The sequence below is a fragment of the Panicum hallii genome, chromosome 8, assembly GCF_002211085.1.
Source record: "Panicum hallii strain FIL2 chromosome 8, PHallii_v3.1, whole genome shotgun sequence".
Taxonomy (NCBI): Eukaryota; Viridiplantae; Streptophyta; class Magnoliopsida; order Poales; family Poaceae; genus Panicum; species Panicum hallii.
The window spans coordinates 5772141-5832202 of NC_038049.1; the positions used below are offsets into that span (position 1 = coordinate 5772141).

Consider the following 60062-nt stretch of genomic DNA (forward strand, 5'->3'; position numbering starts at 1 on the left):
TATTTTGAATAGCTTTTACAAATATTTGTTAGGTTAGTTCTATTATAAATAGTTATAGTATTTTCAATTGTTCGTAGGAATGTGTCTTACGGTACTTATATTTTTCATGCAGATATGGCGCAGACACCAGAGCTCCTTGACGCGCACATCGATGAACGGCACAGGTCGTACCTGGCTGCGGTGGAGGGGCAGGAGCTTCACGAGTTGCGCCCTCGTGTAGCAAAGGAGTTGTTGCACCTGGACGACCGCTGGCTTGACAGGTGATACTTTATATTTTTTTTACGAAACTAATGTATAGCGTGTAAGATAATTGTAACCATAATGCAAAATATACAGGTTACGTGAGGCTGGTTTGCTGCCACTCGCACGTATGCTTCAGGCCGGCGACGGTCAAGACGGTGGCGCGAAGAAGCGGATGCAGCTGGACCGCTCTCTACTTGCAGCGTTGGCGGACAGGTGGCGTCCGGAGACGCACACGTTCCACTTGCCGTGCGGGGAGATGGCCCCCACGTTGCAGGACGTGTCGTACCTGCTCGGGCTTCCCATTGCGGGTGAAGCTGTTGGCCCGGTTGCCGTGCCACCTTTCTGGAGGGTGGAGCTGCAGGAGCGGTTTGGTCCCGCGAACCCGCCACTTGTTGTGAACGTACCTGATTTGCCCGGCCCCGCCAAGAGTTGGGTAATACAATTTAGGGTACGTCCAGTTATTTTTTATTTAATTTAATTGAATCATATGTGAGTACCTCTAAGTTTTGAACAAATATATTACAGGCTCAGGATCTGCACCCTCTGGCTGGGCAGTACGAGGTGTCACGATACCTGGAGGCGTATCTGTTATGGTTGTTCGGCTGGACTCTTTTCTGCAACTCTACCGGCAATTACGTGGACAAGGTGCTCATGCAATACGCGCGCGCGATTGCGGATGCGGAGCCGGGCCAGGTACCTGGGTGGAGCTGGGGATCGGCAGTGCTTGCTGCGACGTACCGAGGTCTTTGCCAGGCCTGTTTGAAGACGGAGAGGACTGCCGTCATCACAGGCTGCCCACTTCTGCTGCAGCTATGGTCGTACGAGCGATTCGCCATAGCGCGTCCCCTAATCAGCGAAGAGCCTTATCCACCCGAGATGTACGGGATGTGGGACGAGGATAGCCCCACGATGGGTTCGCTTTGGACCGATCGACGGGTAAGTTCTTTTAAGCTCTTTAATTTACTGTTATACGTTTCTGTATACGAGGAGTACCGATGCAGTTGTGTAATTTTTTCAGATGAGCTGGGCACATCGGCAAGTCCGAAAAGCATACCCTCAGTTCGTGTCCGAATTTGATCGGATGCGGCCACAGGATGTCATCTGGACACCGTACACCGCTGCGGCTATCCAGACACGTGCGCCGCATGGGTTGTCTTCCCTCTGCACGCGTGACGAGGAGTACTGGCTGACAAAGGCGAACCTAGTGTTCGATATTCTCGTCGAGCCGTACTGCGTCGAGCGTGTGATGAGACAGTTCGGGCGACGACAGCAGTTTCCTCTCGTACCTCGAGCGTTCCAGGCCGTGCCGCGCAACGTACACGAGTAAGTTTGTGATAACACGTTTTGTATGACTTATATATTCATTATCGTAAAGCAATATTGAATTTCAAATGTTCGCAACAGATATTCGCGCAGGGGATATCATGCCAACGAGGTGAACTGGGTCGTCAAGATGCAGGAGTACGTGCAAGGGTGGCTAGACGCACCTGACGATGTGTGGGACGAGCCGCAGCCACACACAGAGGCGTCTTACAGCGCATACCTCCGCTGGTACCTCCTTCGTACGCGTCCGTACGTCACTCATTCACATATTCATGACGCGGAGGATCAGCACCAGCCGACCATTTCTGACACGTATCCCTCGTACCGTGATCAGGACCAGCGTGGCGCGGTACGTGTTTCGCAACTTGAATTATTAAATATTTTTTCTAAAATATCGATACCAATAGTAATCTGCATCCCATTACGTATGCAGATCGATCTGATCAACTTCGCGGAGGTCGAAGCTACATCTCAGATCACGTTGATTGAACGTGGAGTGCGTATACCGGAGGCACAGTACAAGGACAGCTTCCGTAAGATTCAAGACAGCTTGACACGAGCGTTACGTGCACTGACGTGTCGCGGCAGAGACGACGTGGGGACCTCCAGTTCATCTCATGCGTCCGCCCACGTGTACACAGCTGGCCCGTCGACCTCTACAGCACCGCACGCAGCGTCCAGCGGTACTGCCGCTAGTTCAAGCTGTAAGTTCTTCATAATTGCCATTTCAATCACCTATGATTTACACGACTAATTTCATTTCTTTTTGTAGTCATGCACTCGACGGCAATGGGACCTCCTCCTGCAAGAATGGAGCCTCAGACGTTTGGCGCCTATGCTCCAGGACCGTCTCTCCCGTCAGGCTCGAGGCCAGCTGCACCGTACTCTTATGGCTATGCTCAGCATGCATGGTCGACGGGAGCTCCTGCATACGGCGGTCCATTCGGTGTGCCGGACTGGGACGCCTGGGAGGGCGGCTCCGCCACTTGGTCAGAGCTGGTGGGCGGCGGCGCCGAGCCTGACATCATTGGCCCATCCCAGACATATGACGCTCCAGGTGCACAGTCCCAGGATGACCCCTTCACACCTGCACCTCCTCCGCCTCGTCCTCACCGTGCTCCAGATGCGTTTACGTACTCGGAGGACCACATACGCCGACGGCCTAGGACTAGGGGCGGGAGGCCCAAGAGAGCGCGAGGTCCGGGACATGCGGAGTAGATACTCTTGATTTGGTGAACTTTTTATATTTAAACTGTTTTTGTATGATACTATTTTCTTTTTAATCGGTTGATCTATCGTACTGTCGTAATATTCGGATTCTACGTTGCAAAACGTTATCGTTTAACCATCTTCATACGAATTTTAGATAGAGCAATCTTCTTCGTAAAATTGAATTAAAATTTTATATGTACACAAAAGAATATGGCGAATCAATATTGCATTTGAAAACAGTCTCAATTTCAAATAGATCGTAAATCATAAATTCCAAAGGAAAATAAAAAAAAAAGGAAAATAAAAAAAAAATGGCTCTAAACATCCCGCCCACTGGCCGGGCGGGATGCCTCCCGCCCTCTGGCCGGGCGGGATGCCTCCCGCCCTCTGGCCGGGCGGGATGCTCCCTCAGGGACCCGTTCGCGAATAAGAAAAGTTTCTTATTCGCGAAGGGGCCCTCGGGGGGGCCTGGAAAAATTTTTTTGAGGGTCCCGCCCACTGGTTGGGCGGGATGTCCCCGGCCCCACACCTCCCGCCCGATGATCGGGCGGGAGGCACCCATTTTTCAAATTTTTCTCAACCGGCACCCCTTTTTGGAATTTTAATTTTTTTTAAACCCTTTTTTAAAAAAAACTCGAAGAATGGCCAGGCCAAGTGCAGGCCAAGATGTCAATGGGCCAGAAAACCAGGCCCATGGACCGTCATTTCACAATCAAACAATGGTCTAAGAAATGGATTCTCCCTCATCTGCTATTTTATTTATTTTCGAAACACTGGAAACACCCATGCCTCCCCAAACGCATGCACATACATTCCAGTGATTTTAGTATTAGCATGTGCATCCTCCGTTCTTAATAAGTATATAATATTTATATTAGGATAAACAAATTTGTTCATTAACTGACTCACTTATCCTAAATGTTACATATCTAAGGATAGAGGTAGTATCATGCTATGAAGGCCCCGTGGGGCTTATAAATCTATTTGAAGATATAAATGTTAAAAATCTTTTGTATAGATTTGATCAAACCTAAAATTGTTTGACTCCTCGGAAAGTGAGAGTTGCATTCTTTTTGGGACGGAGGGAGTAATATTGATCTTGCCCTTGTTACTATTGATATATTTTTGTTGTTAGATTTTAGTAAATCATTACTCCATCAATATCTAGTATATGCCAACCCAACAAAATATTTCAATTCAGACATAGCATTTTTCTTATTTTGGTACGGAAGGAAAACACCCGCAAAAGCTAAAACATTTAAGTGCTACACAAATAATTTCTAAAAATTATTTATGTTAAAACTTTTAGGTGATGACTGACTTTCCTTTGGCTTGTTTCCTTTCAATTAACAACTTCAATAGCACATATACACTTAAGGGCAAAATTGTGAACCGATTCCATGCTTGTAGGAATTCATAGACAGAGATGGCAGCAAGTATCAACTATGGCTACTTGTCAGCACACAACTCCTAATTCAACGCCAATAAGTATATTATGTAGTTGCTGATAAGGGAAGCCTGAAGTTGTGGATGGATGTCCAACCCTAACGAGTCTCTCCATCGAAAAACTTCGAGGCTTACTCATGTATATTAAGGAGAAAAAAAAACTAGTCTGGCAAACCTTGTTCTGCGTGGGCTAGTAATTTTAACGGACTCAATTTTTGGAAATTCATATATAAATGTGAGGGTTTTCCTAGCCAAAATTTCTTATTTATGCCATTTGATCTTATTTTGATGCAACACTCATTTTATCTTAACCAATTACTATATATGCTTTTTCGTAGTTTTTTTTCTTTTCTTTTGCACCGCGCATCCATACATATGGGTACTATTTCACACCTTTTGGTCCAAAGGTGCTTTTCAGGTCTATTGTTCGGTGGGAAACCACACAAGCAAAGCATCTACGTGAATTCCATTTACTGGTATATATCTCTCAGACCAACGGAACAATAATCCTTTCAGAGCACCAATGCAACTCATCGACAGAAGATATTTTCTTTTCCTAAAAATTATGCGACTACCACAAAAGAGAATCCTGTTGTGATAGAAAGAGCTAGATGATTGGAGCACAGCTCTTCATTGTTGGGTGTGGAACATGAGAGAAATAATGCAGCTTGTTTCAACTTTCAACACAAGTCGATCGCCTTCTGATCCCACTACCTCTGCAATCTTCTCGCTTTATTCTCAGTTTGATCGAAGGGTGTCGCTTTGAAGGGTCGGCTCGGGCGCGCGAGGAAAGTGAAGTGGGTGGCCTATTAGATGCTCCGGCAGCATCTCATATGAAGAATTGGAGGCTATTGGACACTGTTGCGAATGCCTAGGTAGATCTGAGAAGTGTTATTCCATTTTCTTCTTCTGTTTCTTTTAGATTTTGGAAAGCCTGACAACATATTTGTCTTTTCATGAATGCAGTCATGTCATGGGCCTGAATTGCAACGCGGATCATACCTGAGCGAGGCCGGTGCTCGCGTAAAGAATCTCCCCCGGCCAGCACAGCACCTCTCTTTATTTAAAAGGATACCCGTCGTCGACGTTGCATGAAGCAGGCAGCAGAGCACCCAATCTTTTTTTAGATTTGAATGTTTGCAAGTCATGAGAACTGAATCAGTATGTCTTCCCTTTGAAAGGTTGGGTTCATAGATAGCAAAGCACCCAGTGCCGAGGCCACTCCTGCCATGTTCAAAGCTGCTGCAGAGAAGGCTTGCCGATTGAGCGTCAAGGAAGCAAGAGTTGCATACCCAAATGTTTCTGATAACGATTTGCCATACACATGCATGGATCTAACGTACCAGTATACTTTGCTCGTTGACGGATTCGGTAATTACTCTCCATTATTGAGAAGTCCTACTGCTGTTAAAGAATACCTACTATATATGTTCCTGGTTGATATGGTCTGTGTACACTACTAAACCATTTTGCCAAAGTTTCGGCAATTATGATGGCTACATAATTCGTGGTCTTGACAATATTTTGGAAAGGAAATTGGGGGCACAAATATAAAAAACCCTGTGTTATTGTCATGAACACAAATTTCCATATGGTTGATCGAGGCTAAACCACATGCATGGCCAAGAAACACGAGGTGGAAGGGAGGGGAATGCGCAAGGTCACAAAGCCGGTCATTTAGTGAAATTATTGTTGATAAACTGACAGGCAGAGGCAGGGTGACATGTCCGTGACATTTAGTGTAGTCGCCTACTGCAAATAAAACCCTAGTACGAGACCCCATTCAGGATGTATTACACAAAAGGAAATGACTCAGCCGCCCCCAATATAGGAAGCATCGCATTACTGAACAAAGAGTCAGGGCCGTGTTAATGTGTTACAGTGGCCATTGTTTACATCAACAAGTTTGGGCTGTGTTGGTGAGTTGGAGAGGGAGAGGTCATACCATTGATCACGTTATTCAACAAGTATAGTATTGTCTTTTTTAGTGAAGGGGCGACGGAGTAGAAAAAATGAACAACCCATGGAAAAAGAAGGCACACCCAACAGGTAAAAGAAAAGCCAGCCGGTGCCTAGGCAACACCTCCCAGGCATGTGTCACGTACTCACGTCCCCCGCCTGCACCTACACTGCTGCACCTGCTAAACATGTCTTCTACGCAGGATTATTAGTGAATTTTTGGATGGAGTCGTCGCATCCGCCACAACATCCCCTTTCTGCTTTGCCGGACATAAATTAAGATGCCTTCTGATCATTGCTTTGTCCATTGATCTTGCTTTGTTCCTTAAGCCAAAATCAGATCATTCTAGAGAATGAGGAAAGCGAAAGAGCACTATGCCTAGAACAAATCACGCGAATGGGTTCCTTCGATGTGATAGAGAATGGGATGCAAAAGGACCAAATCGAGATTGTGTAAACTGTACGTGGAATATATTTGCGAAATAGTCTGTTGTTGTGGTACTCCATTTTGTTCTTTTGATCAATTTCTTCTGAAGTTCAGAAAACCATGTTGGTTACTTTGGCATATGCTGCTGGGTCTGGCTTTAATTTTGTATCGTCTGTCGATGAAGACCCTCCTTTCTTTATTCGCTTCCTTTCAGTAGCCCTCGAATTAATGGAGGGTTTATTGGTTTTAACATAGAGCCCAGGTGCGGAGTTTCCTGATCTCCTGTTTTCAGAAATGAAATATATCCAATGAAAACAATATCTGCCACTCTTTCCAATTATCCACTAAAATAAAATATATGTTATTACCACCTTATCTCTCTTCTAAATTTTTTGCTGTATATCTGACTATTATAAGAAAAGTTTGCTTAATTCATTAGGAAAGTTGGGTATTATCTTGCAAAGCTTATCCCCCATCTCATATACACCTGATCCAAAATATACGGTTAACACTGGCATATACTTTTCGGTATGGTCCTTTGAATAGCTATATATGTAACAATATAATATTTATGAAGGAAGACATATACATATTCTAAAACTATTTTCATGTTGTATCTAAAAGTACCAATTTTACATATATTACACTACCGGAGACTGCATCTTTGCCGAGTGCCACAAGTTTTGCCGAGTGCATTTCGTCGGGCACTCGGCGAATAGGATATTTGCCGAGTGCCGCACTCGGTAAAGGGAAACACTCGGCGAAGAGCCTCTTTGCCGAGTGCACGACACTCGGCAAAAAGTGACACTCGGCAAAGATATGTTTTGCCGAGTGTCGGGCACTCGGCAAAAAGAGACACTCGGCAAAGCTCCGTCAGCTTTGAACGGCAGCAAACGGCCGTTAGCTTTGCCGAGTGGCACTCGGCAAAGAGGTCTTTGCCGAGTGTCTGGCTTGGGGCACTCGGCAAACCGTATTTGATTTTTTTTTCTTTTTGAACCCAAACTTTTTGTGTTGTGATCCTACGTTACCTTGAAGTACATATCAATTTTTTTGCCAATTACTCGAAGTGTTTATTATATTCAGTCAATTTATTTCATTTGATTGCATTTCTTGGAATAATTCAAATTTGAACTGCAAGTCATTCGAAGAGTGGACAAAAATGAATCGAAAAATGATATTCATATTATTGAGCCTACTTCGACACCTTATCCATGAGGGGACAAAAATTTCAACCATCTCATGTTCACGAGGCATGACCACAAACTTGTGGTCCAGTTGTTTTTAAATTTTATAAAAAGCGAATGTGGTTCGAAAATTATGAAACTTGTCGAGATGTCATGATATCATATGCGGAGGCTGTGATAAAAATTTGGCTAGGTTTCGTGAAAGTTTGCCAGCTATGATGTTTAACGTGTCATCGGCCTTCACATAAAATCATAAATCTTATTTGTACAGGATTCTATTTGTAAGCATCGTATATTAATACTTTCACAAAACCTAGCCAAATTTTTATCACATCCTCCGCATATGATATCATGACATCTCGACAAGTTTCATAATTTTCGAACCACATTCGCTTTTTATAAAATTTAAAAACAACTGGACCACAAGTTTGTGGTCATGCCTCGTGAACATGAGATGGTTGAAATTTTTGTCCCCTCATGGATAAGGTGTCGAAGTAGGCTCAATAATATGAATATCATTTTTCGATTCATTTTTGTCCACTCTTCGAATGACTTGCAGTTCAAATTTGAATTATTCCAAGAAATGCAATCAAATGAAATAAATTGACTGAATATAATAAACACTTCGAGTAATTGGCAAAAAAATTGATATGTACTTCAAGGTAACGTAGGATCACAACACAAAAAGTTTGGGTTCAAAAAGAAAAAAAATCAAATACGGTTTGCCGAGTGCCCACAAAAGCACTCGGCAAAGAGGTCTTTGCCGAGTGTCTGATTTGTGGCACTCGGCAAAGAGTTCTTTGCCGAGTGTCCTCGATCTGACACTCGGCAAAGACCTCTTTGCCGAGTGCCGTGATCTAACACTCGGCAAAGTGGCGTTTATTCAAGGAAACACTTGTGCATTTCGTTCGTCCGTTCAATTCTTTCCTCACGCACCTCCTCGCTCCCCCGGCTCCCGCCGCCTCCTGCGCCCGCCGCCGCCGGCTCCTGCCGCCCCGGGCCCCGCCGCCGCTTCGCCCCCTGCCCCGCCGCGCGCCCCCTGCCGCCTTCGGCGCCCACCGCCCCGGCCTCCGCCGCCCCAGCCCACGCCGCCCACCGGCCCAGCGCCGCCCCGGCCCCGCCGCGCGCCTCGCCCCCTGCCCCGCCGCGCGCCCCCTGCCCCGCCGCGGCCCACGCCGCCCACCGGCCCAGCGCGGCCCCGGCCCACGCCGCGCGCCCCCTGCCCCGCCCCGGCCCACGCCGCCCACCGGCCCAGCGCCGCCCCGGCCCCGCCGCGCGCCTCGCCCCCTGCCCCGCCGCGCGCCCCCTGCCCCGCCGCGCCCCCTGCCCCTCCGCCGCCCCGGGCCCCGCCGCCGCCTCGCCCCCTGCCCCGCCGCGCGCCCCTTGCCCCGCCGCGCCCCCTGCCCCGGCCGCCGCCCCGCCGGCTAGGTAAGTTTTGAAAGCTTTCTTTCTCTCTTTACCAGAAGTAAAGTTACTTGATGTATTACATTAGGGGGTGCTTGCAACTAGTATTTTATATGCTTTAGCATTTTGCAATCTTGGACTTGATCATGACTGCTACTTTGTTTATCATTAATCGATTATAGCTATGTTCAAATGTAACTTCCCAAGAGTACATGCGTACTTTATGCCACCAAGAATAAGAGTTATAGAGTTACAGAGAAGGAAGTCAAACCAAGTTAACATTGTGCTATAGTGTCTTCTTTCTATATTGTTTTCCCTTTCTGAACTTGGTGTCATGAGTGATGTTGACTTCATCACTTTTGATTAGTTGATTTGCTATCATATATAATTGCAGTCAGAGGTTTGAGTAATATGTCAATGATTTAGTTTTTCTTGGCTGTTGTGTGGCCTCCTGTAAAATCTTTTCTTTACCATATATCTATATGCACAGGATATGTGCAATTACAAAGTATAATCCTCAAGGATTGAAAAGTTTGGTATTCTGTTTGACCCTTTGACATTACATTGTGTCTGATATTAGTAATATGTTTCTACAAATAAAAATAGTAGTAATATATTTCTACAAATCAGTTGTTTGGTTCAGATAAGATATATACCATTTCTTAAAAAGATAAGATATATAGCATCTGTCGGTAACATGGGAATTGTGGTGTCCTACTCTAGTAGCTAAGAAGTTGCCCTTTAGTTTTGGGCACCGACATACGTATTGCTGTGGTGTCCTACTCTAGTAGCCCTGGGTTGCGGTAGTTAGTTTCGTCACTTTAGTTAGGTTTTGTTGTCCGATGAAAATATTTAATTGATATTACCCTCTGCTTTACATGTTAGAGGATGGAAGACCGTGAGTGGATGTACACTGGCCGCTTAAGTCGGCGTCAGGTCACCGATGAGTGGATCAACAAGACCGATGCTTTCTTGGAGAAGGCGTTTGGCGAAGCTGCTAAAGGAGCGAGTAGAATGTTCTGTCCATGCAACAAATGTGCAAACAGGAAAAGACAGACGAAGAAGGTCATGGGGGAACATCTTTGTTTGAATGGATTTACGGCAGGATATACCCAGTGGGTCTTCCACGGTGAAGCCGATCGTATGAGAGAGGAGGTGGTGAGGCAACGTGTGCAGCATTATGAAGCCAATGCCGGGGTAGCGGAAATGTTAAATGACTATCATGAGGCACAGTTTGTTGAAGGACATACGGAGGAGGAGCCAGAGGCAACTGCAAAGGCGTTCTATGACATGTTTGCCGCGGCACAGAAACCCCTTCACGGACACACAAAGGTTTCTCAATTGGATGCCATTGGTCGCATAATGGCGTTAAAGTCGCAGTACAGCCTGAGCCGAGACGCCTTCGATGGTATGTTGACAGTTATTGGCAGCCTACTTCCAGAGGGTCACATTCTGCCAAAGAGCATGTACGAGGCCCGAAAACTTCTTCGTGCACTCAAGATGCCGTATGACCAGATCCATGCTTGTCCGAAGGGGTGTGTCCTATTTAGGAAAGAATACGCAGAATCAAAGTACTGTCCAAAGTGTAAATCCTCTAGGTTCATGGAGGTTGACTCTGGTGATAGGCACAAGAGGCAGCTTGACATTCCCGTGACAATCCTACGTCACCTTCCGTTCATACCGAGGATCCAGCGGCTATACATGATGGAGGAATACGCAAAACAGATGACATGGCACAAAAATGGAAAACGATACAATCCTGATAAGATGGTACATGCGTCCGATGGTGAAGCATGGATCCACTTTGATAGCATTCATCATGAGAAAGCTAGAGATGCTCGTAATGTACGTGTTGCGCTGGCAACAGATGGGTTCAATCCTTATGGAATGATGGCTGCAACATACACATGTTGGCCCGTATTCATTATCCCCCTCAATCTCCCCCCAGGCGTATGCTTTCAACGACAGAACATATTGTTGTCATTGATTATTCCTGGACACCCGGGGAATAATATGGGTGTGTTCATGGAGCCTCTAATTGATGAATTGGTCCGTGCTTGGGAGGAAGGAGTGTGGACATACGACCGGGCTACAAAGACAAACTTCAAAATGCATGTCTGGTACTAATACTCCCTTCACGATCTGTTGGCATATGGGATATTCAGTGCCTGGTGTGTTCACGGGAAGTACCCATGCCCAGTATGCAAGGAAGGTCTTAGGTTCATTTGGTTGCAGAAGGGTGGCAAGTATTCGGCGTTCGATAAACATCGGCAATTCCTCCCTCTTGACCACGCATTCAGACGAGACATCAAAAATTTTACAAAAGGTGTCGTAGTGACAGACCTTGCACCTTCGATGAAGAGTAGTGCCGCAGTTCGTCAGCAGATAGATGGCCTCATGGTGAATCCAGAAGGTGGCTTTGTGGGATATAGCCAGCAACATATGTGGACTCATATGTCAGGTTTGACTCAGCTCCCCTATTATGATGATCTTCTCCTTCCACACAATATTGATGTGATGCACACTGAAAAGAACGTCGCTGAGGCACTTTGGGCAACAATCATGGATATTCCCGGTAAGACAAAGGACAACGTTAAGGCTAGAGTGGATCTAGCAACGTTATGCGATAGACCAAATCTAGAGATGAAGCCTCCTGGTCGCGGAAAGACATGGAGAAAGCCTAAGGCCGATTTCGTATTGAGCAAGCCCCAAAGGAGGGAAGTACTAGAATGGATCAAGAAGTTGATGTTCCCTGATGGGTATGCAGCTAATCTGAGTAGGGGGGTCAACTTATCTACTATGCGAGTATTAGGGATGAAGAGTCATGACTACCACATATGGATTGAGCGGCTTCTTCCGGCGATGGTTCGAGGCTATGTCCCTGAGCATGTCTGGCTAGTGCTTGCAGAGTTGAGCTATTTCTTCCGCCAGCTTTGTGCCAAGGAGTTATCTCGGACCGTGGTTGCAGACTTGGAGAAAATTGCACCGGTGTTGCTCTGTAAGTTGGAGAAGATCTTTCCACCCGGCTTCTTCAATCCGATGGAGCATATGATATTGCACCTTCCGTATGAGGCACGAATGGGGGGGCCCGTTCAGGGTCGTTGGTGCTATCCAATCGAGAGGTCTCTAAAGGTTCTTCGGAAGAAATGTGGAAATAAATGCAAAATCGAGGCTTCCATTGCAGAGGCATACATTCTGGAGGAGGTTTCGAACTTTACAACAACATACTATGGTGACAATCTCCCTAGTGTGCACAATCCACCCCCTCGTTACAATGCTAGTGAAAATGAATCGAACCTCAGCCTTTTTCTAGGGCAACTCGGAAGTGCAAGTGGTTCGACCACCAAGACATTGACACATCATGAGTGGCGCCAAATAATGCTATATGTGTTGACCAACCTTGTCGAGGTGGTGCCGTATATGAAGCAATTTGTTCATGAATTCTGGCGTCAATCAAGGGAACCTACCCAACAGGAATGTGATACCCTTCTTAGCAAGGGTGCTGGAAATGGATTGCCCGATTTCATTTCTTGGTTCAAACAGCAGGTAACCGTCCAATTTAGCTTGTACTTAGTTTGTCATTCGAAGTTGGTCCCATATGCGAATAATAAAATGATCTATCGTGCTTGAACTTGCAGGGCCATACGATGAATGCTGAGTTGAGACAGGTTGCCGATGGCTTTGCCCTTAGGGTCAGGTCATATTCTGTTTATGACGTGAATGGATATCGTTTTTGTACAGCAAGCTACGAGGCAAGTCGACCCAATCGAAAGACCACAAATACTGGAGTTTTTACTCCTGGCCTTGATGGGATCGAGTATTATGGAAGAATTGAAGAAATATACGAACTCAGCTTTTATGGTTGCAAACCTCTTAATCCTGTCATATTCAAATGTCATTGGTTTGATCCTGAAGTAACGAGACGGACATATTCTAATCTTGGGCTAGTGGAAATTCGACAGGATTCCGTCTTACCAGTAGACGATGTCTATATTGTGGCCCAACAGGCCATACAAGTTTACTATCTCCCATATGCGTGCCAAACCAAAGAGCATCTTAAGGGTTGGTATGTTGTACATAAGGTATCACCGCACGGTAAAGTACCTGTCCCAAACGATGAAGATTACAACTTTGACCCAAACACATATGACGGAGAGTTCTTTCAAGAAGACGGGCTAGAAGGGCGATTTGAGATAGACTTAACCGAAGCGGACGGAATGGATGTTGAAACGGTTGTTGATGAGGAGGAGGAGGATGAGGTCCAAAATGTGAAAGACTTACAAATGCTAGAACAATTACATTTAGTCGATGCCAATGACGACGTTGATCCTTCGGATACTGTTGAATATGATTTGATTGATAGTGATGATGAGACTTATGATCCAGCTAATCCTGAATATGAAGATTATTTTTAATCAATATAATACTATATTATTATGTAATTATGTTTTATTTATTTTCCATATCTTGTTAGTTACGTCTTGTTTATCTATACTTATTACTTTACTCTTCTTAATTGCAGGTGATTGAACAAAGATGGTAGGCGGTGGGTTGAGGAGCGTTAGGTCGCTTTACCAGAGGGCTAGGTCAGATACAGCTGGGTCGTCTGAGAGGTGCAGGGGGAGGAGGAGGAGGGGGACGACACAGGTGCCCCCGCAGGAGGTGGAGGAGGAGGAGGCGCAGGTGGGGCAGCAAGATGATACGGAGGAGGAGGTGCCTGTGGCGCAGGAGGAGGAGGAGGAGGCGCAGGAGGACGAGGAGGCGCAGCAGACCGCCTCTGGTTCCGGTGCCTCTGCTTCGTCGAGCGTCTACTTGCGAGGTAATAACCGTTATATATTTTCATTGCTTTTTTATGTTACATGTTCAAATGCTGAGTTGAAACTAATAATTTTTCTTAATCACATGTACAGGTCCCGCCAGTCTCCCCAGGCGACCGATACCTCGTGAGAGACGCCCTTTGATTCGACCCGAAGGGGAAAAGTAAGAAACTTTTTATATTTTTATTTCTTCATATTATATGTTCAAATTCAAAGTTGAAACTATTAAGAGGTCCTAATCATTTGTGCAGGTCCTGGACGATTGTGCAGAGTGCAGGTGCCGCTCACAAACGCTCCGTCAATGGCATCCTTGGTCTTCTGTGCAGGCAACACTTTCCTGGCCTTGTTGAGCACGCTGGAGTGACGGAACCGGCCTATACATTCGACCACTACGCCGCCGCCCCCGATGCTGAAGATCGGGATGGCAGGGTATTCAACAACAAGGCGGAGCGGGTGAAACAGGAGTTGTGGGTAAGTGATACATACATTGCATTCATTTCACATTCTTAAAAAAATGAATGGTATACATCGTGTTTGCATGCAGGATTTTTTCAGATGTGAGGATGGATTTGAGGAGAAAGCTGATGCGGTGGCTACCAGAGTCTGTAAGAAACGAGTCGTGGACATGCACTATGAGGCGCGTATCCAGGCCATTATTAGTTTTCACGCCAACGTCCTTGGGCAGAAGGTCTCCAAAACGGAAGCAAGAACCATGTCTTTGACTGAGGAGCAGTACTTGCAGGTAAATAAAGAAAATTAATATGCATTCCTTTTTACATTAAGCAGGCTTAATTTCATCTTCTAATATGTCAAATACTTGATGCCCTGTAGATGACTCCTTATTGGTGCCTCGGGCATCAAGAGTGCTGGCGACAGATGGTGCACAAGTGGTGCTCGGACGAGTGGGAGGAGTCGCACCACGCTTGTCGGGAGCGGCGTTTGATGATGCCAGGTGCACCACACCATCAAGGCAGTCGCAGCCTCAGCGGATACGCCGAAGCATGGGTACGCGAATGTATTTATTTAATGTAATACTCAATTATGCATGATTTCTAATAGTCTTGCTTGTTTTCTTCCAGTCGTCGTCACATGGTGGCCAGCCTTGCTCCCTCTTTCAGGCATATGCTGTGTCCCACAAGGGCAAGGCGACGTCTGACGTCAAATACAACCCGGAGGACGGGCCCGAGGCATACAGCAACCCAATGGCCCACGCCCGCCTTAGTGCGTACTCAGCGATGGCAAGGGATGTGCATGGTCCAGAGTTTGATCCGGCCACCGAGGACCTTGATGGAGAAGTTGTTATGAGGGTTGGAGGAGGTAAGCATCATGGGCGGTATTGGCTTGCCGACGGCGCAATTGACTCGTCCTCTACTCCTAGTCTATCTCAGATTAGAGCAAGAAGCACGAGTGCGAGCCCAGTCATACGACCTCGGCAGGACACTTCACAGTACCGCATACAGGCACTTCAGGTCATTCCTTCTTTATCCGTCGTTTATTGATTATTGTATACCATTTCTTTGTATTATCATAACATTGGAGTGAAAAATTTCCAGGCCCAATTAGAAGAAGAGAGGAGGCTACGTGTGGAGAACGAGCAGAGGATGAGGGACATGTTTGCCTACATGCAGACTCTTGGCGCCGCAGCGGGTGTATCTCCACCACCTTCGTTGTTCGCTTCACCTCTGCGGCCTCCTGCTGAGTTTTCTACTCCTGTGAGTATAGATAAGTTTTAGCCATGTCTAATCTTCATTTATCTTGTCTCACACATGCGATCGCTTCTCCTCCTTGCAGAATCAATCGACGGCCTCAAACTCCCCTTATGTTTCTCCAAGTCAGCCGGGTTGGCGTCCTTCGTGATGATTTTTATCACTTATCTTATTTCTGTGGACATCTTATGTTTTTGTGACATCTCAACATTATGTAGACTATATTGTGAGACATGTATTTGTGAGATCTTTATGGTGTGTAATGATATTTGTGAACTGATTTGGGATTTGTGTGATATAGATGTGATGTTGGTGGTCTTTGTGCCTATATATGTTTTTTTGATATATATGTGTGCATTAAATAGAGAAAATAGATTAAAATGGGTAGTTTTGGTCACTTTACCTAGTGTTTGCACTCGGCGAAACCTGACCTGAAGAATCTTTGCCGAGTGTCGGATACAAGGCACTCGGCAAACGAAGAATCTTTGCCGAGTGCCGGGATTCTGGCACTCGGCAAAGAAGGCATATTTGCCGAGTGCCAGAATCCCGGCACTCGGCAAAGATTCTTCCTTTGCCGAGTATCGCAGTCCCGACACTCGGCAAAGAGCTTGTTCTTTGCCGAGTGCCGTGGATTAGGCACTCGGCAAACTGTCCGTTACCGTTTCTGCCCCGTCACGGCGCTGCAATTTTGCCGAGTGCAGTGCTGGGCACTCGGCAAAGTCTTTGCCGAGTGCCCGACAAAATGCACTCGGCAAAGTACCCTTTGCCGTATTTTTTTTCACCGTGTACCCTTTGCCGAGTGCAACACTCGGCAAAGACTTTGCCGAGTGTATTTTAGGTTTTGCCGAGTGTTTGGGACACTCGGCAAAGTAGTCATTTCCTGTAGTGTTAGCAACCTATATGATATTTTAGATCTAGTTGATTAAAGTTAAAAAAGGGTTTGATGATTAACAACAACCATATTAAATGGATTTTATGTTGAGATAGGAGGTAATAATGTTTTAAACCCTAAGAAATAAAGGTGCACGGACAAGAGGGCTGATAGCGACTGGATGGTCAGATGGGAAGGTGGAAAACTGACACTACAGAGCAACCCCAGAACAGTGATGGACGATCAGTCGGTATAAGCGGCTTTAGCGATATAGAGTAAGTCGGTATAAAGTTATACCGATGGTTATATGAAGTCAGTGGAAGTTCCGTCGGTAAAAAGTTTTACCGACTGACTTTCTTTTGCTGGGCTAGCTAGGAGATATGCTAACTAGGCCTGATATCTGAGTTTATTTTAGGCCTCAAGGTTTATATGGGCTAGCTAATCAGGAACAGGGATGGGAATGCGGAATCATCCTACGCCTCGTCAGACCCGGCGTAAAAGTATGCCCATTCCCATTCCCTAACTCCCTAAAGGTTCATTTGGCAGCCATGGAGGAGAAACCGAAGGAGTGCTAAGCCGCCGAGTGGAATGGGTGATCCCCTCCCCTCCACCCAATCCCCACCCACCCAGGTGTTGTTAATTAATCACTAGAACTATTGTTCTGAGTAATTGGCAATGATGGAGTTTTGGAACCAAGGAGCATGTTTTTAATTAATCGCTGGTGCAGAACATCAGACAGAAGCCCAATCATTTTGAATATATCTGCGCTCTTCAGAACTTCAGAACTTAGATCATAGTGCATATAACTCAGATCAGATCACAGACCTGCACATGCTACCTACAAGAGCAAAGAAAGTCTCCAAAGCACATGAATATAAAAAACCAAGTTCTACAAAGCACATGATGTTCATAGAAATATAAATAGAAAAAACTAAGTTCTCCAAAGCACATGAATACAGAAAACCAAGTTCTCCATAGCACATGATGTGCATAGAAATATGAATAAAAAAGTTCTCCAAAATCTTTATTTTCCAAGCAATACTATGATAAATACTGCCAAATTTATGACATCTCCGGCCAAGATAACACCATCCCCATGAGCAACAGACAGGTATGAAGGAACAAGTGTCAAACAACTTGACTGCTCCTCCTCTTCAAAGTCCAAAATCACAAGAAATTAAAAGAAATATGTTAGAGTTTTAATTATTATCTGATTCCCATCATAAATGAAAACTAGACTACCAAGCAAAACTAAATAATTTGCATATGGGTATGGCATAACTGTACGTTGGAAACCAAGATAGTAAGAACTAAATCATGCTATAGTTCCAGGATCATCGAAATTCAAGTAATGCTAGTTCTAATTCTATAGCAGGCTTCACAATTTGAGAGCTGGGATTATATTGAAAACTGCCTTAACATACTGGTGGATGGTCTCCCCACTGTGCTTAAATTCATATTGCAGATCCTCATAGCTAGCATTACGAGATAGCGAGGAATCATAATCTCTCCTCTACTCTCACACCTCTTGTGTCACGTAATAGATTCTCTCTTCTAAGAAAACCCGTGATATCTCTAAATACAATTGGCTCCATGCGAAATGCAACACAATCGTCCTTAGGACGCCCCTCCAGGATTTCTTTGAGTCGCTCTTTGCCGGAAAACCTAGATGTTACGTTTGCCTAGGTCTCTTTTCCCTCGCTCCATTGCCACTTGAAAGATACATGGTAGGTAAGATGAAAAGCATCCATCTCATAATCATCTTCAACCCTTATCCAAATTAGATCATCCACCCCAGAATCCATTTTTCTACAAACAGTAGTATTCAGTTTGATACTAGCTCAGTAAATAAACTTAGCCACAAGTATGAATGTCACTGTCCTAGACCTTTCAACAAGTAGACAACTATGCATCACATTAACAGCTGAATTCTGCTGTCCAATTAATGGCAAGAATATGCAACTGATAAAATAAAGGTTAGGATTCCAGATACTAGTAACCATGGAAAGAATTATTACTTCTGTGCCAATACCAAATTTGAGTGATCGCATGGACATAAAAAAATCAGGGAAGAGCACATGTTACCAAACTAACCTTAAAATTAGTTAAATAATCAGTAAAACCATGACTTAATGAAACTTAGAGAAGCAAAGATTTTGAGATCAATAAAAAGAAAACAAACCTGAGTTAAAGAATATGTAACCAGAAATACCGAAAAGCTCTGGTATCTTTAAAGCCTTTATAGTTATATATGTCAAATGGTTGACAAGTTCATTATTGACAAAATAAACCATATGACATTGCAAATTTGCAGCATAGATACCTCTGAATAAATCACTGCACATGCTCTGTGTCATCAGCATCAAAAGGTTTTCCAGGATCAACCTACAAAAGAAAATTTAACTGTTAGTATTGTTGGGTTGTGGTGGTGGGAGGGAGGTTGTGTTCTGAAACAGAAATCATGTGATATGTGTTTTCAACTACTCAAGGTAGAAGAGCCCTATTGTGCATGAGCCATCTGCTCTAGATAAGGAACCAAGATACTGATCATTAAGCAATGCGTCTTTCATTCAAACAGTTAACATCAGGCTGCAATGTGATACTGATAGTACCAGCTAGGCAAGCTAACATCTGACAGAAATTGGTCATTGTAAGCTCACATGCCGTACATGCACCCATGTAAAGTTTTAAAGAATGATAAAAATCCAAGCTAGCAAAAGTAAAGAAGCACATGATCGATCGAGAGAATGATAAAATCCAAGCTAGCCTACCGGTATCACATGCATGCTGCAAAATTAAGTATCTACCAATTTCTTAATAAGAAGCTAATGAGCTTGCCTAGCTGGTCCTATCAGTATCACAAGCATGCTGCAAGTTTTAATATCTACCAATTTCTTAAGACTGCTAGAGTGTGAAATCGAGCTGCAGGTTAATGCTGCTACTTTATTGAAAGGGATTGTATAAAATCTGACAATTAAGCAATCAGACTGCAATGGAGAAGCTAAATCTTTAACCTATTGTTTAAATATGCAGCAGCAGTAGGCATCAGACAGTTATCATCTGAACCAACAACAGCAGTATGGGGAACCTAATTGTAAGGAAGATGGTCCCATCAGGCTGTCCCATTAGGCCATTGCGATTTTGGTGATTGAGTGACAACTTAGACATTGAAACTAACTCGTGTATTAAATATGAATATTTATAGGGTTTCATATGTTCCAAAGATGCAACACAAAGAAAGCCACCGAAGCCAGGATAAAGAGAGAAATGAATTGGACTTGTCTCATGAATATTTATAATTTGGTTGATCAAATATGTTATATTTATGGATATTCTTTTAGATCATTTCAAAAGCTTTCCATAGAGTCCAAAATCATCAAAATTAGAGTTCCTGGTCAAAAGTTATGATCAAAATACGAAGTGGAGAAAAGGGGTGACCGGATGATCTGACGGTAGCGTCGGAGAAAAGGGATGAATTTTTGGAGAATATTGTATAGCATATCACAAGCTTTTCATAGATACTAGATCATCAAAATCGGAGTGCGGAGTAGAGAGTTATGCCCAAAAGAGTTAGAAGCTGATCATCACTAGGAGTGACCGGATGATTCGGTGCTAGTAGGGGATGACCTAGTGCTTGTAGGCACACTAAAATGCATTCAAACTTTTATCCTGTGAGCATAAAAATACATCAAAAAAATGTTCAGAGAGCATGTTTGCGTGAAGAAATCGAACCAAGGGGTACAAATGATTCGATACTAGTATAGGATGATTTGGTACTAGAAGTCTAGAACAGATGATGGTTTGGAGGAACTTTTGACATGGGATCCAATAGCTATATGGTTCCAAAGGGGTACTGGATGATCCGACACCTATCCTACCAGTGTATCATATCATCCGGTACTATTGCACTTTTACTAACTATTGGAGCAACGGTTCTGTTGAGTTGTTGGGTTATTTATACCCTCTCTACTCGTCCATTTGGAGTTACTGGAGTCTAGAGGAAGCACACACATTGAGAAGACATCCAAGACAACAAATAGCTCAAGTTGATCATCCAAGGCAACAAGCACATGCTTGGAGAGAGTGATTTGTGCTAGATTAGACCTAGAGTGAGAGAGATCAAGGTGTTGCTGCCTTGTGCTTGGTTCATGAAGTGAACCAAACTTGTAAGCTTGGTGCGCCAGCCATTGGAGTCTTAGTGGCTTGCTGGCAAGTCATCGACCCTCCGGCTTGGTGTGGAGCTGCAACGATGACTGTGTACGACGGACAAAAGGACTCATTCCATGGTGAAGAAGCTCGGCAGTGAAGCGACGTCAAGGTGACCAGACGAGAGTTAGTGGTGAGTCTTGCGCCTTAGTGGTGAGCTACTCTAGATAGAGAAGAAGTGCAATACAAAGCCTAAAAGGATGAGGGGATGCGCGCGCGAGAGAGAGAGGCTCAATGGAAACCGTGGATTCAATGAGAGGCTATTGGAGTTGGACGGCTACCGGAGCTGAGACATGGATTCAAGGAGGGAGACGCCAAGGGTCAATCAGAAGAAGGGCTGCCGGAGTTGGAAGGTGCCGAGGAGGCAGCTCATGAGGGGTAGGTCAGCGATGAGGTGGTGGTGTCACATGCGAAGGGCAAGGAAACAACACTTGGGCACACGAGGAAGGACTGGGCGGGTGGTAGGATTTCCACGGGTTGGGTAGGGAATTTTTTCGCCCTATGGATTGATGGGTATTGGACTGCAATCCACGCCGACCTGAGCCTTCCCAAATGCATTTTTTGGCCGAGCGGGGGAGCTTACCCAGCGTGGGCTGCATTCTATGGGTGGCAGGGTTTTGGGCTCAATCCACCCTGATCCCCATTTCCAAACGAGGCTGGATAGTGGAATTCCCCACGGGGGATCGGGAATGGTCCCGTTACCATCCTTGTCCACTCAAATTTTTTATCCTTAACAAGCTTGGAGCTGGATAGATATCATGGCCACATTACTACCAGCATTGCAAGGAGCCAAGGATATTGTTTCTGCCTGTCACAATAAGGGAGATGCCGTGTGAATGCCTCTCTTCTTCCAGCCACCCTAGACCTTTTCGTTCAGAGCTCCAATAATCTCAGTGAAGTATCATCTAGTTTGGGAGTCCGCAGACAATGACCTGATCGATGTGAATTTTATTAGGAGTGAAGAACAACTTGGTGACATTCTGACAAAGCCTCTTGGCAGAGTCAAAGTTCATGAGCTTCATACCAAGATTGGCCTAATCACTACTACAGAACAGGGCTTTCCAAATGCCCTATCACCGCCGGTTGAAAATGAACCGGCGATGATGCCTCATCACCGCCAGTTCCAAAGTTAGTAGCTATAGCGGCTGTTGGAACCGGTGGTGTCACTGGCAGTTCCAGCCACGAACCGGCGGTGATGAGGTGTTATCACCATTGGATCCTATTATAACCCGGCGGTGATATGTACGCCACTGTAGATATTTAATTTTCCCCTCCCCCTCTATTTGTACTCTCTCTCTCTCCTGTTCCTTATCACCTCCACCGACGCCTCCTTCTCCCCTAGGACTCTCCTCCTCGATCTCCCCTGCCACATGCCTCCCTCCCTCGATCTCCCCTGCCGACGCCTCCCTCCCTCTCCCCAGCCGCCGCGCCTCCCTTCCCGCCGCCCCTGCCTCCCTCTATGTAAGCTAGCCTTATAGGAGACGCGGGTTAACTCACATAGGAGACATGTTTTTTCACGTCTCTAAATTTACTCTGATGTGAAGTCATAGGAGACGCGATTTTTTTCGTGTCTCCTATGAGAGGGGTCATTGGAGACGTGTTTTTACAAACCCTCATCTCCAATGACCCTCACATAGGAGATGCAGGTTGTTAACCCTCGTCTCCTATGACTCCACATAGGAGATGCGGGTTGTTAACCCGCATCTGTTATGATGAATTAAGAAAAAAGAAAAAGGAGGACAAAATATACCCTTGTATACATCACATATACTCATATTTTATCCATTCTTTACATAATAAATTCACATGCTTTATCCACTATATACATTGCAAATGCAGTCTTAATCTATTGAACTCATACAAATTCACTATTATCCTGTGCAGAAACGAAAATAAGATAACATATCACTCGATGCCCATTTCAGCTGAAAGCCAAGTCCAAGAAATCTTATTCCCATTTCCTTTCCAACTGCTTTGACTTGTAAGAACATGCAAACTCTAAAGTGCTATCATAATCCTATTCCCATTCCCTCCGAGCAAACAGCAATTGGATGGGCATTCTGCACGGTACTCAGCCTGTGGGCAATCACCAGGGAAGTCCTTCCCTTCATCAAGTGATTGAGAGCTTCCTGCTGTCCTGCACGAGCCGTTCACGTACTTGTCGTGTCCAGTGCACTAGGAGCCTGCAAATAGAACGAGTCTCCAAAGTCCAAAGTAAGCCCGATTTTGTGACCAGTGAACAAAGAAATTGAGCCTTATAATTTGTAACCGCATGAAACTAAGAACATGCACTTTAAGTAAATATATGAAATATCATAACAGCAATGAGAATAGATACCAGTTGACATGCAGCCATTTTTTGTGTCACCAAGTGGATATTTCTGATCATATTTTCTACACAAAGATGCACGGCAAAGTAAGCATGAAGGTGCTAAATTTCTAGTAACCCAGTACACAAGTGCACTTATTGTCGCTCATGCACTCAGAACCAAACAAACTCGATGGAACTGGGCGCCGGCCATGTTGCCAAATTGCTATAATACTAGAAGTAGGCCACCCGCTACAAAAATCAACAAGCAAAGCAAATTCAGCCGCGCACAGAGTCTCCACTAAAACGAATTCCATGGTAAGGTTCTACATCGCTGCTTCCGGAGCACAGACGCACACTAAAAATCATAATCCGGCATGGCACCAACACAGCAAACAAGGAAATTCATCGCGATAAGGCATGAAAGCGCGCGCGAAACAGAGAGAATCGGACTCACTATAGGGTGTCAGGCGGGCCAATGATGGTAGCCTGCCACTTGAAAACATTGCTGCCGTCGACCAGCCCAGCGGCGAACCGATCCACCGGGTGCTTGGAGAGATTTGCGCCAAACACATACCACAAAAAAAACCACAAATCGATCAACCAATCAATCCGCAGAGGAAGCAAAAAAATGAGCGGAAACGGATGCAGGGGTACTCAAGCGGGCCGCACCTCTAAGCTGCTTCTGGAGGAGGAGGCTCGCCTGGCTGGTGGTGGCCGCCTTGAGAGGAGATCGGTGGCTAGGCTAGGGTTTTGCGGCGTGCGGAATGATTCGCGCTCTCGGGACACAGTGACATGAGGTGAGAAGCTCGGAGAAGATGGGAATTGGGAAGGGTGCGAGTGGTGTGGGCCGCATGCCGCCTCATCCTCGCCGCGCCGCCCCGTCCCTCCGCATCCCCGCGCGCCGCCGAGGAGGGATGTGGGGGGGGGGGAGGGGAGGATGCAGTGACGGGCGAGGAGTGTAGGAGGAGGAGGCGGCGGCGGCGGGGCGGGGAGAGGAGGGGAGGCTGTGGCGGCGGGGGAGGTGGAGAGGAGGAGAGGGGGAGAGGGAGATGGGAGACTCGGAGAGATGAGATGGAGAGAGGGGGGAGGGGGCGGACGCGAGAGGGTTCAACCAGAGTGCATTAAAAGTTCAGGCCCGTGCTCCATAAAGGAGACGTGAGCTGAGTACCCGCGTCTCCTATGACCGACGAACTTATTGGAGACACGGGTTTACAAACACGCGTCTCCTATATAGGTATATACTATATAGGTACATAGGAGACGCGGGTTATTTATGGGAGTTTTCAGTAGACTCATAGGAGATGTGGATTGTTAACATGCGTCTCCAATGAGTCATAGGAGACGCGTCTCCTATGATAGTGTCTTCTTTGACAACTTATTACATGGTGTCCCTCTCCCCTGCTGCCGTCGTGCTTCCCTTCCCGCCACCCCTCCCTCCCCCTCCCCTACCACCGCCGCGCCTCCCTTCCCGCCGCCCTCCCTTCCCCTCCTACCCTCGACGCCTCCCCTCCCTTCCCATCGCCCCTCCACCCCTCTCCTCTCTTGACAGAGCAGCAGCGCGGGCCATACGCGGCCGCGGCACGGAGCAGCGGCGGGGGACCGTGTGCAGCGGCGGCAGCGGCTGAGAGCCACGCGCGGAGGCGGCGCTGGGCCACGGCGCCGACCCTCCCCCTCTCCCCTCTCGCGATAGAGTAGCAGTGCAGCGCTAGGCCACGGCGCGCGGCGGCGACAGTTTCGAGCTGCGACGCGGAGGAGCTCGCGGGCGGCGCGTGTGGGGCCGCCATGGTGTGGAGAAGCGGCAGCAGCACGGGGCGCCGTGAGCAGCGGCATGCAGCTCTTTTTTTTTACAGGCATCACCGCCGGTTCTAGAGCCGGCGGTGATGGCATTTTACAACCAGCGGTGATGAGGTATGTTGTGGTAGTGGATCAATGTAAATAGCAAGCACAACAAGGCTTAGGAGGTGATTGTTGAGAATAATCCTTGTGTGCTAGATTAGTTTTTGCTATAGATGGTTAGTGGCTATTTTAGGCACATGATTATTGTGTGATGGTGCATGTGTCAGCTTGTTTGGAAGGCCATGTTTTTCTTTCCTTGTAATTGTTTATTTAAGCAAATCCATAGAGTCTGAAAACGTTGCCAAGTTAGGCAGCACCAAAATGAGGTCGTGTTCTCCGTGTTCACGTGAGTTTGTGTGTTGGCCAAGGGGGAGCTTGCCGGCGACGTGGTCATCATCGTTCCTCAGGTGAGTTCCCAACAATGCCAATCCATTACCTTGCACACGAATCAACATTTGTACCAGCAGGCAAGGCAGGGGGCTTGCCACTATCTGTACCAGCAGATCTGAGAGACAGAGAGGCAGGCTGGTACTACCTGGATATGGTGACGAACAGGTCTTGTGGCATGGATGGATGGGTCCGGCGGCTGCCTGGAGAAGGGGCATTGTTGCGCTGGGGGACGAGGTGATGCCGGCGATGCTGCTCCAGCTCCAAGTCCGTCTTGCGGAGGGGCGAGCTCGATGACAGGCCTGCGGATGAGCGCTGACGGAGCGGGAGCGGTGCGGTTGGGCAGCGCAAGGCCGGTGGCGAAGGCGGCTGCGCCGCCACCGCGAGCCAGGAGGTGGGGGATGAGATATCGTCTACTGCGATTCGGGTTACCTGAGTGAACCAAACGGCCGGCTTGGCACTAATTGACGCCAAATATTTTTGGACGGGCGCAATAGGTATTTACACTAAATTTTTTATTTTGGATACTGGTCACTGGGTCAGCCCCGGAAAATCAGCATCCTGACCTGGAGCGTTTAAACTAGAGCTGTCTAGTGGGCACTGGCGTCGTTATCTGCTTTGGCCCCTATTTTTTTTTATTCGATACTTCGCAACCACTTCATCCTTTGCTTCGCAGTGGGGGTTTTTAATTTTTTTTCGTGTTTTTGTCACCTTGCACTTATTCTTGCTTTATTCACTCGTTTGTTAAAAAAATGCATCTTGATTTGTTTGGCTTGTCAGAATACATGTGAAGACAGCTAACTGACTTTGAAGCCTTTATACACTTAGGTGCTTAAACTCTTCACTTACTTTTACGGCGCACAATACTACCACTTGGTACTATATAGCATAGAAAAGATCCAACCGTCCATCAGAAAGGGTAAGATTGTCATTAATAACCTAATATAAATTAAGGATAATTTTTATAATTTTTTGAATTTTTCCTATTGCAACTATTTTTGGCATATTGCAACACTTTTAGGCTATTGCATTGTCATGAAATGATTTTTTCTATATTACCCTTATACTATCTAGATATACTACCTCATACTACTGATCAATACTTTAGTGGTATAAAAAATCTCAACCGTTCGATATTTATATACAAATCCTTTTCAGACGTCCTGTGCACCGTAAAATTACACCAACCTCCAGGCAGCTCTTTAAAAACATCCCCTTGCATGTGGAATAGAGCATAGCGAGTGACTCCGGGTCCGATCCAGTGCTGGCCGGTGAGCAGTGGAGCGAGCACCAACTGGCGCGAGCTATAGCTGCATCAGGCAGCAGTAGGGCTAGCTAGCTAGCCATGGCTCGCGTCGTCGCCATGGCAGTGCTGGTTCTCCTGCAGCTGGCCTCCTCGTACCCCACCGTGGTCCGCGCCGATTCCACCGGCGTGCTTGGTCGGAAGGTCGGGGTCGCCGAGGGGCCAGCGGCCGGGAAGAACGCGCCGGCTGGGCCCGGGAGGTACGCCGTCATCTTCGACGCCGGCAGCACGGGGAGCCGGTTGCACGTCTTCAGGTTCGACAGGCAAATGGACCTCGCCCCTATCGGCGACGACATCGAGTTCTTCGCCAAGGTAAGACGATTCTATACACCATGGCTACTAGATCATACGAAAATAGGATCGTCTTGAATCTGAATGCGGCAGTTTTAAAACTTATAGGCAGTAGTTAACAATTGCAAAAGTGTTCCTCGCAAACAAAAAGAAAAGAAAACGAACAAACGTATGGTCGTCGTCTATTGATCCACGGCGACCAAATGCTCCGGCGTGGAAAGTATCGAAATGACCTCATCCAGCTTTCGGTTGTTATAGCTTTTTAACGACAGGCTTTTCTGTTATACGATGTTGATTTGTAGAACAATGTGATTGCCCATGATCAATGGTTGCTGATGCAGGTGAAGCCCGGGCTGAGCTCGTATGCTGGACAACCCCAAGAGGCTGCAAACTCCATACTACCTCTTCTTGACAAGGCCAAGAGCGTTGTCCCTTCACGGCTTACGAAAACAACACCTCTTAAGCTAGGAGTATGTGAGCAAATCTGCTACTATGCAAGAACTTGGATTCCAGATAAATCCCGACTAATCTGACTTCTTATTACAAATCAAACTTTCAGGCGACTGCAGGATTGCGCCTTATCGGAAATCAGAAGGCAGAGCAAATTCTTGATGCGGTACAACCATCTTACTCTTCAGTCTTGTCCTGGCACACATAGTAGTGTGCATAATCCATGATATCAATTGGACAGGAAGAACATTTCCTGATTAGAACTTTTGATCGTTAATACAGGTCAGAGATCTCGTCCACAAGAAGAGCAAATTCCAGTACAAGCCCAACTGGATCAATGTTCTTGAGGGATCTCAAGAAGGATCCTACCTGTGGGTATGAGCTAGCAGTGACACACGACAACATTATAAAATTCATCTATACTCAGTATCCATTGACCTTATTAATGTGCAAATATTCCATGAGATGCAGGTTGCATTGAATTATTTGTTGGATAAATTGGGAGGGGACTACTCCAAGACGGTAGGCGTGATCGACATGGGTGGTGGATCTGTGCAAATGGCGTATGCTATCTCTGCAAGTGCTGCTGCTAGAGCCCCTGCGGTGGCCAATGGAGAGGATCCCTATATTACAAAAGAGTATCTCAAAGGAAAGGACTACAATGTCTATGTTCACAGGTTTGAATCTATCCTAGTAATAAACGAGGGAAAAAAACATGTAGCACATTATTACCCTTTATTTCTAATTAGTAAGAGAGTGACCTTACTTGTCCATGCAGTTACTTGCACTATGGTGCTTTCGCAGCACGAGCAGAGCTTTTGAAGTCAAAGAAGAATGGGCCATTCAGCTTCTGCATGCTGCGTGGATTTACTGGTACGCATGCTGACGACAATACCCAAGTCACATACTTTTTTGTTTTTTTGAAAGCATAACGTTATCAGGCATTTTAAGATCCTTAAAATATTTTGTGAAGGTAAATACACCTATAATGGGCACCAGTATGATGCTACTGCTAGACCAGAAGGAGCAGTTTACGAGAAGTGCAGGGAAGAGATAACCAACGCTCTGAAGTTGAATGCACCATGCCACACGAAGAACTGCACATTTGACGGCGTGTGGAACGGGGGAGGCGGCGCTGGCCAAAGCAACATCTATGCCACATCAAGCTTCTACTACCTTGCTTCACATGTAGTCACTACAACTGATGATGCCTCAACCTTTTTTTTTTCCTTTTCCTAAAGAACTGATGCCTCAATTCATAATTTGGAGGTCTGCAAGTTGCAAGAACTGAATTTCTTCTCTTTAATTGAAAGGTTGGGTTCATAGACAGCAAAGCTCCCAGCGCGAAGGCTGCTCCGGCCGCGTTCATGGCGGCTGCAAAGAAGGCTTGCCAATTGGACGTCAAGAAAGCAAAAGTTACCTATCCAGACATTGGTGACACGGATCTGCCGTACTTGTGCATGGATCTTACTTACAAATACACATTGCTCGTTGACGGATTCGGTAAGTTGCATCGATTTTTAACATTTTGTCGCGGTGGCAAGAAAGTTTTCAGATGTTTTCTTACTAGTGTTCCGAGCAACCTGAACTTCAGACATCGCTCGTTTCATATGCCTGGTGCACCACTGCAGGTCTGCAGCCAACGAAGAAGATCACATTTGTAGACAAAGTGAAGCATGGAGAATACTACATTGAAGCCGCGTGGCCTCTGGGTACTGCTATTGAGGCCGTCGCACCCGCGAAGATGCCCGGAAACTAATGATTTAATTTCTGGGTCAGTAAGGGTATTTAGCACTTCGTACTGTTCAATAGCCCATCTGATATTCTGGTTCAGTTGTACTTAATATAGTATTTGTAACAAGCTTGCATCGGCTTGGCGTTTTGTCCTCAATTTCAAAAAGCAATAAAGTAAATTTTGCTGGTATCTAGAAAACCGATAGCTGCTTTGCTGGTAAAATTGATCAGATTACTAAACTGAGAGTTGGACTACTTTTTCTTGATAAGGGAGAGTTGGACTACTAAATCGCTTTCAGTAAAATACTTTGGTAAGAAAAAAAATGGGCACTTCAGTAAGTACTTACAAAGTGTTAGAAGGATATGATTGGCCGGCCGGGCCCTTTGGGCCTTCTGGCCGTTGCAGCCGCACAGGCCTATTGGCCTTGTGCTCTCCCTAGGGTTTTGTAGATGATTTGGTTAGGCAATGATCTCCCTGATTTGGTGCTTTCTACAAACCAATGCTAGGACCTCCCTGTCTTTGTATGTATACGTGCTTTGCACCTATAATCTCTATCACTAAAAAAGCCTATAAGGGCACATGCGGGCCGGCTTTACCTCTACCACTAAAAAGCCCATAAGGACTGGCGAGCGTTTTTCTTGAGTTTGGTAGTCCATCGCTCCATCATCAATACATTGAAGCATTGTGACTGTTTTTGCCCTTGTCAGTAATCACTGCATTTGGAAATTAAAACTTCTTCTAAAGATAAAAGCGTTCATGCATGTGGTACTTACCTACTCCATCCGTCCTGAAATATAAGGTATTGAAGGGTTCAAAATTTGTACCTAAATATAAAGCATCATAGGGTGTTTTGGACATTAATTATTCCCAGCCAGCCATGAAATCAGAACAATGACACCCAAACAAGGCATTAAATAGAGTACATGCGTTATTTTCTTATCTCCTTAATCTGTTATGAAAATAGTAGAATGTGATGGAGGGATTAATGGAGTAGTCCTTACCAAAGACAACTTAGCTAAGAGACTGTGGAAATGTAATCTAAAGTGTAAAGTGCTTGCTTCTGTGATTCAAATGAGTCAATACAACACCTTTTCTTTTATTGTCATTTCGCTAATTCTATCTGGAGATAGGTACAAGTTGCTTTTGATATTAGTCCACCTATTTCAATTTCTCATATGTTTGGGAATTGGCTGAATGGGATCAAAACAAAAAAGAAGTACCAGATTTTAGTTGGGACTAGTGCATTAGGTTGGGTCATACGGCTAGGTTGCAATGAAGTGGTTTTGACAAAGCTCCAGTTAATTCTCCTCCGCGGATTACTTTCAGAGGTACCTATTGGACTTGGTTTTGGTCCCTGATGCAAAACGAAGAGGAGCAACACCAAATAAAACATTTGTACCAAAGTTTAGATGCTACAGTGATGCACATCTTTGCCAGCCATGGGTGGAGGTTTAGTAACCAGTTGTGTTTTTGAAATTTTTTCCCATGGGTCGGATTCTAGATGTTGAGAATTTAAATAATGTGTTTCCCACTTTGGGTCTAGTTGTAATAATGTACGGCTATTTATATCCCTTGGTTAATGCAGTGGCTGGGGTAATTTTATTCCTTTATCTGAAAAATGAGATGTCCTCCCAAGTGAAATGTGTGCCAATTGTATGCTTGTCCACGTGTTAAATGCATGGCGTTTCTTTTTTTTTGAAATTTGTGGCAATCTCTGCGTTTAGACAGATCTGTTGACCTGTGGATGTGCATAGCAAGAATCAGGCAAAGCGTAATAAGTATTGAACAATATTTCACAGCGATCAAGTATTACTAATGGAGACTCACTGAAAGTACCAAATTAGCAAGCATCAGTTAAGCACGTGAAACAGGTTATTCAGATTAAGTTGCACCTTGTTTGATTCACCCGTCATCAGTTTCTATTCCAAACAACAATAACCAAGATTTTCTCAAATCAACAGACCTATGTGCTACAAATGGAGCAGAAATGTAGGGATCTAGCAGAGGTAAACTGTTGTATACTTCAATCAGGTTTAGCAATTGATTTTAACTTCTCAAATGTCACGCTATGCTAGCTGGGTAAAGAAAGCCAACTGCTCTCTGTATATCTGCATCCAAAATTTGCTGACTCGGATTAGCTTGAAATTTGTGTAACCGGTGCTTAAAGCTCAATCTTTTTGGGTGTTTTCGGTTGAAATGGATTGCCCATGATCTAATCAGGCCGTAATTCTGAATGATAGTGTCATCACCGCAGCATCAAGATTAACGATATATACATATCCTAAACAAAGATTTTTTTTCTTCTCGATGGTATTTTCATATAGAGCATGAATAAATGTTCTGAACTATGATTGCATCCTATATTGCGTGGGACGATAAGTGTTTGCCTCAAACTGAAGTGTCAAAATAATGTGGACCTATGTGATGGATATTTGGACCTTTTAATTTTATTATCAAATTTCATCCTTCATTATGTTAATATTTCATCCTTCGTCGGTACAACCAAATCCCCCAGCTCGAAGAACAACCCAAACAATCAATACCTCCAGTAAAGTGCTTTCAAAAGAGGATGAAGCTACGGCCGAGTTTGTGGTGGAAACGAATCTCACAAAAGGTCAACTCCGAGGGGAGGATCAAATCCCAATTCACCCAGGGGCAGGAAGAAAACCATTTGTATTGGGTGAACCTCTTATGTGGCCAGAGTTGATGCAGATGGTTCCAACGAGTTGCATAAATGGTATTTGAAGGCCGCTGCAGATGGAGACGTAATGTTTGTAGCTCGGGTTAAACATACCGATTCATATTGTGGGCTCGCTGACGTATGGATCGAGTTTATGAGTATTTGCTACATCATCAAGACGCTTTAGACAAATCCCTTATCAGTGCATTTGTTATGTAACTATTTCCTCTTATTTTTATATTCTAGCTCTACTACTTCTGTGCTTTCTCATCCCCTCTTTTATTTTATATCATATATAGGATGAAGGTGTAAGAATATCGAAGAAGGGGTACTATAACATTAGCTTCATGGACCCAGATATCATAAATGAGAATAGTGTACTCAAATGGCCAAATCGGACCGAGAACAATATATTCATGGCTTTGGATGGGCAGAATACGTGTACATTCATTCTTTTGCTGTACAACTTCAAGTAAGTTCTCCGACTCTTTTTTTCATACCTTTAATTTGATAATAAGTATATTAAATGTTTCATCTGTATATGTGTATCAACAGCTTTCACTAGATCTTGCTCTCTATCGAGATTGATGGATCCCGAGTTGTGGTGTTCGACCCTAAGAAAAAACTGATAGAAGAATATCAAAACCTCATAGACATCCTCAAAAAAGCATGGGCTTGCTTCCTAAAAAGCGCATAGGAGTTACAGAGGACCTGGGTGCGCTTTATATCAAAACTGACTTTCCGGTATGAATACAATTCGCACATCTAGTTCCATTTCTTTAAACACCATTGATATTTCATAACTTATGTATGTATATATATATATTGTTTGAGATAGGCAGAAGGAAAGAACTTATGCGGGTACTACGTATGTAAGTTCATCCACACGTTTTGCGGTCCAAAAAGAAAATGACGCAAAAAGAATTCGATGTACGTAAAAATTAAGAACAATTTCTTTCATTTAATTCTATACATGTATTGATTTAAAAATGATGGTTGCATGTGATAGATCTTGCGAATGAAAGACAACCTTATCGAACCAGAAAAAACAGGGCAATTTAAGAATCACTCCGTGGATTCCTACTTGATGAGGTCATAAATTCCAAGGGAGAATTTTATGCAGATCATAGGATAAGCGTGTGTCAACTGGATCCAAACAAGGCCGACGACGACGATGAAGACTGGTAATATTTGAAGTACTTGTAAGGAAATAACTTGTGTCACTACTTGTAATATTAAAATATATATAAATTGTATATATATAATATATATGTAGTCGTTTTTGCTATACTTAGATACGAATACAGATTAAATATGAGTACGAACGCTAGCTATACACAAATAGATACGAATTCAAATTAAAACTAAAAAGGAAAAGAAAAGAAACGAAACAAAAATAAACATATAAAAAAAAGCATTTAGTACCGGCCGGTGCCGAGCAGTTTAATACCTGCTGTTGTTTCCAGCTGGTACTAAATACGCTATTTAGTACTGGGCATTACGTCCGGTACTAAATTCATACCAGGTTAGTACCGCCCGGACTGTACTGCGAACCTGTATTGATCGGGAGTTCCCGTCTGGCACGTACGCTAAGGACTCTAGCAGCTAAGGACTCTAGCAGTGTAGTTACTTTCTGAAAAAAAAATGTGAAGGTATATACACCTACAATGGGCAGCAATATGATGCAACTGCTTCCCCAAACGGAGCAGATTATGACAACTGCAGGAAAGAGATAACCAAGGCACTGAACCTAAACGCACCATGCAAGACAAAGAACTGCACCGTCGATGGTGTGTGGAACGGAGGCGGCGGAGCTGGCCAAAATAACCTCTACGCTACTTCGAGCTTCTACTATCTCGCCTCGCGTGTAGGATCGGAACGACGAATGTCTTGAGCTAAACATTTACAGCCACGCGTGTTGTGAGAACTGAATTTCTTCTCTCTTGAAGGTTGGATTCATAGACAGCAATGCTCCCAGCGCAAAGGCAGCTCCTGCCGCGTTCGGAGCTGCTGCAAGGAAGGCTTGCCGACTGGGCGTTGAGAAAGTAAACGTTGTGTTCCCGAAGATTACAGACGCAAATGTGCCATACTTGTGCCTGGATCTTACTTACCAGTACACACTGCTCGTTGATGGCTTCGGTGAGTAGCATCATCAATAATGCACATGAAAAGAAATTCCCCTGCTGTTTAAACGTTACTAGTGTTCTTAACAATCTGAAGTTTGAGATGATATGGTTCTATGCTCTGCTGCAGGCCTGCACCCAGCAAAGAAGATTACAATTGCATTCAAGGTGAAGTACGGCGAGTACTACGTTGAAGCAGCATGGCCTCTGGGAACAGCTATGGAAGCCCTGCCACCCAAAAAGCAGATTGGAAATAAGTAAATGATAGAGTTTCTGGTCCGTAATAAGGGGTATATCAGTACATGGCACTTAAATATGGTTTGTGATCATTGATATGTATCACGCTATGGGGTTAACATTCACGTCGTCCAATAACTATTTATTCTCAAATAATTTATGTACAACGCCTTGGCTATAATTTTTCAACGAACTTTGTTTAAATTTGGAATATTTTGATTTAATTGTCATTTTACTTTTGGTGTATAAACAATTTCAGTATCAAGCTAACAAGCCCGAGCCTTATCGTGTCAAACAGCTGTTGACAATTATTCCAAATTATATTGACAAAACTTTATTTTGGAACAGAAACAAACTGAACCAGAGCAATCTTACTACAACGAGACCATTAGTCTAGAACCTGCTTCACAAACGGGCCCCCTATAATTAAGTGGGCTTGGGATGCTCACATTGTTGGTAAATCTCAACATTCGGTTCAATAGTGGAGAATAGCATTTGTAACTTAAAATGAAAGTTTCTCAAGAGTAAAATATTACAAGGAATGCATTGCAGATAATTTGTGGATTTTGCAGGAATTTTGATTCGATAGGGTCACAAAAGTTTATCATGGAAAATGTAATAAACACCAATATACAATTACAAATTATCTATTTCTTTACTATTAATGTAGAAAATACTAACTTAAAGTGGACATACATAATGTGTGTCATTATGCGGACCATGTTGATAACATGTATGCAATAAGCAGTGAGGATACTGATTTCTATGTTAAACACATAGCTCAAATTAAGGGTTCAATTAAGCACATATCAAACACATATGGAGGTATGATGCAAATTAAAACTAACTACGAATCTGTTGAAAAAGTGTATAACTAATTACTAATTAAAATATATCACAACCGGATAAAGTTAAGTACATATCTATGAGTATTGTATTACAATCTACAAATGAGAGAGAAAGATAGCAAATTAAGCAAATTCTTGAGTCTCTAATACTGCGACCCTCAAAATTACTAGCCATGCGAGAGCAGGGGTTGATGGACTAGTGTTTTAAATTTAAATATTCTAAAATGTATTGCTAGTCAAAATTTTGAAAAATGTAACCGGATTTGAATTTATTCAAACTGTCAAGAATTTATAAGTAGACTATTTTTTTTTACCTTACCGTAGTTTCATGTTACCATCCATCGCTAATGTAAAAAATTATACTACCTGATAGGTGTTATTACTACAAGAAGCAGCGATTTTCAAAATACTAAATTGAATCGCAGACCTCGATGAATTTCAAGATCAGGCATCATCAAGTTGTATCCTAGATAGAACCAAGTCTGTAACGTCCTATCACAAAGGGCTATTCTTAGCCTCTAGCCCCGAATAATCACAGACCTAATTAAAAAGGAAAACAGATAACATTTGAAAAAGATCTTAACAACACGCGCGCATGAAACATCTGCACCAAAAAAAATACAACACGAGCATGTAAAGGCAGGAAAAGGTCAAATTAACAAAACTAAAGTTGAGCAAGAAAATAAATAGTTAATCTCATTAAACAAAAGAAAGGCCCATAACAGAGTCCCCGACTACGGATCTGCAGCTGCAGCTGTTCGGAACGTTTTGTTCCAATCACTATGCTACTGGTACTACTACGAGCTAGCTATACACCTGTACACTGTGTAGCTTTCCGACTGTCGGCGTGACCTTTGCCGATCAAGCTGAAAAAACTACAGATCGTGCATCGTGTGCATATCCGGATCCTCCGGATTAATTGGATGGTGAAAGATAGGAAAGGCTCTGAAAATTGATAAACTTTTTAAACCTTTAGTTTCCATTCGTCGTGTCATCCACCATACCGTACCTTCCCTTCCTACTTTCATGGATGATAATGTTTAACTAGGACTGACACCGCTGCTTTCCTCCTTTCAGCTGGAAAAGCCTAGGAAAGCTTACTTGAAAATGAGACGTCGTTCATCACATGAGGCGACCGAATCAAGCAGTAATCGCGTTTCGTGTGCCTTTAACTTAGATGATCAATAAGAGTCTCTCCAGGTCCAACGGAGCAATCCTGAAGCACCGACTCGATCGTCCACTGCTACTACCCCGAGTATATACGGAAATAGCGCTCATCACCAAGGGCAAGTATATTGCAACACATCAGACATCAGTGATCTTATAGTTTCCTTTTACAGTTTCACGTAGAATTTTTGATGATGTGGAGGAGAGAAAGGTAAGAGAGTGAATGGGGCTTGCTTCGCGAAACAACCGTCTTATAAGCCAAAATTAAGTACTATGAGACCGCTTGCTCACCATTATACGAGTTGTTGTTATTATACTACTTATTATATTCTTTTTTTATTTCAGAAACTAAGGGATATGTATAGTTGGCTATTCGGGCCGCACGGCACGGCACGGCACGGCCCGGCACGATTAGACCCGGCCCGATTGGCCCGATTAATTATTAATGCTGGACCGGGCTGGCCGACGTGCCTCGGCCTTGGCCTAGGCACGGCGCGAAGGCCTATTATCCATGCCGGGACGGCCCGATATTCTATACGGGTTATGCGTGCCGGCCCGGCCCGTGAGCCCATGTAGCTATTGACCCCTTCTTTTAATCCAGTACTGTCTCAGAATTTCAAATTTGATAAGAAATTTATTGAAATATTAACACATTTTCAAATTCAAACACTTTCATTTACACATACACATTCAAACATGCATATACACGTAGACTCCCGGGCTCCCGGGCCTTAGCAGGCCTTCTGTGCTCGGGCCGGCTCACGTGCTTGGTCGGGCGGAGGCTTAATCGTGCCGGGCCGGGCCAGCCCACGTGCCAAGGCGTCGGCCCAGGCATGGCATGAGGCCCGTGCCGGGGCAAAAAGCCAGGTCGTGGGCTGGCCCACGGGCCTCGAGCCGGATGGAAAACTATAGGGATACGGTACTACTACGAGATAATAAAAAAGATAATTTATTATAAACGTTGCCTGTTAAGTTGTCTCGTAGTGACGTGTCATTGCATTAGATGGTCTGTTAGACGGGTTCAATGTACTTGCCCTCGTAATGTTATACTATGTGTTTGTGTAACCAGCACTCGACAAAAATTAGTTTCCTTAATCTGCAAGCAAAGAGAGGTGCATACTAGCTTGACCACATGCTATATACACGGTCACCCTTAAAAGCACATATGCATACTTTACCTTCTAGAGATTGGATCGGTGTATTTGAGATTTGTCTAAGTCAACATAAATACGAGCAATTGTGCTTAATCAACTACTCAAACCCCCGGTTGCACCAGTGTCACCATGCTGCTCACCACACTGAAACAGACCGACTAGAAACTAGAAAAAGAATCCAGATAATTCTATTTCTGGTAATTAGTGATGAACAATTGTTGATTCTTCCATCAGTTTAAGTTTTGGGTGCAACTTGGTAAAGGCATTTCAATATCGTATCCTAATACTATGTGATCACGGCTTAGCCATAGAAGGCATTTCAATATGATTCTTTCCATACATACAAAACGCGCCATCAGAAGTTGGACTTAAAACTTTTGTGCATGGAATATATACCAATCGAATCATCTCGTTTCACGTTGAACACTGTCGTCATATAAAAATAGCTGAGGTGCTCTCCACTCTTTAAAAGGCAGCCCTTGCATGCCGACTTGAGCACGCAGCAAAGCTCTAGTCTCTAGCTCTAGTGCCTCCGGTCATCTCCTCCTACGTCGGTGAGTAGAGTACGTACAGGAGAAGGCAAAGGCTTCTCCCTGCATTGAGCAGATCTAGCACCGCGAGCTAGCAAATGATGGCTCCTCGTGTCGTCGGCGTGGCAGCGTTGCTTCTCCTCCTGCAGCTGTCCTCGCCGTACCACGCCATCGTGGCCCACGCCGATCCTGCCGTGCTTGGCCGGAAGGCCGGCGTCGCCGAGGAGCCAGCGGCGGCCGGGAAGAACGCGCCGGCTGGGCCCGGGAGGTACGCCGTCATCTTCGACGCCGGCAGCACGGGGAGCCGGCTGCACGTCTTCAGGTTCGACAGGCGGATGGACCTCGTCGGGATCGGCGACGACATCGAGCTCTTCGCCAAGGTGCGTACGATTAGAAGAACGGAATACGAATGCGATTCTTCGCCAAGTATTTGTGGCACACTTTGACTGGACATTGTTGGTTGTTGGTTCACAGGTGAAGCCCGGCCTGAGCTCGTATGCCGGACGACCTCAAGAGGCTGCCAACTCCATACTACCTCTTCTTGAGAAGGCCAAAAGCGTCGTCCCTTCCCGGCTTATGAAAACAACCCCTCTTAAGCTAGGAGTAAGCAAACAAATTTTGCTACCATAAGAGTACCTCTTCAAAGATAACTGCAAGCAATTAGAAAATGTGTACACTCTGCTACTCTTTTTAGGTTGACCGTATAATTAAGACGTTACTACATTTACCATGAAAGCCACTTTCACAAATACCTAAGTTTATTTGAAATTGTGTATCTAATACATGTACAATAATGTCAAAGTGTCATGTTTGAGGACCGTGCTTATATCGAAAACACAAATATATATTTAATTGGGGGGTCCAACAAAATGATCATTAGTTAAACACTCCACACACTACTTCAACATTTCCCAGCTAATTTTCAAAAAGTGGCCAACGGCTTTTAGTATATTTGGAAAATTTGCAACCTTAGTCGTGGGAATGAGTTTGTCAGGAATTATATTCTTGATGATTTGATAAAAAAAATTAGAAAATATGCAAATTATACCAAAAATCTATCGGTCATAAAAGGTAAAAAAACAAAACTGTCAGGAAAGATAGCATATCTTGTAGTGACTCTTGGATGTCGGCAAGGGTTGTAAGCTCCTGTTCATTGGCGCCCCCAGGATGTAAAGTGATTTAGCACAAACACCCAATATATTTGGTTGCATATTTAGTGTCAGTATAGCAAAATAGCCTTAAAAAAAAGTAAACTGGTCTGAACTTCTACTGCGCAACATTTAAAAATTTAAATTATGGTTTTTATCTTACTGATGAAACTTGCAGGCAACTGCTGGACTGAGGCTTGTTGGTGAAGAAAAGGCAGAGGAAATTCTTGAAGCGGTAGTTAGATGCTACTCTCAAGTTTTGTGTTGGCATGCAATGTCATACATGTCATGCATGACTTTGATAGGGCTCAAAAATCACTAGTTGTTGATTTTCCGTACAGGTTAGGGATCTTGTCCATACAAAAAGCAAATTTCAGTACAACCCCGACTGGATCAACGTTCTTGAGGGATCTCAAGAAGGACATTACCTATGGGTATGATACTGCTGTATGGAAATTATTTCCTTTGACACTTCTTCTTGATTTCTATGGGACGGACATCATTCACCATTACCGAACGTTAGTAGAAATCTTAGGAGGCATACTGTAGCTGAAAACCGCAAGTAGAAATGGTTTCCAGTGGCGGTTTTCTTAAGAAACCGCAACTAACCAAAATTCATCTGTATATCCTCTGTTCTTTTATGCCTCATATGCTCATGTACCCTTTCATTATAACAACACTAATGTGCATGCATGCCATGAGATGTAGGTTGCGCTGAACTATCTGTTGGATAAATTGGGAGGAGACTACTCGCAGACGGTGGGTGTTATTGATTTGGGTGGTGGCTCGGTGCAAATGGCCTATGCTATATCTGGATGTGCTGCTGCAAGAGCTCCTGCGGTACCGGATGGAGAAGATCCCTATGTTACAAAAGAGTATCTTAAAGGAAAAGATTACAATGTCTATGTTCACAGGTTGAATATGTTGCGTTAGCTTGATAAGAAGTGTAGCCTTTGTGTGTACTTAGCACTAAAAATGATCAGCCAAACACTTCGCACTGCAGTTACTTGCGCTTTGGTGCTTTCGCTGCACGGGCAGAGATTCTGAAGGCAAAGAATGGGGCATTCAGTTCCTGCATGCTGCGTGGATTTAGTGGTACGCATATATGTTGCCAACTTAACATTTTAAAATTTACTTGGATATTTTTTTTATTTCTTAAATAACAATGCCAACCGTAACTAGTTGCCTTTTGAATTTTTTTTTTAAAGGTACATACACCTACAACGGGCAGCAATATGATGCAACTGCTTCGCCAAACGGAGCAGATTTTGGCAAGTGCAGGAAAGAGATAACCAAGGCACTGAACCTAAACGCACCATGCAAGACAAAGAACTGCACCTTCGATGGTGTGTGGAACGGAGGAGGCGGAGCTGGCCAAAATAACCTCTACGTCGCTTCGAGCTTCCACTATCTTGCCTCACAGGTAGGAACGACCAATGTCTCAACCTATGTGTACCTTTAAAGGCGGCTCCTGCCAAAATAACTGAATTTCTTCTCTCTTGAAGGTTGGATTCATAGACAGTAAAGCTCCCAGCGCAAAGGCGGCTCCTGCCGCATTCAGAACCGCTGCAAGGAAGGCTTGCCGATTGGGTGTTAAGAAAGTAAAAGTTGTGTTCCCGAAGATTGAAGACGCCAGTGTGCCATACTTGTGCCTGGATCTTACTTACCAGTACACACTGCTCGTTGATGGCTTCGGTGAGTAGCATCATCAATAATGCACATGGAAAGAAATTTCCCTGCTGTTTAATATTACTAGTGTTCTTATTTCTTAACAATCTGAAGTTTGAGATGATATGGTTCTATGCTCTGCTGCAGGCCTGCACCCAGCAAAGAAGATCACATTTGTATCCAAGGTGAAGCACGGCGAGTACTACATTGAAGCCGCATGGCCTCTGGGAACTGCTATCGAAGCCTTGTCACCCAAAAAGCAGATTGGAAGTAATTAAATGATATAGTTTCTGCTCCGAAGGGTATATCAGTATATTGCACTTAATTATGGTTTGCGATCATTGATACGTATACGTCCAATAACTTTTTATTCACAAATAATTTCTGTACAATGGCTTGGCTACCATTTTTCAAGGAACTTTCTAAATTTGGAATATTTTGATTTAAATGTCATTTTACTTTTAGTGTATAATCAATTTCAGTGTATAAACAACTGCTGAAGGTTATGAATTATTGAATTGCGTTCAATAAAACTTTTCAGTGATAAAAGGAGCCCCTCAATGATTCAGTAAGCATGGAATGCTCATATTGTTGGTAAATTTCAGCATTCGGTTCCATAGTAGAGAATAGTATTATTTGTAACTAACATTGAAAGTTTCTCTAGAGCAAAATGTGATGTGCCAAGCATTGCACTGTAGTGCAAATAATTTGTGGATTTTGCAGGAATTTTGATCTGATAGGGTCACAAAAGTTTATATGAAAAATGGTAATAAACAAGCATAGTTGTAACACACACTTCCTTTGCCATATATTCATTTTCTACATATCATCTGGTAGTTTTCCTTGTTGTCTCGCATACATAAATAGATAACCATTTGTTACAAATCAACTTAGAATTTGCATGAAGTACAACTATTGGCACTATTTCTGCTATTTAGATCCATGACACATAGCGCTGCAAGAGGCGGTTCCAAATAGCCAATAGGTTTTGCATACGTGCTCAGGAGGAAGGCGCATCTGGTTGCCTCTCTGGCAATGCAGCTAGGAATGCAGGATGTTCCATATAAGCTTCATGGAGCCTTGCCAGAACAGGGTAAATTGACTGCAAGGCAGAAATGACCTAATAAGTGGCTGCCAGCAGATGAATATGATGATTTATGAAGTTCATAAATTCCCTCCTTTCTTATAGTTAAATCGAAACCGAAAGCTGTTTGGCGAACATATTCCAAATTCTTATTTAACTGCAAGATTACAACCAAACATCGAGCCAACACATGAGAAATTATATATGCATGTTTGATTTAAGGAAACAGAATAAACAAGGTATTGTGCCATTGAACTACACATTGTGCTTTAATGCTAGGCTAGCTGCAACTGCAAGCAGTAAGCCTGCAATTCTGTTCATCCCCTGTTGAGATTGTAAACAAAAATAAATATAGTTTTATTTCGCAAGGGCAGTGGTACTTACCATATCAATTCCAAAGCGCTTAATACCACCGTATATCTGGGGTTCCAGAAATATATCTGCCTGTACATCATCATTAAATAAATATAGCTATTTCAGACAAAACGGAGTGAACTACCACAAATATTGTGAGCTAAATTTTGTAGCATCAAATTTTTGAACTCGAGAGGTGCTTCATTGTAGGAAGTTGGGCAGTGTAAAAGTGTAAAACTTTGGTTTGGTAGTTTGGTGCTGCTCATGTGCTCAGCTAGAGATTTTTGTTAGAGAATATAAGCATATGCCGGGTTTTGAACATCAATCCATGTTTCTGTATCATTAAATTTCTGCCTTATTAAACAAAAATATACAATTAAATTGGAAATAAGGTACAAACCAACTGGATTTCGTTTCCTGTGGCATATGTAGTATTGCATCCTTTCAACAGCTTCTCAAGAGCTGAAAATACATCGTAAATAGAGATTTAAAATCTAACGAAATAAGATTTAAGATATCACAATTTATATACATAAAAAAAGAAACAGCCTGTTATACGAAACGGAAATCTTCGTGATAGTTTCCTTTTTTGATTTGTGCAGTTACACTTATCTTCCAATTTTTCAAAATCTGTTAAAACTGATGGGAGAGTACCGAACCTGTGAAGCCCCTATTGATGTGATGCTGGGTCCACTTAATCGCCTCATTCGAGTCCAACTTCTCCTCTATGAAATTCTGCAATCAAGGTGCAGAAGAAAAGTTATCATTTTGTTACAAAGAAAGGAACAATAAAGAGTGCATCTATTGCAAATAGAAAGAACTGTGGTTTCTGCGAACGAACTCACAAGAACAGGATAGTTTTGGAGCGGTTGAATGCTTGAACTGACTATGCTTGCAATCTGCAACTCAAAAACCATGAACATTTAATTCACATGAGCAAGATGCACCCGATATCAATATATTGTGCATATTTTTTTTTTTTGCGCATCACCGGAGTTAAGTGTGTCTTCAGCCGAACATGATTTTGGTACATGTTTTCTTCCAGAAACTATGACATGATGAACTCAAATGATTTTTTTCATAAACTCAGTTATGCTACTAAAGTGAAACTTTGAAAGCAGAGTACACGGTGAAATGGTTGTTTTGGCGCAAAACAAGAACGAACCTGGATATTCAGAGCCCTGTTCTGGGGGTCTTGTGGTAGCAGAGGATGCTGGGGGTACATATCCTCAAGGTACTATTACACCAAAAGCAACAGACTTCATGACTTGGCAATTGGCAACTCAAAAACTTTCTCAAATTCTGCATCTGCGAATCTCCTTTCTTACCATCAAGATTGCAAAGGAATCTGCGATGACCGTGTCGCCGTCCACCAATGCCGGAGCATACTTGATTGGGTTCAACCTCTCAAATTCTGTATCCAAAGACAAAGAGGTAAAGGACAGTTCACAGTTTCAGATGAACATTCATGCACCTGGATTGTATGGAGGACACACTAGTTTAAGAAGAACCTCTGAACTTCTGTACCCAAAGTGGAAGTACCTGGGTCTGACTGCTCGTTTGCGAGGAGATTCACCGGCTTGTATTCGTACTCCAGTCCTGGCGCGCCCGGCCCGGCAGATTGTGTTTCAGAAATCAGAATGTTCATGTTCAGCTCACACTTCTGAAGCAGGTGCTCATGCGGGTTGCAGGTCTGACAGAGTCAGTCATGCTGGGTAGTGGGGTACCTTTGAGGTTGAGGGCGATGCGGACGCGCTGCGAGCACGAGCTTCGCCAGAAGGAGTAGAGCTTCAGCTTCACCGGCGCCTCCGGCGCGGCCCCTGCTCCGGCGATCGCCTGATTGGAATCGGATCAGAGAAGAGGCGACCGTAATCCGCTGCCAAAAGGTGGTACAGAGGTGACCGACTGCCAGCAAGCTGCATGCATACCTGTAGCGCGTTGGATGAACAGCCGGACGCCATTAGGTGATCGAGGCAATAGTGGTCAACGGATTTGTGTGTTCTTGGTTTGGAGCTCGGCGGCAAGTAGTAGGACAAAGTGCCGCCCAGTGGGGTGCGAGAGCAATTCGGCTCTCATGGAAGGGAATCACGTAGGAGTACAGGTGACCGGTCGCCATCGAGGCAGTCCGAGTGGGGTGAATTGGATAATTTTGTTTGCATTAATTCAGTGTGAGGCTCAGCCTGGATTCAATCCTCGGGGCTGGCACCGGGAGGCTCCTCTGCATCATTCCTTCTGAAAAAAAAAATTCAGTGTGAGAAGCGATTAGTTACAATTTTTAAGCTAGTAAAATCTAAAGAGATATAGATTGATGAGATCATAAAAAATGAACTAAAATATGCCCTGTCTAAATCGTCTAGAGCTTTTAAAAACCTCAACTCACACAAAGAAGTTTTAAGCTAGTTGATTCAGAGAACCACACAGAAAAACCGTCTAAAAGAAGTTTTATTTGAGTACAGGAAAAAACCACGGCCCATGGGCCCATTCAGCCCAAGTTTAGCTTAAGGGCATGCAAGCCCATCACATTGCTTTAGTGGAAATCCAGCATATTTTTTGAACCAGAGGGAGGGAGCAAAAGGTTTCTGAAAACATTTGGCCTGTTTTCCTTTCTTGAGCCGAGAGATCCTGTTGGCCCATCACGAGTTCAATTTTTGGCCTATGAGCCCAACATCCCACGGCCCATCACATCAGTCCGGCTTTCGAGGGAGCGCCGTCACTGCGGTCTCGTCTCCCCGGCGGCCGGCCGCCGCCACTTCGCCCTCCTCACCGCACTCCCTCTTCACTCCCAGCTCGCACTAGTTCTACCCTCGCGCCTTGTCCATAGTTCCAGTTGCGAAGCAATTCCCCCCAGATTTGCTTACCCAAAAAGCTCAAGAGAATCCCTTATTCGCTGGTCTTTCCCTGCCGTTCTTCCGAGAATCACTGGCGCTCCCGGCACCTGTTGCTAGCCAAGGACCTTGCCCTTTCGAATCCAAGAAGCGGTGAAATGGTGAATGCACCGAAGCGGGAGACAATGTTGAAGTTTTTACGGAGGAATTTCATCGCGACTGGCCTACCAGATTTGGTATTGCAGTTTGATGAAGCTATGCTACTACATTATATTATCAGAATGAACACCAGAAAGTCTTTGCAAGCTTCTGTTGCAAGATGGTAATGAAGACTCCATACCCAATGGAGAGACAAGCAGCTGAGCTGTACACCAAATTTATATTGTTTCAGGATGAGCTTGTTGGATCGTCAGACCTTTTAGTGCAGCTGGTTGAAAATGGAGGCATTAGCAAATTTGAAGCAACTAAATCTGGCATTGCCAATAGTACATACACTGTTGTCTATAATGCTCTTGCGAACAGCATAATTTGCAGTTGCCACAGATTTGAATTTGCTGGGATGCTATGTCGGCATATCTTAAGGGTTTTTGTTGCTACTGGCAGGGGATTGGTTCCTGATAAATATATACTGAAACGATGGTCAAGAAATGCCAAGAATGACCTGTTATCTGCAGTTTTCGAAAGCTCAAAAGGACCTTTTGCTTGGCGGTGTAATGATCTGCACCGTGATGCTATCAGATTTGCCGAGGAAGGCACAATATCTCCAGTGATATACAAAATTGCCAAAGAGGCTTTGCTGAAACGTATCCTCAAAGCAAGTTCCATTCGAACTGCCTCCATCCCAAATTACAATTCGTTTCGGCTTTTTTAATACATCTATTTTGCTATACATCTAGATATACAGAATGAGGGTAGGGTCTTTGTCTTACTCTGTAACTCACCCTCTTAGAAAAATCTGGAATACCTACTGATGACGCAATGACACTTCTTTGTTTGCATTTGCATTCTAACAACTGTTACATACAAATCACATGGAGATTCACCTGCTGGCACAATTAAAACCCAATCTGGATGCTGAAGGCCCCGGTCTGGATGGCAATTGTTTCAGAATATGCTTTTGAGGTAAGTCTGCAATTGTTTCAGAGGAGACAAAGTCTGTGAATGGTGTTCTGAGACCGCACTGTTTAGTAATGCCGTAACAAATCATCCCTCTGAATAAACAGGAGGCTCGCGCTTTCTCTGCTGGTGGCTGAAGAAAGGCCCATTCTGGTGCTGGCACTCTTATCTTGCACATGATCTTCATTTAGGATCTGATGATGCTCCGAAGAGGACAATCATTCAATCAAGAGCTGCGTATCTGGCATCTGTGGCACCCTACAGGGATTGTAACATTGTTTGCGTGTAGCTGTCAACTGCGCCAGCTCTGTGTATCTTCACCATTCTTGCTTTTGTTGACACTAGGCTGGAAATGATCTATTGTGACAATGAAACTAAACTCCTGGGATGATGCATGCAGGATTCTGATGCCTGTGAGTGAATGCAGCACCAGCTTCTGGCATCAGTCTCAACTGTTGGTCTGTTCCCACTTGAGGCTGTCCTTTCTTTTGTTGTACTGTTATACTTGAAACCAAATCACAAGCATTCAAAAGATTGAGATTCATCAGACTTCACTGGCATTCATGCCCCTCGGTTTTGAAATCACTGTTCTCTACTTCTGTTCATCCTGCCAGAACAAGATATGGTTATTTACTTATTTATATTTATCCATGAAAACATCTTAATCTTCCATAAGTATATGCTAGTAGTAAGTAAAGTCCTGCATCCTCAATGGCATATTTATTCAGTTCAAAAAATGGCAATTTTACGCTAGCTGGCAAGTGGGCCCGGCATGACCGCGCCTGGCTTGCCGGCTGACCGTTTCCGCATCAGGGGCGCAAGTGGAAAAGCATAGTATCCACAGGGGCTGATACGTAATTCCTCCAGGCAAAAGTAGCCCCCGCAAACGTTTCATCCACCCCCTCAGCGTGATTCAAAATCTGAGCCCTGGTCCCCCCCCCCCGGCGTCCCCTCCCTCCGGCCTCGTCTAAAAATCCCGGTCGCTCTCGCAGTCTCGCTGTCCTCAAGCTCCAGCTTCCCCCCACCCCCCTCGCCTCGGCGGCCCCCCGAAACCCTAACCCTAGCCCGCCCCCTGCCCGAGCTCCGGCGACGAGCATCCGCGCCGGGGACATGGACGGCGGCGGCACGCCCCGCACGCCGGAGGACGTGTTCCGGGACTTCCGCGCGCGCCGGGCCGGCATGATCAAGGCGCTCACCACGGGTACGTGTTCGCGGCTCCTCCTTCCATTCCCCCCCTTCCGCGGGGTTTTTGAACGGTTCGGGGGGTTCCTGAGGCTCCGGAGCCTTCGATCGGTTGGTTCCTGGGTGGCTGATTTGGTTCCCCGTTGTTGCTGGGTTTTTGCAGACGTGGAGAAGTTCTACCAGCAGTGCGACCCAGGTGAGCTCCTCCGATTCGCCGTACTCGAGCATGGAATTCGTGCGATTCGGTCGCGTTCGTGCTGTTTTGAGCCGGAATGATTGGGTCTTCGAGGAGCTTGACTGGGAGGTCTTGTGTGATTTCTGTGTTCCTTGCTGGGAGGGGTAATTTTTTTTGTGTGTGTGTGGATTTGGTCCTATTTTGGGGATAGTTAGCTTCTCGCTTCGATTCATCCCTGGATTTTGCTGGATTAGTTTTTCTCTCTGCTGGTTTGGGGAATTTGGCCTTGAAGGGAAAGCTTCTGTGCCTTTTTACCTCTTGCAGAAAACTTTGATGGAATTGTTCTCTGTTGCTTTGGTGCTTCTCGCTGTCGATCTGCTATCAGATTAGTTTGGTGCTAACAAAAGGAGGTTGGACGAATGGCGTATAGGAGGGAGCTCCTTTTCTTTTTCTATCCCTGTGTTGAGCGACTTTCCTAATTGGATGACGTTTACCCGTACTGTTATTTTGGGTTCGGGAGAGCAGGGAGTAAAAGTAGTGGCAGGTGACCACGTTGCCCACCTCATGAGTCAGGAGGGGTATTTCTGGCCTTTCGTTTGGGCAAGCGAGAAGTCATGGTCGCTTTCAGTGACGACGCAAAAAGAATAATACTATGTACTAGGGAAGTCACTGGAGCATATGGAGACTAGCACTGACACAAGGTTACTTCCTTATCATGGCCCAATAGATTTCCTTGGCATCCAAGTGGAATCTTCCTGTTATTGTATTATATTTACTCCTGGAATAACCAATTACCTTTTACTATCTTAACTTAAGTTTCTTATTACTATGTGCTTTTCTTGGTATTTGTTTTAAGGGATATCTTAATGGACACTGGTAGCCACTAAACCCTGATTGACTGATACAACCTGAGTTGTACATTCGTACTTTTGTTTTCATGTGTTTCTGTTTCTTTCTGTCCCCCCTGTAGTTTCATTTTTCAGTGCGCATACAGTTGCAGTCTTTTTCAAACATTCTTGGTCCTGGTTTCTTTTGAGTCAAATAGCATAGAAGAAAGAATCTCGACAGAGTCTCAGAAGCTTAAGGCATAATATTTTGATTGCAGAGAAAGAGAATCTGTGTTTGTATGGCCTTCCCAATGAAACATGGGAAGTGAACTTGCCTGCAGAAGAGGTTCCCCCTGAACTTCCAGAGCCAGCTCTAGGAATTAATTTTGCACGTGATGGAATGGATGAGAAAGATTGGTTGTCACTTGTCGCGGTGCATAGTGATGCTTGGCTGCTGGCTGTGGCCTTTTACTTTGGAGCAAGATTTGGGTTTGACAAAGAATCCAGGTATTGTGCTTATTATTGATTTATTTCTTATATCTCTTATGTTGCTGTACCCAATCTTGTTATCTGACATTACTATGCTTGTGTGCTATTGAGTAGTGAGGTTTATTCTTATTGTTGTTATTATGCAGTTATTCCTTATCATTGTTTGCATTGATTATGTTGAAAATCTAAACTTTGGTCGCCTGAGTTCTAGAAATGTCTCGTTGAGAAGCACATTCTGCTAAGACCAATACGGCAATACGCCTCTGTTCTTCTCTCTTCGAGATATTTGTTCTGGAATTCCAGGTCATCAGAATCGTCATTGGTGCTAAGTTCACTAGTTGTATAATCTCCACATGCATCTTGGTGCCTTCTCCAACCAAGATTGCTGCCATTGCTTTGCATTTAGTTGCTCCTGGTTGGTTTATCTTTTACATTGTATTCGTGGTTTTTGGTCTCTTGGTAATGAATTTGGTGATTCGGTCAATCAAGATTGCTTTTTTGTGGTGTAGTCTGCTCACTAATGTTTCTCTATTCCCTCATGGTTTCTTCTCCTTTTGTCTCTAGAATTTTGGCGTGAAGCTAGCAGGAAAATAATAAGAATGGTCTTCTGCTGTTCTTATGATTCTCAATGAAAATGCTGCTTTGGAGACTTATTGATAGTACCATTTAAAAGCTTGAGACTCGTTTTGCAAAGTGGAGGGAGAGTTTTCTGATTAAACCAAAAATCATACTATTGTTTGTCAGATCATTCAGATGAGATGGCCATGGCTATTTGGTAGAGTTATCTGATTTACATTTTGGCAGAGAATAAGTGGAGCCTTCGAAGGAATGGTATCTTCCAAGTAGTTTGTCTCGCTCATTTTCATTGCTGTGGTTTATTCCTTCTTCGCCAGAGAATTCTTTTGAAGAATTCTTCAGTCCATGACTCCATGTGGTTCCATTTGGTGTCAGATGGTTTAATAGCCCCATCCCCCTGCCCAACATGCAAGAATTGTGTGTACTCTTGCGTTTAGAAGTTTGCAGCATTATTTGCAAAGATTTATGATGTCTTTGGCTAGAGTTCATGCCACCTCAATAGTCCATACAGAATCATTCAATCGTAGTATTCAAACTGCCGCTCCGTAGATGGAGGATGCTATTTGCAAGATATTGCTGACTGGACATGCATTTGCACTATATGTTAGTTGTCATTGGTACGCCATCACCAACAGTTCTGGCTGCTTATCCACCTAACTGATGTTCTTTTGCACCTGCCCAATGGTTACAGGCAGAACTTGAACCTCAAAAAGATGTCCTGTGTAGCTAGTACTGTAGGCTTGATCATGATGAAGGTCCCTGCTTCACACATTTTTTCTATGGCCAACATGAGGATCTGTGTCACGAGTGCTAGAATGGTTAGATGGATCATGATATCCTATCTTCTGCAACCTCCTTTATTAGTGATTCTTTTGCTCCATGAGAACACTGAACTCAAGCTCTCGTGTCACGTCATTTGTTAAACATCTTTGACTTATGATCTATCTTCTTTGAGTCAAAGAGTATGCACATACCTGGGCCATCTCAAATTTCCTTCTACTCAATACTCACAGTCAGGTATTGTTGATTCATCTACCTATTTGCACTTGCCACTGATTCACATTTGCTTTGGTTATGCTCTACTAGACCTAAAACATCTTGCATTAGGAGAGATGATGGCATCCTTACCTGTATTCTCATGGGCACTCTACACACACCTTAGTTTACTGGCTTACTGCACTAGGTGTTGCTTGTGTAATTTCTCGTATTTTTAGCTGCACTTTTTATTTCCTTTTTCCCCTCATGAGCTATCCAAGCTGTATTTTAAGTCTATGGAGTGCTTCTTTTTTCCTGGTTACCGCCTTGAGGAAAGGGTACCAAGATATGATCCTTGATTTTGTTCTATCATGTCTGCCATTTCCTTATTTCCCATCATGAACGAACCAAGTTATCTTATTCTGTGCAGTGTGTTTTTCTTGGTCACTGCTGCACCGTGGGCCGGGGCTACCATGTTATGATTTCTCACATATTATTTGTTCTATCATTTCATGAACCTTCTCGGTTTTTCCCAAAATGTGGAAACTCCTAACTGCATTTCATGATCATTCACATTTTTTTGGGAAATGTGGAAACCCCTAATTCCATTACTGAAAAATAGTGGAATCCATAAGCAGGAAGACATCTAGCAAGTGATTCAACAGAACAACTCAGCTTGACTGATAGAAAACTAGAAATTGATTATCACTTCACACTGAATTGCTTCTACTTATTGTATTCTTTCCTCATGACGTGTGATTTGTTTGAGTGTTTGTTTTATGCATATACTCACCAATCACCATCTTCTGTTGACTGCAATAGATGAGGATCCACATTGTCAACGTGTATGCTTCTTTATTCTTTTTTCAATCAATTTAGTTTCATTAGGAAAGCTGGGGGCCTTACTCTGTCCTGGTCAGGCATGAAAACTTTCTTAGGAGCTTGAGCTTCCCTGTAGTCATGGTGCAGAACTATTTTGCCATTATAATCACAAGATAATGGGAATCAGTTATGACAATTTGGCATGCTGTTTACATAATTTGCTAGGATCCAATTTAACAACAAAAGAAAAATCAAAGATAATGTCTACTTGTTCTTCTTTTGCTTAAATTTCTGGAGTGATGATTCTAGTCTGTAGCATGTCGCTGAAGTTAACTGACCATTACAACTAAGAGGTTCCCTGAGTGAATCTTTTAGCATTTCTTGTTAAGAAACCTGCAGCCCTACCTCTCTCTGTTTCAACATTGTTTGTATTGGCATCCATTAGTTATAGTAGTCTACATTGTGATTATTGTGGAGCGGCAGTGGCGGAGGCAGGATTGAGCCCCAGGGGGGGGCTCTCCTGTTCTTCTTCCTCCTCCCGCTTCCCCTTCCCTCTTTCTTCCTCAAATTTGTAGGGGGGGCTCCATGGGATTCCCGGCAGTAGGAAGGGCTCGAGAACACCCCCCCCCCCACCCCCTCCCCCGCGACCCACCGCTGGTATCCACCCCTGTGGAGTGGTAGAGATATTGCCAAAAAAGAAAGAAAGAAAACAGCAAGTAGTAACCTAAGGTGTTGGCATGCTGTGATAATTGCTGTTCTAACTGGAAAGTGTTAGATATATTGATTTTGATTCTACATTTTATCACAAAAAGTTCAGAATTTTAGGTCAAACTCAAAGATGAAACTTGATTTTATGAATGGAAAACCTTTAAACAATTAAATTTGTTTTTCTTTCTTATCACATGATAAATTTTTTATTGAAAATGTAGTTGCATCATTTGACATTAAATTCTAATTATTTATTTTGGCCTTAAAAATATTTAGTTCTACATAATTTTTTTTTGTGTGCCCTTGATATTTTCAGTTTCAAGCTTATTATGTCATGTTAACATTTTGATAGGAATACATTGATGTTTTTGAGTTGTCTGAATGTTGCTTCAGTCCTCTTGTGCTCATTTTTGTTGACATATTCATTTTCTCTCTTAAATGGAGGGGTAATTCCTCAATTTCCATCCAGTGGGAATCTCTCTTACCACTAACATAGCAGATTCTTTTCCCATATTAGAAAATCATAGCAATAGACACATCGATAGTCAAAATGACCAGTTTGTTTTGAAGTAATAAACTTTACTGCATTAATTTCTAACTGGTAGCAAGATGGAGAAACTCTTTTGAGTTCTATTATATAGGGATTGTTTGCTTCTGATCCTGCGAAAGCTGCCTGGCACAGGCAGCACATCCAAGTGCTCGATTTCATTGGCCTGGGGTCTGGATTGCTGCCTGGCTGCATCTGCGTGGCTCAGGACCGCATCCAAACAAGCCCATAGTCTTCTCCAACTACTCTGAACTTCATAACTAGTGTTTGATACTTTGGGTCTATGTGGCCGTAATCTCTTGAATTCAAGTTTGGTGATATGTGATGCTTTGTAGTATGCAACCCATAATATGGAAAGCTTTTTATTATAACCTAATGGAATTTGATGTATATACCAGACTTCATTTTGCAAACTATAATATGGAAAATTTTCCTTTTGTACTTCTGCTGGTATGTTTTCCTTACAATTAGGGGCCTGTAAGAGCATTTAGGTGTTCTACTATTCTATGCTCTAAAGGAATTAGATGGATTTTCTGACATTCATTGTCATATTATATATAGTCACCTTTTTGTGGTTCTGTTACAGGAAGCGGCTCTTTGTCATGATTAATAACCTCCCTACCATATATGAGGTTGTCACAGGAACTGCGAAGAAGCAAACCAAAGAAAAAACTCCGAAAAGCAGCAGCAAGAGCAATAAATCTGGCACAAAAGTATGATTCCATTCATTCTACTTTAACTGTTTTAGCCTCAAATAAGCTGCTAACTTTATTGCACTAAACACATATACAGCCACCACGCCAGCCAGAACCCAACTCAAGGGGTTCCAAGATGCCACCTCCAAAGGATGAGGATGACAGCGGAGGCGAGGAAGATGAGGAAGAGGAAGATCATGAAAACACATTGTGTGGTTCATGTGGCGACAACTACGGACAGGATGAGTTCTGGATATGCTGTGATGCCTGTGAAACATGGTTCCATGGCAAATGTGTCAAGATCACTCCTGCCAAAGCCGAGCACATCAAGCACTACAAGTGTCCGAACTGCAGCGGTAGTAGCAAGAGAGCCCGAGCATGATCCTGGTGGGTACATCCATCGCTCATGCCTGTAGAACCAAGAATTTGACTCGCTGTAAAACATCCGCATGGGACCCACTGCCCCATGGTTGCGCATTCAGTTGTTGCTTTCAGTGTAGGACCAGGTGTAGGGTCTTGATGTGCTGTTTGTTGTATGTCAAAGACATTCTAGATCTTCTGTTGTTAGTAACTAGCAACTAACTGTAGTAGCCTGTATTTCTTCAAGCTTCTCCCGGCGCGCCTGTATTGGATTTGGGAGTAGCTTTAGATCTCAGTTGTGCATTATGTATCACCATGTACTCCTGTTAATTCGTTAAAAGGTTGTGTGCTTCTATTCCTCATCGCCACTAGCATACTCGTAACTTTTTTCCACACATGAAGCTCCTCAGCTGGCCTTGCCATGTCTTTTTTATGTATCTCCGAAAGCTCAGTTGACTTCACCTCAAGTCTAGTTGCACTTGCCATCTGAAATATCTGATGGTTTGTGAACCTGTCCAGTTACAAAGTTCCAAGGTGTATGCCCTATTCTCCACAGATTTGTTTGTTGATCGTATGAGCCCGTTGACTCAACTTCAGCAATTGCAGCATCGTCTTTCCATCCAGCAGCGTATCTTTGCAAACTTTTCTGAGGCAGCTTATGAATGGTGTAAACCACAGTCTAGTGGGTGTTTGACTTTGGCGGTGCTGCAGCTCGTCAATGGAGCATGAAATGCAGATGGGCGAGGGAGGGAGAGGGGAGAGGACTGCATCGGATCGGATGCCCTGTGCAGTTTACAAGCATATCTGCATCGATCGCGGTCTGCTTTCCCCGGCTCCTCTGCTTTTTGGTTTTCTGATGTGTTCATGTCCCTGTCCAGTTTGCAGCCTATCAAAGCTTTATCGTCCACTCTGCCAACCTCGCCTTTTTGACTTGTCCAAGTTTATCCCTATTCCTTTTGCGGTCTGTTTCAGCGCCTTTTCTGATTTTTTTTCCCCTCTCTCGCCCTGGCGTGCCAAATCCCGGCGACAACAATGGGGTCAAGGGTATTTTGGCTGTAGATATTATGATTCAAGTGGTGGTGCAGCTCGGGTGCCACGGCGGCTTCTTCTGGCTTGCACGGTGTAGTTGTCCTTGCGCATCCGCAGCAGCTCCAGATCTTTGCAGCTCCACGATAGTGATGGAAGCTGTGTGTGTCCTAACTTTGTGAAAGCTGGGAATGGCCTTGGAGAGATTGTCTCACCTTGATGCAACTGTCTCAGATCATAAGGCTTCATTTGTCTAAGAAAGGCAATGATATAACTATTTATTTTAAGCATTTGTAGTAAATTAGGCACTCGTTTTACTTTTATCTCTCAAATGTTCATTCATCATGTTTCGATGTTTGCTAGCGTAAATTAAATTCAAATAAACAAAAACGAGAACATTTTTTGGGTTGCTGGCAGAAACAAGATTCCTGCAAAGTAGCTAGTATTCTCATGTCAAATTTCATAATGAGGATTGTTTTCTTCAACCTAAATTCGAATCCAAAGTTATACCTTCTAAAAAATTGAAAAAAATAAGTGCAACTGTTCTCTGCCAGTGAGTAATATTTAAGTGTTAACAGCACAGACTAGCCTTTATTATTAGATTTCGGAAGCACAAGCTAATTTCCCAATTTCAAGAAACAAAACAGGGCAATTATTTTGCCTTGTCATGTCCATCCTCATCTTAATAAGAAGAGCCAAGTAGTGATGCTAGTTTTGATTTCTCTTGGTCACTCTGTCAAACCCGAACCCCGTGAAATTCAGCTAATCTAGATTGCAGAGCATGAAAAATGGAAGGAAAATGAACTAAGATGATAACCCAGGACTGCCCATTGGGTACACATTTGCATCCGTAGAGCTAAGTTACGTTACAACAAAGCTTCGAATTTGTAATCATTTTGTTTGCGCAAACAAATCAGGTGTAATAACTAATAATATCACAAAAAGGTGTAGTGACTAATAAATTTTTAGTTGCTCCATGTTATGACTTGTGATCAAATGGAATGCTAAACAAGTTATCAATGTATTACTTCCTTGCACCACAATATGGGCAACTTTGACGCTAACGTGGTCCCTAAAAAGGTATAAATCTGTTGGCATCAATTGCAATCATTAATAATCTGTAAAATTTGGCATACCTTTATGAAAGTACATTCGAGACTAATCTTCGCATTTCAATTTTGCGCTCATTGCAAATATGCAAATATATTACAAAAAATAATTCAGAAATTCACCCAAAACAACACTCTTTTTCGCTGGAGCGAGTGCCAATTTAATTCCTCATCATTTGTATTTATTAATCAAAATACAATTCAAGGAATCACAACGATACAGAAAATGTATGTCGGCAAAAAAAAAAAGAATCCCTAGCTACATTTGACTTTTTTAAAGTATGGTGGATGCTTTACGTGTGTATTGCTACAGACTTTGGACCCATCTCTATTTTATACGTTTTATCTTCAATTATTGGGACATATTTTTCTCAATGTAATGATGATAAATTAATCAACAAACTACTTTCTCTTTAATGTATTTGAATCTGATGCTGTAGCAAAGCAGACGTCAAATTGCACCTATTGTAATCTCTGAAGATTCTGAGCTAGTGTTGCATGCACCACATGAAGGTTGTGCCTTGCCCGCTTGGCATTATTTTTCTTTACCTTCTCTTTTCTGTGGAATTTGTCAAACTAAGGCAAAGGCCAGGAAAGAATAACATCTAGCACAGAAATTTCGAGTTCACTGTGTCTTCCACTAATAGGCAAGTTATTAATTGGAACAAATAGAAACGCTTCCCTTGCCTTTAGTCTTGTCCAGTATCGCCTTTTCACTTTCCTCTGCTCCTCTCCAATGGAATGTTCTCTGTGCAATAGAGGGCAAGGAGACGGCTTTGCCATGTGAGTAACGACCCACCACTAGAAGAGGAAGCAATCAGAGGATCAGAAAGTTTGTTGTGTTTCTGTTTTGAAACTACAAAGTTTGTAGAACTGGAACACTTAGCTCATTTGAACATGCAGATTAAAACCTCAATAATGTTTAATACGAACTGAAGTGATTGATCCTTCTGTCAATAAGAAGCAAGTGGTGTTAAAATATCACGACCCCCGCACGCGCGCACACAAAACTAGTCGCTCACCATGACACAACCACCTCATCGTCCTCTAACCAAAAATATATTTTCTTAGAGGAGCCTGAAATTAAATTCATACACTCATCACAAAAGAGGATGGCATCACATAAGTGATCACGGCAAATGAATTGCTAGTCAGGATTTGAAAAAGTGATATTTTTTCTCCAAACACAGGCAAAGTGCAGTCACGGATATCTCAACAATTATTGGATCGAAAATAAGAAAAATTAGCAACATTATGTGGTTCCCAAGCAAGGAAAGGCACAAGCAGAGTTGAACACACACACACACACACACACACCAAAAAAACAACAATTAGTACTTCACCATTACACAACCACCTCCTTATCCCCTAACCAAATATATATTTTCTTAGAGGCGCCTGAAATTAAATTCATACACTCAGTGATAGGAAAACACAAGAGGATGGCATTACATAAGTGATCACCACAAATGAATTGCTCGCCAGGATTAGAAAAGCAATCTTTGTTCTCCAAACAGCAAAAATGGTGTGCCTTGGGGTAGTTCCCAGAGAGTAACACAGGCAAAGTGCAGTCATGGAGATCACAATATTTTTGGATCAAAATTGAGAAAAATCAACGATATTTTGTTGTTCCCAAGCAAGGAAAGGCACAAGCAGGTTGAGAGAACACACGCACACACGATATTTTTTTGTGAATAACTAGCTCACTGAAATTAGTCCTTTAGTTGATTCATGAAAAAAAGAAGGCCCTTAGTTCAGTGCAAGTGTACTTATAATAAGTTGCACAATGTCGTAACTGTTGAATTATTCCTTCTTGATCTATTTGTTCCAACAAAAAGAGAAACTGTAGTTCTTTAACCATTATTTCTCCTAGCTACTTTAACCACACCGCTATCGCATCCAATATTGCACAAGGAGAATATATGTGGGGTTGAGTTGTTTCAAATGGCTAGGAATCACGCACCATCAATTTTTCCTTTCCATTGAAATAATCTTTCTGGTGAAATCGTTCAGCCTACACTTTTCGCAATCCGATTTGCCCACGCATCCGGTGACACACTTTGCCCTACAAAGTGCGCCGGAGCAGCAACATCAACGCCTTCGTTAAACCATGCGCCATGAGCAGATCAAAAGCGTGCTACCCTCCATTCTCTTGTGCCAATTATGTATATGAGTGTAAAGCAAATCTAACATTATCCTTCACCTATATATGTAGCTAGGAGCCGAATATATGTAGTGTGACTTGTTCCTATTGGGACAGGTACTCCAGTGTGGGTTTCAACTGTGGTTCACCTTTAGTTAGTTCCAAATCCTACATTCCTCTCAAAAAGCTCCTTGTTTGATGTTGATGTGTAGGAATCCATTTGCTAATACTAAAAAAAAAACTGTTGCTGTTTGGGTCAAACCTCCTGTCCAAATGCCAATGGAAGAAGCCTTTGATGCGTGAGGCACCTCATTCCAAAGGCATTTGATTCCTCCACCCAAGAGTTGACCTCCGAATATAATTTCTCGCACTCTCTCTCTCTACCTCTCTCTCTCATTCATATAGTGGGAGCTCGCTTTCCTCTTGCTACCCCTTTTTCACAAGTCATAAGGCTAATAGTGGACTTGTTGATGTGCTCAGAGGCTGCTCTCAAGAATTTCTTGTGAAGATGACACTCCCATGCGACCATGGTCATAGCCATCTATAGCTCCTTCAATTCTCTCTCTAGGCCCACTTGCAGGTGACTGCATGCACAAGAGGGAGTGTGCTATAACTCCCATGCACCATCTCTCTCTTCTTCTGATCTCCCCCTCTCTCTACTCCCGTGACGCATGAGGGCATATAAGGCATGAAGGTGTTCAAGGGCAAGATTTGGGCAGCCATCGGGTCACTCATGGACCACGCGGGCACAGCGTCCACCAAGGCCTCCTTGGCGGCCGTCCCGGACCGGGCCCTCCTCGCCGACATCGAGGCGGCCGTGGAGCGGTGCACCGGGAGCGCTGGCGGCGGCGACGACGACCGACACGTCCACGAGATCCTCTTCCTCGTCTCCAACGCGCCGGGCGCGATCACCTTCCTCTCCCGCCGCATCACGGCGCGCCTCGAGGCCGTGCGCGCCCCGGCCGCCGCGCTCCGCTCGCTGCTCCTCGTCCACCGCCTCCTCCGTGCCGGCGACCGCTACTTCGAGCAGGACCTCCGCGGCCTCTGGGCGTCCCGCGACCTCCGCGTCGACGCGCCGCGGTGCAGCTGCTCCCCGCTCGCCGCCGGCGTCTCGTACTTCAGCGCCGGCGCGGCGGTCGCCACGGGCGCGTGCGCCTTCGTCCATGGCTACTCGGCCTACCTCGAAGAGCGCATGCAGTGGGTGATCAACCAGGCCGGCAACCTGGAGCCCGCGCGGCAGCCGCCAACGCGCAACCATGACGACGGCAAGCCCCCACCCCCGCCCTCCTCCTCCCACGACGCCGACGCCGAGACGCTCCTGTTCAAGCTCGCCATGTGCCAGAGGCTGCTGGACCTCGCCATCCAGCTGCTGCCAGACAACAACACTAGCGCCTGCGCCGCCGCCCGGTCGGCCTTCGGCATTGTGCTCCGGGAGAGCTTCAAGGTCTACGACGCCTTCACGGAAGGCCTCGACGCGGTGCTGCTGCGGTCGAGGAGCCTCGCCGGGATAAGCAAGCCCCTGAGGGTCTCGGCTCACGAGATACTGAAGAAGGCGTGCACCCAGACGCCGGACCTCAAGGAGTTCTACCACAAGTGCAAGAGGAGCAACGCGAGCAAGAGCCTCGAGTACCCTCTCGTCAGGGTCGTCACGCCGGCACAGGCCGCCGCGATGGAGATGTTCCCCATGCCGATCCCGGAAGAAGACGGCCAGGAAGCAGAGCCAGAGGCAGAGGCGGAAGCCAGCGACGGTGGTGGTTCGACGTTTGCGCGCAAGATGGAGACGACGATCAGCACGGTCTGGGTTGAGTTCGAGGAAGATGACAAGCTGATACCTGGTGACGATCACTCCTTGAAAGAGCCAAAAAGCTAGCTAGCTCGCTCGTAGGAGTTCTTGCATCTTATTGTTCAAGTGTGTTAATTTTGGGTGCTCCGGATTGGGCGTTCTCGATTTTACCTCTCTTGTTGATCTTGTTGTGTGGAAGGTTAATTATTTATTTGAAGGGATTTGTGTCTTCATTCAGCTGAGAATAAGCCAATTAATAATAATTCTTCTCCGTGTTTATCTCCTTGATTTGTTTGGCTTGTTTGACCTTGGCCTTTGGTCTTTATGGTAGCTATCTCATTGTCACTTTCATGTAGCTTGCTTATGTGCTCTTGTCGTCATATTATGCCTATACATCCTCCTTCTTGTTTCATTTGACATGCTCAGTTAATTGAATGGTGTAACAAGTGAATGTTGTTACTCCAATCAACTCTCAAAATTGGCAGGAACTAATGTTTAGGGTGCACCAGTGAAGCAAGTTATTTTTCCTATAACTACTATCTCAAACTTGCTTCAATTCACTTGACTTCTTTGCCTAGCCTGGCCCAACAAAGCAGGGAG

At 44.2% G+C, this 60062-nt stretch overlaps 7 protein-coding genes across 7 annotated transcripts; 6 read left to right on the forward strand and 1 right to left on the reverse strand.

Annotated features, from left to right (window-relative positions):
- The first annotated feature begins 15242 nt into the window (after positions 1-15242).
- On the forward strand, positions 15243-15970 carry LOC112903463. The gene is made up of 3 exons (XM_025972733.1): positions 15243-15484; positions 15569-15727; positions 15807-15970. The coding sequence occupies exons 1-3, from the start codon at positions 15251-15253 to the stop codon at positions 15870-15872; spliced, it is 459 nt and encodes a 152-aa protein (XP_025828518.1). The 5' UTR covers positions 15243-15250; the 3' UTR covers positions 15873-15970.
- A 10591-nt stretch (positions 15971-26561) lies between these two features.
- Positions 26562-29309, forward strand: LOC112902788 (probable apyrase 3). The gene is made up of 9 exons (XM_025971964.1): positions 26562-26947; positions 27268-27396; positions 27486-27542; positions 27659-27751; positions 27848-28053; positions 28155-28249; positions 28350-28564; positions 28690-28879; positions 29008-29309. The coding sequence occupies exons 1-9, from the start codon at positions 26678-26680 to the stop codon at positions 29133-29135; spliced, it is 1383 nt and encodes a 460-aa protein (XP_025827749.1). The 5' UTR covers positions 26562-26677; the 3' UTR covers positions 29136-29309.
- Positions 29310-32965: 3656 nt separating this feature from the next.
- On the forward strand, positions 32966-34175 carry LOC112903559 (probable apyrase 3). The gene is made up of 4 exons (XM_025972815.1): positions 32966-32975; positions 33444-33658; positions 33741-33930; positions 34045-34175. The coding sequence occupies exons 1-4, from the start codon at positions 32966-32968 to the stop codon at positions 34173-34175; spliced, it is 546 nt and encodes a 181-aa protein (XP_025828600.1).
- Positions 34176-37782: 3607 nt separating this feature from the next.
- LOC112902787 (probable apyrase 3) lies at positions 37783-41215 on the forward strand. Its single transcript, XM_025971963.1, has 9 exons — positions 37783-38230; positions 38325-38453; positions 39177-39233; positions 39340-39432; positions 39707-39912; positions 40002-40093; positions 40207-40421; positions 40504-40693; positions 40814-41215. Exons 1-9 carry the CDS (start codon positions 37949-37951, stop codon positions 40942-40944), a joined length of 1395 nt encoding a protein of 464 aa, XP_025827748.1. The 5' UTR covers positions 37783-37948; the 3' UTR covers positions 40945-41215.
- Positions 41216-41446: 231 nt separating this feature from the next.
- On the reverse strand, positions 41447-44149 carry LOC112902790 (glutathione S-transferase zeta class-like). The gene is made up of 10 exons (XM_025971966.1): positions 44033-44149; positions 43832-43940; positions 43647-43703; positions 43433-43518; positions 43270-43341; positions 42950-43003; positions 42764-42839; positions 42505-42566; positions 42135-42194; positions 41447-41768 (listed from the first exon to the last, which is right to left on the reverse strand). Exons 1-10 carry the CDS (start codon positions 44063-44065, stop codon positions 41667-41669), a joined length of 711 nt encoding a protein of 236 aa, XP_025827751.1. The 5' UTR covers positions 44066-44149; the 3' UTR covers positions 41447-41666.
- A 2900-nt stretch (positions 44150-47049) lies between these two features.
- Positions 47050-53763, forward strand: LOC112902789 (PHD finger protein ALFIN-LIKE 8). The gene is made up of 5 exons (XM_025971965.1): positions 47050-47246; positions 47391-47423; positions 48508-48736; positions 52933-53059; positions 53139-53763. Exons 1-5 carry the CDS (start codon positions 47156-47158, stop codon positions 53421-53423), a joined length of 765 nt encoding a protein of 254 aa, XP_025827750.1. The 5' UTR covers positions 47050-47155; the 3' UTR covers positions 53424-53763.
- Positions 53764-58152: 4389 nt separating this feature from the next.
- LOC112902828 (putative clathrin assembly protein At1g33340) lies at positions 58153-59743 on the forward strand. Its single transcript, XM_025972015.1, has one exon. The coding sequence runs from the start codon at positions 58368-58370 to the stop codon at positions 59547-59549; it is 1182 nt and encodes a 393-aa protein (XP_025827800.1). The 5' UTR covers positions 58153-58367; the 3' UTR covers positions 59550-59743.
- The last annotated feature ends 319 nt before the right edge of the window (positions 59744-60062 follow it).

Bases quoted from the DNA above. Each gene is read 5' to 3' on its own strand.
- LOC112903463 (XM_025972733.1), top strand. From the start codon at position 15,251: ATGGCAAGGGATGTGCATGGTCCAGAGTTTGATCCGGCCACCGAGGAC. The intron at 15,485-15,568 runs GTCATTCCTTCT...AAAAATTTCCAG, and splicing joins ACCGCATACAGGCACTTCAG to GCCCAATTAGAAGAAGAGAG. The intron at 15,728-15,806 runs GTGAGTATAGAT...TCCTCCTTGCAG, and splicing joins CTGCTGAGTTTTCTACTCCT to AATCAATCGACGGCCTCAAA.
- LOC112902788 (XM_025971964.1), top strand. From the start codon at position 26,678: ATGGCTCGCGTCGTCGCCATGGCAGTGCTGGTTCTCCTGCAGCTGGCC. The intron at 26,948-27,267 runs GTAAGACGATTC...TTGCTGATGCAG, and splicing joins ACATCGAGTTCTTCGCCAAG to GTGAAGCCCGGGCTGAGCTC. The intron at 27,543-27,658 runs GTACAACCATCT...TCGTTAATACAG, and splicing joins CAGAGCAAATTCTTGATGCG to GTCAGAGATCTCGTCCACAA.
- LOC112903559 (XM_025972815.1), top strand. The intron at 33,659-33,740 runs GTAGGATCGGAA...TCTCTCTTGAAG, and splicing joins TCTACTATCTCGCCTCGCGT to GTTGGATTCATAGACAGCAA. The intron at 33,931-34,044 runs GTGAGTAGCATC...GCTCTGCTGCAG, and splicing joins ACTGCTCGTTGATGGCTTCG to GCCTGCACCCAGCAAAGAAG.
- LOC112902787 (XM_025971963.1), top strand. From the start codon at position 37,949: ATGATGGCTCCTCGTGTCGTCGGCGTGGCAGCGTTGCTTCTCCTCCTG. The intron at 39,913-40,001 runs GTTGAATATGTT...TTCGCACTGCAG, and splicing joins TACAATGTCTATGTTCACAG to TTACTTGCGCTTTGGTGCTT. The intron at 40,422-40,503 runs GTAGGAACGACC...TCTCTCTTGAAG, and splicing joins TCCACTATCTTGCCTCACAG to GTTGGATTCATAGACAGTAA.
- LOC112902790 (XM_025971966.1), bottom strand. From the start codon at position 44,065: ATGGCGTCCGGCTGTTCATCCAACGCGCTACAG. The intron at 43,004-43,269 runs GTTCGTTCTTGT...TTTGAGTTGCAG, and splicing joins ACAGGGCTCTGAATATCCAG to ATTGCAAGCATAGTCAGTTC. The intron at 42,840-42,949 runs GTGAGTTCGTTC...CCTTGATTGCAG, and splicing joins TCCAAAACTATCCTGTTCTT to AATTTCATAGAGGAGAAGTT.
- LOC112902789 (XM_025971965.1), top strand. From the start codon at position 47,156: ATGGACGGCGGCGGCACGCCCCGCACGCCGGAGGACGTGTTCCGGGAC. The intron at 47,247-47,390 runs GTACGTGTTCGC...GGGTTTTTGCAG, and splicing joins GATCAAGGCGCTCACCACGG to ACGTGGAGAAGTTCTACCAG. The intron at 47,424-48,507 runs GTGAGCTCCTCC...TTTTGATTGCAG, and splicing joins CTACCAGCAGTGCGACCCAG to AGAAAGAGAATCTGTGTTTG.
- LOC112902828 (XM_025972015.1), top strand. From the start codon at position 58,368: ATGAAGGTGTTCAAGGGCAAGATTTGGGCAGCCATCGGGTCACTCATG.